Here is a 72,089-nt window from a genome sequence, read left to right as displayed (position 1 = left end):
ATGCTAATGACTGTGGCAGGAAGAGGTTATCCTGTGGCTTATAGAACCATCCCAGTCTTTAAAAGCTGCCCAGATAAGTGTCTGTCAACAGCCTTAAACTAATAATATTTTGCATTTAATCAAGAAAATTTAACTCAAATTTATCCTGAGCAAATAAAACCATTTAGTGATTAGTTGTTAGATTCTGTAAGATTACCCCATTCTTAAGATAAAGGAATAAGTATACTTCGTCAAAGCTTTAGCCAGTAAGACCAATATCTAGAAACATATACAAAGCATTGAATTTACCAGTCAGCAACAGCAAGAGATGCCCATTTTAATAACCCACACTTGTGTTCATAGGACTACAAGTAGTTGATGATGGAAGATTGGGGGGGGATTATACCTGGCAATGAAAAATTAAGTCATTCTCAAACATCTATTTGTTCCCAGCCAAGAGGGTATTATTATCCACATGGAAATGGCAAGCAATTACTCATCCACTCTGAGATCTCTCTTCTATAGAGCACCATCCTGTGACCACCCTCACATTTAATTTGGGCTTGTCTACACATGGAGTTGTTCCTGATTAATTATTCTTGATTAATGTCATGTGTGGCCAGAGCATTCACATGTGGCATTAATCAGAAATAGCTTTATGTGTAGACAAGTCCTGATATACGCTAGTAGTCCTAACAAGATTAGAAGGGTTGGCCTATGCTCAGCACCTCTTGGGGCCAATAGTTCTTATATAACACAATAGGCTCTAGCTATAAGGTATCTTTAGAGTATTTACCAAACCCCTCGTGAAGAGCCATCTCAGCTGCTTTTTTTAGGGTCAATGGTACTTGCCTTTAACAGAGTGCTGTGGGCAGTTGCTCAACTTGGAGGCAAATGTGCAAGTGTTCTTTAATTGGTCTCTCTTTTTATGTACATTTTTGCCCTCGTGGAACTGGAGGACTGAATTTGTCTTATGCCTGTTCAAGATTTGGATGATTTTTGTTCAGAGGGCAAAGAAAGGGGGATTGAGTTCACTTAGCTGGCTAAACATAAAGCAGAGAAAGGGAGCAGTTTTCCCACCACCAACCTATAAACTCATTTCTTCCTACATAACCACCAAATCTTGCATACTCTTTCCTTCTTTGCCCCGATGTTGAAGTTCTCATTCTCTTTGAGTTCTTTTTACCCACATATTTCTGTTGTATGGAGACATCCTTCTTTCTCAGCAAGATTTTTTTCTTTTTTTTACTCCAAGCTGGTTCAATTCTATATCGTATTATAGCAGGCCAAGCTGTTATTACTCCAAGTGCCACAATTCAAAACTACTTTCTTGAACAATTATTTACTGTTTTGTTTTTGGTTTTGGTCTGCTGGGCACCTACACTCAGTTCTGGCAGCAAACAGAATTTAAAGAATAATTCTCAGCAGAAGTTATTAAACCAATGTCATCTGAGCACTCCAGTTTTCTTATTTATATACTCAAAACTGAAGCAGTACTTAAATTTACTGGCCATGATGAAACACACTTATTTTGATGGAGACTATCTCATGAATGTTTATTTTCCTGGTTTCGTGCTAACTTGTTTCTGGTTTTATGATAATTCAGAAACTGAAAATTGATTTAATACAAACATTAATTAAAAAGAGAACAGTTCTGTAAACACACACTGTTCTGCTCATACCTACATTTTCTTCATTTTTGTATATCTTACTTGTAAAGTTTTGAGATCTGAGGTTTTCTGGAGGGTTGGGGAGGGGGGGCAGATTGGGGTTTAACTGCCTGTTTATTTCATACTTTAACTTATACCTCTGTGTGTTAGATGTGGCTTTGGAATTCTCTTTTAACAGTATATCACTTGTTTTAGACCAGGTGTCGACTGGTCAAATTACAGGAACATGAAGCATAATTTGTACTTGTCAGGCAGGCAGCTGTTTCTTAAAGGTATTAAGTACTATCTTTTTCACCTGATTCAGTGAAAAGAGATCTAAATGTGTGGTGGGCAGTTACATCCTCCAAATGTGCCTCCACCTGCATCACTCGGTGGATGGTACTTTGTTATCTGACCCAGATGGAAAAGAAGAAAAGAAAGCAATGTGGGAGGAGCAGAGCTCTTAGAAACCGTTCCTGGTTTTGTAAATAGGGAAAAACAATGTTAATTTGAGGTGATGTCCTTTCCAAGTGATTAAGTCAGAGAGAAATATTAACTTATTCTTCCACTGAATTGGAAGAGGCATGCAGGAAGTCCCTAATGTATGCAAGAGGCCAAACTGCCAGATAAGGGAGCCAAAATTATATTTCAAAAATCTATTGCTATATTTGTAACTAGCCCGTAATTTGCTAATCTGGTAGGGGTAGGTCAGTTGGTCAAAGCTGCTGGTATTTAGGTTCCCCACATCTCCAATTCAAGCAGCCAGGGACATTTCAGACTAGGTTTAGTCCTGTCCCCTGAATCAAATCATTCAAAGGACCACTTACGGGGGTGGACTGTTACTGGCTTTCAAAGCTTTGTTGGTGTACAAGCAGAGTGAAGTTTCTGGTTTAGTTTCTCTGCGAGGAAACAAAATATAGTTAGCACATACCAAAACCACTTTGCAAATGAAAACAGAGTGTGGTAAGCAGAGGCAATAAGGGAATTAACTTCAAAACTGCATTGCAGCCCTAGTCTGGAACACTGCACACAGCTTCAGGCACCTAAAAAAAATCTTGATTTCCGAAGAAGCCAAGTACCAAAAGTACCAATAGACCATTTATTTTCAGAAACAAAGCTATGTTAAAAAGGGCAGTTAATTAAAGGGAAAATAAAATAAAATAAAATAAAATAAAATAAAATAAAATAAAATAAAATAAAATAAAATAAATAAAATAAAGGAAGAACCTTCATCCATTCTTTCTAATGACTCACATGATAAATCACTGATTAGAAAGCTCCTAAGCTGTCGTTAGAGCACAGAACAGGAGGCCAAATATTCAAACCAAAACTACAAGGGTGTAAGTAGACCAGCAGCTGAGTAGATGGTCAGTGCATGCTGAAATTACTTGATCTCAATGAGGTGCCTAAGTAACTTCTTGAGTCCTGTTTTCCAACAAATAAACTAGGACAAATAATTTTGTAATCTCTAGGGTTAGATTAATAGATCTCTGCTTAGGTTGTCGTATAATAATTTTGTACTTCGTCATTTCAAGTGCAAAAACAGCTGAGAGACTTTCAGACTGTAGATAAAACAATACTACCCACAGTTTTTTTTTATTCTTCAATGAATGCTGCATAAACTTGGATTGATTTTGCAGCTATTGAACTTGTACAGCCCTTAACTGAGGAAATGGGTGCTTGTATGTGAACAACTACTGAAGAAGCAGTCCTTATTATGTGCTTATTGACAAGATTAAACCTCAGTTTTCCTTCAAAGCCATTACAAGATGCATCACCATTATTTCATTGTTCTTGGATGGCTTCTCTACATTTCCCAATGTGGTATTAACAAGAAGTTTTAAAAATATATATAGCCAAAGTTTAACTTTATTAAAAATTAATAAGTAAATCCCATCAACTGTCCCTTAAGTAGGACATTCTTCTTGTTGATCCCTCCAGTATTATACAATTGCGTCCAAATTTAATTTGAAATCAACACGGTTTTAGAAGTTGGTTTGGAAAAAACACTAAAGAATATGTTATAATGTATGGAATCATCAGGCATAAGCTGTGCAGATGCCTGTTGTGAATAACATAACTTCTTATTTATGTTTTGAAAGTCTTTTATATAATTGCCACTCTACTTCTCAGTTATTAGTAAAAAATAAGTTAATTTCTTTACTCTGAGGAAGTTGTGAGATGAACAGAGGAGTGAAAAGAGTAAAACAAATTTTGTATAACCAGAATCCCAAAAATAATTCAAAACATATGTGGGAGAAAAGGGTAAAGGTCTATGGAAAAAAATAAATAAATAAAAAATTAAGCACAGCATTCAGTTAAAGAAAAAAAAAAAAAAAAAAAAAAAAAAAAAAAGTTTACATTGCTAGACAAGTGGCAATAAATTCCATTCCATCTTGCTTGTTGTTTCACTATTTTTGCCTCTTTTATAAATATATATTTACTGTTCCATGCACCAATTATGAATTCTTAGCAGGCCTTCCAAGGAGTAGAATTTTAAATTAGATTACAAAAATAACCTCGAAAAGCAGAGAGAGATTTTAAATAGATCATTGAAACTAACTGCAAAATTCTTTCATAGCAAGGGGGAAGGGTAATGCTTTTTAAGAGTGCCATAAAATTAACCTGAGTACCATTTACTTTGAACATGTCGGATTTGGCAGCTCTATTATGAGGTTAATGTGGAAGTGAATGTAAAAAGTTTCAAAGCTTTTTATTTGCCAAACTGGAATCCCATGAACTAAAAGCTTTAGGAAACCATCGTGATATCAAGTACCAGCTACAGATTATGTATAATGCTCCAAGATAGGTGTTATTGAGGGACTAGAATCAGGGCAGGAGTTACTGTATCTTTTCTTTCTGCTACCTGGAATAATGAACAAGTTATCAGAATAAGTGTTACTTGGGGGGATCAGCAATCCTGCCATGCAGCTGCTCCATTTGGTTTGATTCAGCAAAATATGAGATCCAACCTTGCCCCAAAAAAGAAGACTCCCATTTCTCTCCTGCCTTTGCTGGCACAATGGTCACATCTTGACCAGAATCACAGCTGGTCTTGCATATTTAAACCTCTTATCTTTTACTAGCAAAAGCCAACAAGTAGTAAACAAAGCAACCTTCAAAACTGCAACATCTGCCAGTTGGGACAGAATGGCCTTGTCTATCCAAGTGCATTTTCTGCATCTTACAGGACTGACAAGGCCAGTGTAACCCCATCTGAATCAACAGTGAATGGAGTACAGCATAAGATGAAGATCTCTGGCTGCACATATTTTAAACCTTGCCACTGAGTCTCTGAGGCCTGACACGGCAGTGCTAAATTTTCTAGCGACTGCTTTATCTTCACCAACACTCTCAAAGGTTCTGCTGTGAGCCCCACCCATTACCAGCACTTAAAAACAGGAGGAAAACAAACAAACAAAGGAAAACAAAAACTAACTCCACTCAAAAAAAAAAAAAAAAAAAAAAAAACTCAAACAAATCCTACCTCAAAATCCCATAGGGAAGAAAGATTATGCCCTAGTGAAAGGCTCTAATTCTCAAGCAGCTTTGCTCTTCAGTTGCTGTACTGCTTCTGACGAATTGTCACAGGTTTGTAATACTCTCTGCTATTACTTTTTCCTACCTTTTTAGGAAAAAAAAAAAAAAAGAAAGAAAGAAAGAAAGAAAGAAAGAAAGAAAGAAAGAAAGAAAGAAAGAAAGAAAGAAAGAAAGAAAGAAAGAAAGAAAGAAAGAAAGAAAGAAAGAAAGAAAGAAAGAAAGAAAGAAAGAAAGAAAGAAAGAAAGAAAGAAAGAAAGAAAGAAAGAAAGAAAGAAAAAGAAAAAAAAAAAGATTTTCCATTCTTAATATGCGTGAAGATTTTGGAAAAACAATAACACCAATTGCAAAGTGTGTAATCCCAAGATTTCTCTTAGCCAAGCCTATCAGTGTAGTGAACCCAATTCCTAGATTTGTGGGTGAAAGAAGGAGTGTGCATTAATTTTGCACAACATCAGTGTGAAAAAGGATCCCTTGCAAATAAAATAATCACATAACCGTAGAATGGTATGGGTTGGAAGGGATATTTGAGATCATGTAATTCCTGCTATAGACAGGAATACCTTCCTCTAGACCAGGTTTCTCAAAGTTCCATCCAGCCTGGCCTTGAACACCTCCAAGGTGGGCTCATCCACAGTCTCTCTGGGCAACTTCTTCCAGTGCCTCAGTACCCTCACAGTAAATTATAAATGATATTGTCTGATAAAACCAAGACTCCAAGTAGGTGTTTTATCAAGCACCTAGCATGGAAAGGAAGTTCAGCAACCCATGGGTGGCCAGTCCAGCTTGGCCTGGCCTGGAGTCCACCTGGCCCTTCTCCCACTTCCCACAGGACACCTGCCAGCCCCAGATATGCCTCCTCTGCCCTCTGGGCCACAAATACTAGGCAAGGGGAGAGGGAGGCTGCAGGCAGCCACCATGCTGCTGAGAAGCATGGAGTCCTGAGGTGATGCAACTCACCTGCCCCCACAGAGCAGTAGCTGCTAGTGATAGATGCTGAGAGACCTGTGTCAAAACTATTTGTGCAAGCATGAGATCTTTGAGTTAAAATTGAGCCCTCAGCCAGTACTGGGATGTGAGTACTCAGATGTATCCTTGTTGAGAAAGTGTGGTTTCTCTGTTTTATTTCTGATGCTCTCAAGTGTATGAGAGAATTGCTTCAGAAGAGATTGCTACTTGCACAGAAACAAGCAGGCCTTTGGTTTATTAAGTAACTCCCCTTCACAGCAGCACTGCAGTAAAATGTGCCTGGAGCTCACCTGCCTTGATGGGACATGGAAATAACAGCATCCTTAGCAATGAAAACTTCTGGGTCAACAAATAGTTTGTGAAGACAAAAGAAGGTTTAGAGTCTGAGCAATTTTGTGCAGCAATAGCAAAATGCAAGATAATGGGTAACCAAATGAACTTACTTAAGCAGCTGAGAAGGCTTTGAATAAGGCCTTTCAGGGAGGGCTACTAAGGAAAGCTATTTCCCAGGAGGAGAAGAATCCTGCTTGTGATGGGTGAAAATTTAGCAAGTAGGGCTGGAGTAGGAATAACCACTCAGTTCTCTTTGAAAACTTCATCCCCCTGGATCTATACACACAGCAATGATTTTCAGTACACTTGCTGAGGACATACCAGAAAGGATGGCTACGCAGGAGTGGCGGGAAAGAGGCTGGTAGGTGGGGAGGCACCTAAGAAAGTCTTGGTAAAAATGAGTAATTGGGGAGTGCCATGGCAGATGGGATACAGAACAGATAAGTGCAGGGCAATGTGCCTTGGAAGACATGATTTAACTACCTGTGTACACAGATGGGTTCTGAATTAATTGTCACCTTTCTACAAGAAGATTGAGGCATCAGTGTGGACAGTTTAATGAAGATGTCTGTTCAGTGTGCTGCAGTGGTCAAACTCAGAAAATACTCTGTAATTAAAAAATGGAAGACAGAAAATACTGCAATGGGATTATGTAAAGTATTGATAAAAAGTTTCTCTTAAGCACCCTCATAGGGATGTGGAAGAGAAATATGCCTACAGAGTAAATCAAATGACCTTGTTGAGGGCAGCCCTGCCAAGTCCTGAGTTATTTCCCTGTAACTGACTACAGGGCATCTTAGGCTCTCAGCATTTTTACACAGCAAAATGGACATTTTTGAAGAAAGATTTCAAGAAGTTTATACACTGAAATGAAACAGACATAGTGTGCATGTGTACTTTGTTCTATAATAATATTAATAAACAAACCAACCAAAATACAATACACAAATGGATATAGCTTAACAGTCTGTGGAAAACTAGTCATAAACTTTTAAAATGGCAAAGGGCTGAATTTACTACCAAAACAGAAGAGACTTAGACATACAGAAAGAAAATAAATAAAAATGCAGGAAATGGTCTTTCAGCTGATGTAAATTGAGTTAGCCCATTAACTGCTGTAATCAGCAAAAATGATTATATGAGCCAGGGAGGTACCACATTGTCTGCTGTACAGAAAATAACGTGAGTCTTCAGCTTACAAAGTTCAAGACTCAGAAATGTTAAGACAGAAATCCTTCAGATTTACATTTCCATCAGTGATTATATGACAGCCTAGGTGCACTGCATTAGAGGTTTGTCTCCTCAGCTGTATGACCACAAGGAAATCCTTCTCAAAGTACGGTATTGTTCAGCACCAGATGCATTATGAATTCTCTGGAAGATATTATTGTTGGCATCGCTAGTAGGCAAATGCTGAACGTACTGTACCAGCAGCTTTTTCTGTGCTTAAGTACCTATATTCAGGCATAATATGTGTGACTGAATTTCTGATATCCTTTCAGCTATTTGTTCTTTCTCAAATCAAGTTCCCTTGTGCTGTGCTAACAAAAATTGAGCCAGGGATAGCTAGCCATAGTACATGAGCAGCAAGGAACCTAAAATTACAGTTAAAAATAGCATTCATCAGAGCTATACAATCAATTTAAATGAGTATTAGTCACTGAGCTGTTTGTTTTATTCTGCAAACAACATAAATATTCCCAAGCAATCAACTAGCCTTGAGAATTTATACACTGAAGACAATGAATGAAATGTTCATAAAACATCATAAACTGGCAGGAGTTTTATCCTCAAATATGATGACTTCTAGAAAATCTCTAAATGAAAGTGCAGAGTAGGGAAAAATTCTCACACTCTTAGAGGAGTGTAAGCTAAATGTACATGGTTAGTAGTTTCCCTACCATGACATCGGAGTGGCAAGTAGAGATATGAAGAGCAGACAATCACAGGAGGTAGAAGAAGAGGCCTAGGAAATATTTTGCCAAAGATGTTACAGACAATCTCAGACAAGCATAACAGCCCTAACAAATACCCTTTCTATTGCTACACAGCTTTCACACTAGAGAAAACTGTCAGATATTTGTTTCATTGTATGTAGATCTGTAGCCAGGGAAGTTGTTGGATTTAATACTTTCTGTATGAGTGGAAATTGGTTATTGGGATGTCAGAGTCTGGAGGAAAGAAAGATGGTATGAGTGATGTTATGCAAAAAAAGTTATCAAAGGACATAACTTCACTATAATGGATTTTATGTTTTTAGACTGTTGCAACTCACTGGATGATTGTTTTGGTTTTTTGCAAGGGAGGGGATGTTGCGTATAGCTGCAGGAAATAGGCTATTTGGAAGGAAAATTGCAGAGATCTTCCTGGGCAAGAGCTATGAGGATTGAAAGTTTATAAGAATAATTCATTCTGGAGCAGAAAGGAAGCAAGTGCCTCCAAAGAGTCTTGCAGGGGTAATTGGTAAGAGGCACTGGGAGTGGAATATTTAGGGCATGGAGAAGGCAATAGAAGAGAGGACAGAGTTTTGATGGGCTTAAGAAACTGTTGCTAAGAGATTGTTGAAAAGGAACCTTATTTAGGGTGACAATTAACGTTTCTGAATGGACCTTGCCTAAGTTGAAGCTGATGGTGATAACGACTTTCTAAGCAAGATCAAGGTGGCCAGGTTCCCACTTGCAAAGTGAAAATAAAGCAGAAAACTAAGATACCTTTAAAATATTTTGACATAAATTATCTATGGCCACAGTAATAATACTCACATATTTCTCTCATAATACTCACACCAAAAAGGTCACCATAAGGCATTTTTTAGGAGGGGGACACTACTTTTCCCATTTTATAGAAAGACAGTCTAGAATCTGTTTGAGACTTTCACAGTGAAAAAGGAATTTGGGTGCTTAAGACAGAATTTCATTACACTGCCAGAATTGGGAAGGTGGGGGAGAGGAGGGAGAACAAATACTCTGACTCCTGATCTGTTGATGAAACCGCTAACTAGGCTGTTAAAGGTCTTGTTTTCTTTTCTGATTACATATCACCATTTGAATCCATCAGCTTCTCATTTAAAAGGAAAAGAGTGCATGCTCAATTCTAGAGTAATTAGGTAGTGCTGGTGTTATGTACTGAAGCCGTAAAGTGCTAATTTATGTAAAAGGCAACTAGTAGTATTATTAGTGCTTGAGTGTGATATCATCAGGCTGACGCACAAGAGCAGCAATGTGTGAAAAATCACGTACATCTCCTGTGCTGTCCTAAAAACAACTTCAAGCAAAATTAATCATTTGAAAAAATCACTGTATCACAATTTTGCAGAACTCACATAGCTATGCTTGATCAGAAAACACGGTTTATCTTTGTGTTTCCAAATAAGGGGCTACAAAACTTGGGTTTTAACTAACTTGAGGGAATCTGAACTATATTTGAACTGTTTATATTTACTTTCCTGGGTCTTAGTTGTTTCTTAGGCATCCGGATGTACACATTTAAAAGCAAGACTTGAAACATTCTGAAATTAGGTCTGTCACTTGTGAATCCCACAGCCCCCCCCCCCCCCCCTCCCCCCCAAAAAAAAAACCAAAAAACAGCTACTTACACAAGTGGAAACAGCATTGGCTGGTGCCAGCCAAAATGAAAGGCTAAGGGAAAACAAGAAGTAATCCTCACAGAAAGTGTGTAACTAATCTTGAGAGGAATAACAGCAAGCCTTGTCTGCAGCTAGCACTTGGGGAGGGAGAAGCCTAGATAGGTATCTTACACTCTGAGAATGGCCTGTCTGTGCGAGATTAACCCTTGCCACAAGGAAACCAGATAAGATAACACAGCTCCAAAGAAAGATGATGTGAAGTACTGGATTGAGATGAGACACAACTTGAAACATAAAGTCTTAGAACAGAGGTTTGGATTACAGGCTTTCAACTAAAGAAATGCAGTGAAAATCCACTGAAAAGATGGGTCCGTGGTGCATCCTTCATACTTGTAAAGCTTGTAAAAGGAAACAAAATGGAGAAGGCATATGCGAAAGAATTTAACTAAAATGGTGAATGCAGTGGGAAGGTTTACTTCTTATAAATTCCCCATGAACCGCAGCATATTCTTAAAGGCCTGGTATGAATGCTGCTGCCATCACCATACAGTACACACATTGCAATTATTTAATTTAGGAGAAAAACATAATCAAATCAAAGGAGAAACTGTAACTGAAACTGCAACTGTCTGCTGACTGTGTGTGACACATGACCAACACCACAGCTGCCTGTAACCCTTTATCATCATCAAAAGGATTAAACTACTTCCCCATTTATTTAAGTAAAATTAAAAGTGCCAAGGATGCTGGAGAAACTGTAGCAACCACAGTGATTATATTATAGAACTAGTTTGCTACATAATACAACACTGTTTCAGCACATATTTTGTTGCTGTTCAGCGAACCCTTGAAGAGCCCCATGGGAGTCAGTATTTCTCCTGTGATTTAGAAAGATTCTGCTGCATGAGGTCCAGTGAGCATGCTTAAAGTATATGCTTACCCAAGTTGAAATTGTTGCCCCTTACAGTAACAGGACATTTCCATTATAAACATTATGCTAATTTCACTAACCTTTTATTCATATCAGAAGTATTGGAACCATAAAGGGAAAACATGGACTTAATCAATGGAATAATACAATCAGATTTCAGATTGGATACTATTAAATTCCAAGCTAGACGCTTACACAGCTCAGTGTCTCAAGTGGACTGTCGAGCTGTAAAGATGCAACCACCTGGAAACCCAGACCCATCGTTGTGTTTAAGTTGAATCAATTTGCTCAGCTGGTGGTCTGAGAAGTCAGATTTTGTCACCCTTACTCATACTGAGAAGTATTTTACTTCCTGCTTAGTCTCATTGGTTTGAAATAAAATATTTGTACATAGATGCAAGAAAATAGGGTAACTGTGTGAAATGATCTGCCTAAAAAATGTGAGTGGTAATCATATGGATAAATGTATCCTGGGCTGGGATTTATATTTGTAATCATACATCTTCCTTTTTTTTTTTTTTTTTTTTTTTTTTTTTTTTTAAGAACTCCAATTCATTCAAATAAAAAACTTCAATTATTCTATGGGCTTTAAATAAATTACTTGTTAACTACTAGTTCAATTAATTACAGAATGTATGCAGTGAACACTTGGGGTGTAATCATCCAGGTCTAATACATACTTAGAAGTATATACTTTACTTTCTAACAGTTTTTAATTAAATAAAACATTCCATTCTACTTGCACGTATTTAAGAAGCCTTTGTTGACCTAAAATAATGTTATTATTACTTGCCTCAGTGGTCAAACGGAACAAAATTGTATTCATACATCCTCACTGGTGACTGCTTTTAATCTCTGTGCTAAATTTGAACCTGGTGTCATTATTTGGCTTACTGAAGAAGCTACTACCTACCACTTCCCCAAAGTGACATGAATGTTTTCCTTTTGTGGTATCTTTTTTACCGCTGATGCCTACAAGTAAAGAGGGTCCAAAAAGACCCACGTTTGGATTTTGTTTGATTGAATACAATGAGATGATGCTTGATCAGTGATTTGTGTATATATGAGTTTATTTTTGTATGATTACATCCTCCTGAACCTCTTCGTGAAGTAATGTTCTTAGTAATAGTTCTTATTTATACAAAACTTTATATTCAAAGAAAATACTTTGCAATAAAATTACTTATGGGTGAACCTCATAGTTGATTAAGCAATCTTGAAGCACTGCCCCAAGACCACACAACAGCAAAATGATGGAACATGTCACCCTTCCCAAGACTTTCTCACACATATAAGACAATATAAATGAAGGGTGCAAAGCCACATTCATTATCACCATCACAAAGCACACCAGCATATTGCTATCTTGAGCAATCTAAATAAACAGGAAAAGGTGGGTGGGAGAGAGAGCAACACGATTTGCATAGCCCGTGTACATTAATTTAGAAGACCATTTTAATTCATACATCTTCTGTTCCTGGCACACAAAGATGGGTGTAAGACAAGGAAACCCTAAAACGCACTTCCAAATGGCTCAGAAAGTTCCCCACTCTGAATAATTCTTTGCTTTTCCAAACGGTTGGTTTCTAACAAATAGACTGCTAACCACTGTTCTTAGCAGAATAATCACTACTAGTAAGCACAGCAATCATGACATTGTGAAGCTTAGCAAAGAAAAAATGAGCCCTGTGCTGCCTGATGGAGATCACACACATTCTGTCTCCCTACCTTTCCACCCACTTTTCCACACTAACCAGGTGCAAGGAACGTGGTACAAATTTTCTTTTGCTTGGACATCTCTCCAGTAATTCCTTCAAACATGACGCCACCAGTGGGGTCACCTCCTCCACACCTGGTCTGGTGACCAGTATGCCAGGCACATCACCTCACCAACCTGCAGCATTCCCAAGGAGAGAGGATAATTGAAACAGGAGAGCTTATGCTGAGCTCTGTGGAACACCTGGTCAGTGTCCTGGTCAGTGGAGGGCTGTGATTGTTTTAGGATGCTTGTATTGAAGGAACTGAACCAAGTTAATTCTGCCAGTCCTTTGCTTGTCAAACAGCAGAACTTGCCAAGGTCATTCTTTCCCACCTGGATTCTTGGAGGATCTCCTGACCAGGCCCACAGATAAGCACATGACCATCTCAAATCATTTAAGAACAACAGGTCTCTTAATAAATACGTCAGAAAGAGTAACACCTCCTCTAGTCAAAAACCTCATGTTTTTTCCATAGGCAATAAACTCACTGATCTGAAAAAGGGGAAAAGGCACACTGAGAGACCAAACGGATCTCTGTGCTTCCTGGGTACCTATTTGGAACAAAGTTGCCGAGTTCATTGTTTTTCCTAGGGATGGGCTGTGAAACAGGCAGCAGCTGTGCAGCTGGTGGAGCCAGAGCTGGAGCCGTCCTGCACCACAGTTGTGTCTTCCAAGTGCCAAGTGCCCAGGGAAGGGTGGGATTGAAGGAAGCCGTGACGAGGACAGAAGTGAGAGGTGCCAGAAAATAATGGCTTGCCTTCCAATACAATAGCTTAATCATTTCTACAGAAAGGGCATTTCTTCCAGGATATCGTTCTAATATAAAATTTCCTATCAGATAACCCTAGCAGATGTCCTGAACTGGGTTTTCCTGACTGCTTTGTGTCAGCGTGGGAGGGAACGCATAGAAACTCACCTCCAGGGGTGATGTGGGAGAAACAAGTCACAGGGAGTTACAGATTTGTGTTTGGAGTTGGAAAAATAATAATAATAATAATAAAAGTAAATAAATAAATAAAATACTTAGAGGTCCAAATCTCCCAGAAATTCATCATTCATTTGGTTCCAGAGGCAGATCCCTAGAACTGTAAGTATTCAGTTGACTTGAACATTATCCACTATAATTTTCCTTTCTGTTCCAGCACTGTTCCAGCCTGGAAGGAGTGAGCAGGGCTGCAGCCAGAAATCAGACTTTGTTCCCCTGTGACTTTCTCATATAAAATGTTCACACCCAAACGAGGACCATTTTTCCTTGCTTTTCCACTGCCGTGTTTAATCGTTCTCAGTGGTTCTTCCCGAATGGGCAAAACAATCACTTTCTGATTCCAGCTGTACTTGAGATCCTCACTGAGGAGTACGCATGTGAGCTCTGCTGTTCCATCCTCACCCTGCCCACTTCCTGCATTCTCCAGCTATGCACTGCCTTTCTTGTTGTTTGACTGAAGAGCCAGTTCAGGTATGCAGATGCCTTTGTAGACTATGAGTGACAGGATAGCTTTAAATAAGCCTGGCTCAAATCAGGAGTGGCATGCATGAGATCCAGCTTGCTACCAGTTCCATGATGGTCTCATGTTTTGTCCTGCATTCCCTTAGCTGCCCGTCACCAAGTCTTCCAGCCATTTCCTGGAAAGCAACCAGTTGATTGTGTTCCTATTGTGCTACAGCCACAAGCCAGTAACAATGAAAACATGTCTTATATCACTCTGCTCAGCTTTATCTCGACACACTGCAGCCCCTGATGAAGAAAGCTCCATCATGCCTGCTTCACTGCACGTGGGCTGTAAATACCTGAAGATGCATTCTGTATGAGTGAGGTGTCACAGAGGCTGTGACATGCCTTCTATTGCTTCTGGCAGTCTCTTGCCAATTCTCCATAGCTCATTTTGGCATCTGATACCAGCTCCCAACATCTGAAAGCTGAAAATAGGAAAGGGCATTTGCAGGGCTGTGATATGATGTGTGCTTGGCTTTAAAAAGGATCTAAAACTCAAAGCAAGGGAGAGCAAAAAGGCATACCGATATCACCATGGATATGTGACATTAAACAAACCACTTGTCATGATACACAGCTGACAACTTGCCAAATGGAGCAGGATCTTCTTCTTATTCATGGTTTTGCCCTGTAAAACCTACACAACTACAAGAAAGAAAAACCTCCAGAAAGGTAGTGTCACTCTTCTGACCTCCCCAGGCCAGCATGGGGGTCCTGCTGAACAGCTTCTCCCAAAAGTGCACCTACTCAACATACATCAGAAGAACAAAATACAACTTTATGATGGCATCCTGCAGGGTGAGGTCACTTCCTCAAGGTAATTCTTGTACTTGAGCCATTCCCTGTCCTCCCAGGGCTTTAATTACATCCTTGCCATGCATCTCAGCTGGGGTTTGAGTGGGGTATTCTTCTGGTGTCTTGTATGAGCAAGAACTGTAGCAGCCATCCAGGGATTTACTGTATTGTTTTCAGTAGTGCATGGGGCAGGACTAGGGGAAATGGGCTGAAACTTCAGCATAGGAAGTTCCTCATGAATGTGCACAAGAACTTCTTTACGGTGAGGGTGACGGAGCACTGGAACAGGCTGCCCAGGGAGGTGGTGGAGTCTCCTTCTCTGGAGATATTCAAGACCTGCCTGGACGCCTACCTGTGCAACGTGTTGTAGGGAGCCTGCTTTGGCAGGGGGGTTGGACTCGATCTCTAGAGGTCCCTTCCAACCCTTACAATTCTGTGATTCTGTATTACTTCACTGAAACACAGAATCATAGAATTATAGAATATCCTGAATTGGAAGAGATCCACAAGGATAATCGAGTGGAACTCTTTCCTCTGTCTCCACCACAGTAGAGAGGTGGAGCTGCTGCTCCTCCTTAATTTCCTGTGGCCAGGTGAGGGCCACACAAAAAGCAGCGGGAGGGCTGCCATATGGTCTGTACTTCCAAGTTACCCCTGTAGCCTTTGCAGACATCATCTCTCCAGAAGCACTTGTGCACCTCTTGCACTGCTGTGTCCTTGCACAGTACATGGAGGAGCAGAAGCTCCAGCTCAGCCTACGTGATAGCTGCTTTCACCTCAAAAGAGGAGTGGATGATCCCTCCTGTTTGGGGAAGGGTCCTCATGGACAGCCAAGAAGGGGAAGCAGAGAAGAGAAAACCAGGTGAAAGCTAAAATCAAGGCAACGTCCAGCTCTCCCCTGCAGCAGGCCTCCCCCATCCTACAGCATCTGTGTGCTCCTCCAGCACAACTGCCTTCCAGAGCAGGGTTGGATTGTAGCAGAGGTGCCCAGTGCAGGACTGCTGCTTTGGGGGCAGTTGGGGCACGCGTGTCCCTCTAGGGTGGTACAGGGCAACCTGCGACAGGAGGGGGCAGAGGACGTGCCAGACAAGAGGGTCACATTCACAAAGCATTCACCCGTTTACGGTTGTTTGCCGTTGTAAAAACATGGATCGTAAGCAAGAAAATGGGCAATACCGGATGGGCACCCGCCCCGCACACCCGAGGTGGCTGCTACACTGTGGGGCAACGCGGATACGGAGGGAGGCCGTGAGGGAGAGATGCGGCACCGGGGCTGTGAAAAAAGGTGGATCTCGGATCTCACCGCCGGGAGAGGCGCCGGCCCGGGGGAGCGCCCACGCGCGTCCGCGTCCGGGGTCGGACACCTGCACGACGGAGGCCCGGGAGGGGCGAAGAGAGGGGCCTCTTCGAGAGCGAGCTGCTCTGCTTTAGCGGCCGGCCCCACGCGTGTCCGCGGCCGCGCGGTGCAGGCGGGCAGCGCCCTCCTCTGTGGCATTGCCGGGGCTGCGCTCCCCCGCCGCGGAGCCCCGCTTTGTTCCCGGGGGAGCCCACAAACACACGTGTCGGCCGGGCAGGGGGAGTGGGGCCTCTGGATGCTGTCCTGCGTGGCTCCGCGCGTGTATGTGTCCATGCGTGAGCGTGTATGTGTGCGCGCTGGGTGTTGGTTGGTTTTCGTTGTTGGTTTGTTGTTTTTTTTTTTCTCCCCTCGCTTGCTCCAGGTTTTACTTCTGGTTGCCTGTAAGGGTTTTGCTCCTCCCTTCTGAAATCCTATATTAGCTGTGGCCAAAGCTGGGTAAGAAACACAGCTCATTGTTGGCAAGTGCCGATGAGCCTCGCGGAGGAGTGAGGAGCGGCGCTGGGGCTGCGGCAGCGGCAGAGCCCCGCCGTCACGTCAGCCCGGGAGAGGAGGGCAGCGCGCTCTATGCGGGGTGACTTCTGCTGACTGATTCCACCGCCACCTTTGAAGGGAAAGAAGAAAGCAGCCGGGAGGTGAGTGCGGAGGTTGGGCAGCTGCTGCGGTGCGTCCCTTTTGTGTGCGGCAGGAAAAACGCGACCGCTTAAACACGCGAGAAAAGGCGCTCCTCAGCTGCGCGGCTTAATTTCCGTATATGTGCCTTGCGGTATCTGAATTTATTTCTTTTTAATTGGGACTTAATTCCAAAAGTTGCTGACAGCGGCGGGGTGGGACTTCCCCGGTTCTTTGCTCGCTCTCCGCAAGTTGGAGGAGCGCCTTTGAACAAACGCCGCTTGTGACACACTCGGGGCTCGGGAGGCGCGGGGCCCCCGTCCGGGTGGAGGCGGCTGTGCCGGGTGCCACGCTCCGCCGATGGTGCGCACAAGTTGGAGCGGGCGGGCGCGCCGCACGCCGGCTGAGCGGAGGGGAGAGGGCGTTCGCAGGGCGGGCGCCGTTCGCGTTTCTCCCTTTGTACTCCACGGTAGAGACGCGGTAGAGAGATTCCCCCTGAAAGGAGGACGGCGCGGTGGCTTTCCTCGGGCCGCCGGTTGAGGGGCGTTCTCTTTAACACGCTCGCTTTCCAGGTGGGAGATGGCGGAACACATGATGGCCATGAACCACGGGCGATTCCCCGACGGCGCCGGCGGGCTCCACCACCACCCCGCGCACCGGCTGGGCATGGGGCAGTTCGCCGCCCCCCATCACCACCAGCAGCAGCAGCAGCAGCAGCCGCACGCCTTCAGCGCCCTGATGGGAGACCATATACATTACGGAGCGGGCAATATGAACGCGAGCGGCGGGGTCCGGCACGCCATGGGGCCGGGCGGCGTGGGCGGGGGGCACCCGGCCGGCAGCATGCCGCCTCCCGCCCGCTTCAGCGGCTCCCAGTTCATGGCCCCCGCCGTGGGCAGCCCGGGAGGGCAGCTGAGCGCCAGCATGCAGCTGCAGAAGCTCAACAACCAGTACTTCAGCCACCATCCGTACCCGCACGGCCACTACGTGCCGGACTTGCACCCCGGCGGCCACCCGCTGAGCGGCGGCGGACAGCATTTCAGGGACTGCAACCCCAAGCACGGCGGCGGAGGCAGCGGCTTGCCGCCCGCCGTGCCCCACGTCCCCGCGGCGATGCTGCCGCCCAATGTCATAGACACTGACTTCATCGACGAGGAGGTCCTCATGTCCTTAGTCATCGAAATGGGGCTGGATCGCATCAAGGAGCTGCCCGAGCTGTGGTTGGGACAGAACGAGTTTGACTTCATGACGGACTTCGTTTGCAAACAGCAGCCCAGCAGGGTGAGCTGCTGATTCATTTCCAACAAACAAAGGACTTTCTAGCGGTGCGAGTGAAAACATTCCCCCCCGACGCGGTGTCTCACTTTTCGCTGCCCGAAAAGGTGAGAATCTGGAAAGCAGAGTAAACTATGCGCTTGCGTAAACTCTTTTTTTTCTTTTATTTTTTTTTCTTTCTTTTTTTTTTTTTTTAATTGCTGCCACTTTTTTTTTTTATAGCCTCGACATTCACGTGTCCCCCTCCCCTACCCCCCTCCCGTAAGGCTCTCCCCCCCCCCCCCCCCACACACATACACATCCTTCCTCCATCCCCCCGGGGATCGTTCCCATCGAACTGTGCCTTTGGGCGCTCTTTGCCCCCTCCCCTCTCTTCATTTCCTCGCAGATACGTGCCCATCACTCCCACCGTGCTGAACAGATAGATGTTAATCTCGGCAAACTGCTTGATCTTGGGGATTTTGGAAACGACGGTTTCCGATGACTCGAGCTGCATTCAAATTCTGAGGGAACAGGGAAAAAGGCATTCGTTGGTTGCATGAACTTTGAAGGGCAGATACTACTGCACAAATGCTGCCATCTTGCTTAATTTATAACTATGCATCGCAGTGCAGACTAATAAATACATCATTTTGTTTTCTTTTTCGGATACGCTAAACTGGAAGCTTAGCAGATGTGGGCCAAACCTTTCCGGATCAGAACAAGTAATAACTGTTACTTAAGAGTCTGCTGCCCATTCCCCCTCCCCCATATGTACAGACAATAATATGGTGTGGATGGAATGCTGACTAGTGGTAAACATTTCACAGGTCTTCTTTCTCTCTATTTTATTTTATTGTTTTAATTTTTATTTTAGTTGGAATTATTTTCTGTCTCCAGCATTTGGACACTGTGCTAATATAGTTTATTCCGTACATGAAAAGATACTACTGTGTTGAAAGCTTTTCAGGAAATTTTGACAGTATTTTTGTACAAAGCATTTTTTTGAGAAAATATTGTTAATTTATTCTATTTTAATTTGCCAATGTCAATAAAAAGTTAAGAAATGCTTTAGTTTTTCTAGAAGTCATTTACCAGTATTTTTCTTCTAAACTCCCCCCACTTTCCCCGGTAAGTAAAGCATCTCTCTGTAGTACCATGTTGGTGTTCAAAAAGACATTCCGAGATATGAGGTACACTGCACCCCTATAATATGTCATGGTGAACTGGGTAGGTGAGCGGGATTTAAACATACTTACAGCATACAGCCTCATACGTAGCATTGTAATATGCCTGTCAGTGTGGTTTGATGGAATACAAAGTTGCCGAGATGCGACTCTTTTGTGACTTGCCAACATACTTGCTTTAAATGTAGTTGTCCAGAGTTATGATGCATAAAGTATTTATTATATTTATCTATTAAACTTGTAATTTTATAAATCCTCTTTCATTTATACAGTAGATTTTTTTTTCTTTCTTTCTTTTTGTATGTTTATTATCTCATCCAAAAGAACTACTTGGAAAGATTGAGGGGTTATAACTTTTTGTAACTTGGGGAAGGAGGGTGGTGGGCTTCCTCCTCTCCCAGAGAGGGTTAACAGAGGGGAGTGCAGCCCAGATCTGCATCACGTCAGCACTGACCTCATTCCATTCCTAGAGACTTAGGAATACACACTAGCTTCTTCCTGAAATATTCCACCATGGGACGCCTCTAACCCCTCTCTCCCATAGAACTCTCATAGAACATATCGCCTAACCTCACTGAGACAAATCCATAAGAATCCACTTTAAATATCTGGGAGAGAAAAAGGGCCCCTTTTTGTAGGGCAGGTGATGGCATCTTGCTCCTCCAGTGCCAACTGTTGCAGTATTCTGCCCTCACTCCACCTTTGGCAAGGCTGACATGTTAAGTCACTGCTTCAGAGTGGACTGCAGGGCCAGGCCCTGGTAATACATATATTCCCATTCACTTCCTAAATTCAATACAGGACTGACACCTCCATGCTTTCTTTTCACTTGACTTTTTCAACCTTGTGTTCTGAGTTTTATTAGGAAGAAGAGTAGCATGGTGGAGGTAGTTAAAGTTTAAACCTGGGCACATAAACAGGGGAGGATATCATCGCACCATGGGAGTGGGGTTTTTAATCCACTGGGGAAAGTAAACTGATTACTATTGATAAAAACTGTTCCAGCTGGTGAATAAAGTGCTATTTGGCCTTCGCACTATATGGACGTGAAGGAGTCAATATGTTTTATGATGGTTTAAAGAAAAAAAGTGCTATAATATTAACAAAAGTAGATATAAGGAAGTGAATGCTTCTGGGAAAATCTGATGGTAACGTGGTCCTCACAGCTGGTAACAGCCCTTTGTTAGACAACCCAAGAGCTTAAAAATGACAGTCTGGCTTGAACCAGTGCTTGCTCATGCAGTGTGACAGCAAACTGAACATCAAGTGGGAGTATTTAAAGTAACATGAGTGTTTATAGGAGAATACAGGTGTACTTCTAAGAGCCATTGCCTAACTTTCCACTATATGAGTCCCTTTTCTATGCTAAGGCTGTTTGATCTGCACACATTGCATTGCTCTCTTCTGTAGAGCTCTGGAGAGTGTCTCTTCTGATCCCGATCAACTTCTTACAGAACAGACTATCAAATTATGGGCATGCCAAATAGGATGAATGTTTAAATCCCCTGCATTCTCCCAAAACAAAAGGAGATACTCCCACTTATGTTATAAAGTACTCTTGCTTCATAATGTTGGTTAAGCAAAAGATTCTTCACAGTTGAGACATTACTATTTAAGTCATGGAATCATTGAATGGCTTAGGTTAGAAGAAACCTTAAATGTCATCATCAGTTTCAACCCCCTTTGCCATGGGCAGGGCTGCCCCCCACGATCTCAGGCTGACCAGGCCCCATCCAACCTACCTCCAAGGATGGGGCACCCGTAGCTTCCCTGGGCAGCTGTGCCAGCATCTCATCACTCTGAGTAAAGAATCTCAACATCTAATCTAAATCCTTTTCCAGGAGCAGGCAGTTTCACAAGCATACTAGCAAAGCCTATTGGTGTACAACTCTGCAAAACTAATGAGAGCTTCTGCAGCCACCGAAATCTCTGGCATTAGGCTGGGCATTGTCAAGGATTTTTGCAAATTCTCAAAAGTAGACCCTGGGGAAATTTGCAAAATAATCATATTGCCTACATTGTCCTTTAATTTCTAATGAAGAGTCACATCCCAGGGGATATTACAGTTCTGTATTTTCTTATGCATAATAACGTCTACTGAGCAATATTGGGGGCCTGACCCTCATCTTCCTGATCTGAACCCTGTAGTAATGCTCCCAGTGGCTCATGCAGCTGAAGCAGAAACGGGCCTTAGAGATGATCCTATATTGCTTATAAATAAGTTAAACTGACTTATTACTTGAGCACAGTGATCAGTGAAAAATGCACAGTGACCCGGTTTTCCAGCTACCGTCAGACGCTGGACAATGACGCTGAAGCCCTGCGTCCCATTAAGTTGCTTTTAGCACAGGAAACTTGACCTCTGTGCTTTGGCTGTTTTTCAAGAACTTCGAACACGGTACATGAGATCTGTTCCTCTTTAAGCCACATCCATAAATAGCCACACTGCTTTATTCGGTACGGAGATCAGCCTTAAGCTGTCCCACCACGCAAGACACCCTGGGTGGAAAAATTGGTGCTGATGTGTGCCATCTTCAGCCTATTCTATCGGGTATGAAGAAGGTACAGACGGACGCTGGGTAGGGTGAGGAAGCACCACTCCTACTTCGGCCACAGCCGGGCCTGAAGATACTGGGGGGCATCGGGCACAGCCCAGCCATAGCACCTGCGCAGGGCGGCGCTGCGCGGCGGCACCATGGCGCCCCCCTGTGGGAGACCGCCGGCCTTGCGGGCGCTGCCCGGCTCCACGGTACGGGGCCCGAGGGGATGCGGGGACTCACGAATATTCTTACTGTGGCTTTTACAATAAGAGCAAACCAACCTCAGGGAAAAAAAAAAAAAAAAAAAAAAAAAAAAAAAAAAAAAAAAAAAAAAAAAAAAAAAGAAAGAAAAAATGCCTGTTGGTCGCAGGTTTTACTTAAAAACAAACAGGCAAAAGCGGAAAGAAAGAAAAAAAAGCCCGAAACACCGTTATATAAACAAGGATTATCCCCCGCTTATCTTGTCTTGCAAGGGGGATTGGAAAATTCCAACATCTGGATTTGTAGAGTTCCTTTCATTTGTTTCTATTTTACTTTTTTTTTTTTTTTTTTTTTTTTTTTCCTTTTCTTTTCCCCAGGAGATGTTTTCCATGCACCAGATCCACCAGGGAATTTGGGTGCAAAAGCGCTGTGGATCACTGCTGTCAGGCCAAAGGCTGCAGCACATATGAGTGGTGCCGTATGGTAATGCTTCTTGATGGCATGAAGCATTTCTATAGCTCCTCCTGACTGTGTGGCCTAGTGGAACCTAACATGGGGCTGTTACCAAACAGCCCATTTACCCCTTGAACTGGAAGTTTTGCCAGACCAGAGTGGGTAAGGGCATGAAGAGAGGGGAGTTGGTGCCAGAAAAAAAGGCAGCTCTTATCCAGAAAATGGTGCCAGAAAAAGCAGTTCTTGTCTACGACCTTACCTCTATCCTCCTTGAAGCTTTCATTTCCTCCAAAATGCTTTACTGAGGGGCTATCACAGACTGGAATAAGAAGTGTCTGTGTTACAGATCTGGACTACATGTACTGACCTTAACCTGATCTATTTCTGTATCATCGCTCTTAGGCATAGAAGTGCGAACAAGGACTACGTGACATTGGCAGAAACTGTTTAAATGACAATACTTTTATTTATTTCTTTGTTAATATTCAGGCAAAAAAAATATTAGATAAAATGGTATGTGCATTAAGGCTAAGCCGAGGAACCAAAGCAATTGGGAACTCATAGCAGGAGCATTTTCTCAGGGTTTTCTGGATTCTAAGTGAATCGTGTTGTCAGTACAGAGGAGGTGTTTCATATCTTTTCTTCAAATATATTTACACATTTCAATATGGTGCCACTATTGTGCTCACGCACAAGTTGAGTCTCAGTAACTGCAAGGATAATGAGATACATCAAATGACCGAACAGATGAGCCACTGTTATGGTAGATTCTCTGTTATTTGCCACGTTTTAGAAAGAAATTTGCAGCAGCAGGTTTTTCATAGAGAAGGATCAGGTATTTCAGTCCCAGACCATCTGCTGTGCCCTCCCCCCCTTAAAAAATTACACAGGGGCAATTTGATCACAAACCTGAAGCAGGCTTTTTCAGACACATCTTTAACTTACTTAAAAGAAATAATGTTTTTTTCCAGCTGATCACTTCTCTCATCCTTTTTCTTTCAGCGGGACATTTTGTTATTTTGGTTTATTGCAATGCTCATCTGACAATATATTCCCTACTTTATCGAGAATAAAGTAAAATAAAACAAACTTTCAGACCCATCAAGCTCCTAAAGCTGTAGCTGAAGACAACAGAGCAAGTACAAAGCATCTCTTAATCACAGAAGCTAAATATTTAGCAGATGCTCTTCACAAGGAGATCCTGGAGCTGCACCTACTTATCTGCTGTTCTGACACTGAGCCTCCTAACAATTGCTCTGTGCATGTGATACCACAGCCTGCTTAGCAAACACAAGTACTCTGCCCGGGAGAGGGTGGAGCTGTTGAAAGTCTTTAAAACGTCTTATCTGCTGCTATTTAAACAGAAGTAACACAGAGGATTTCGGATTTCTCACTCTCTTCACCAGGATAAGCACTTAAAGGCTTGCAACTCAAAATGTTTTTTTCTTCCAGCAGCATTATTTAATCTAGTAATCAATTATTATCTCTGTCTGCAAACAGGTCCTCCATCAGCTTTGAATGAAGTAATGTATGTATTTTGAAGGCAGGAGCAGATTCCTGGAATTTTCCAAAGACTGCACCAAGCCTCTGCACGCACCTGTTTTGTACAGAAGCTAATTAGCAATGGTTTGGGTTGCTCTTAGGCAGGGTGCTGGGCCGCTTCTCTGCAGGCTGCATTAAGGCTAGTGTGTAATCCAACAATGAGGTAAAGGATAAGGCGTGTGCATGGTGTGGAGATGTGTATACACATTTCTAAGTGGTAGGAAAAAAATAATAATTAAAACAAACAAACAAACAAAAAACAAAAAACACAGTTACAGTCACCACAAAGAAAGTTTTACAGATTAGGCATCAGGGGAACAGTCCCATTCCCAGTCTGTCACTATTCTATATGCTGTTTTAGTCAAAACACAGACTTGGAGCCTGTGTTTAGTCCTCCTTCCAGCCTCCTTCTCCATTTTTAAAACCCCTATAATCCACTAATTTGGACTCGTGTTGTAAGGTAGTTCTCTGGTGGCCAGGAGGTATCACAGACCCCATGTTTTCTCCTCACCTAGGTTTAATCAGGGCAAAAACAAGACATTGAAGGTAACCTGATCTAGCTGTGGTGTCCCATCTATTGCAGGGGAGTTGAACTAGATGGCCCTCTCCAGTCCTTTCCAGCTCTAAGGATTCTGTGAAGGTGTTTTGAGGGGGTGGTGTATTTGCCTTTGGGATGCATGCTGACCTTGTGTGGTTGCAGCTGTGCAGAGGACAGTGACAGCTGATCCCACACGTCACCTCGTGTGTGACTTTACCCTACAAGGCCAAGGGCAGCCTTTGACAGGCATCTCACCCCATGTCCTGCTTTGTGGACTGGGACCAGCTGCGCTGCACTGGAAGCCAGCAGTGCCCACGGTGGGACTGTTGCTCCTCTTCCCTCACGCTTACCTCCTGAGACAATGTCCTCTTTCCAGACCATTTAATCAAGCACTTCACATCAAAGACAACAACACTGATATAAACATACAGATTTTTCAAAGCCTCTGTTTAAATGGCTGAAGTGTGCTTGGAGGGTTTAGGTTCAAGTCACAGTTTAAATACTGAAACAGAGCAGGAACAACGTGACGAATGACTGTAGAAAGGCTGCAGTATTGAGCGTTTGTCCACTAGGTGTAGCTGAAACCCTGCATTTCTTATTGATTAAAGCCGAAGTGAAGCATTTACTTCACGGCATACATTTAAACTGAACGAAGAATCATCGGAATGGAAAGTGGTAAATGCTTATGAAGCAGAGCCTTCATTTAATGCAAGAACTACACCCAAGTCCACAACAGCACCACAACAAAAACAGATTAATTTGCACAGGGATTCTGTCTCCTAACTTTCTAATCTAGAAGTCTTTTGGACATGATTCATTCCACATGTAAATATTACAGGTAGTGAAATGCCCTCCATAGAAAGTTACTAGAAACTTTGTTTTTGATTACATGTTTTTTCCCAAACATTATTACTAGAAGCTCTATTGAAACAATGAGATTTGTTCCATAAAATGAAACAGGAAACATTAACAGTGAAGTGTAGCACTTCTAAAACCCAGGTCTAGTTCTCCGTTTTTATTTTGGCCTAAAGAAGAGGTGTGATACCTTGCTTCCTTGCTCCTCTTTCTGGTCTCTCTACCTTTTGCTGCGCATAACAGCTAAATCCTGAATGGTACTCCCATTCTTCTGCTTATAGAGCAGGCAAAACAAGAACAGTCCCGGTGTATAAGCCAAAAGAGGCTCATTCTACATTTTGTTGATTTCTTGTAGAGTGAATTTTCAAAAGGCAATGATCTTGATTTGTGAATTGTAAACATTACAGGAATTATCACTCCCTGCAATTTTCACCATGATCTAGGCAGATGATGCCCTGGATCTAGTTCTGGTCTTGATAAATGCTTGGCCAGAAGTATCCAACTCAAAGATCCAGACAGATTACCCAGTAAAGCTATGCCCTCGGGATTCCTTTTGAAGTGCAGGCAGTACTTCATGCCAAGACTTCATTGCACATTCTGAGTCTAACACAGTTATTCTGGTGTTTCCTTAAGTCACCCAACAGTGTCAGTGAGCTTGAAAGTGCTCTGAGAGCATTATTATTTAAAGACGACAATTCACAGCTTAGTCATGGCACACTGTGCTGGTGTAAGCCAGACTTTGGTCTCATTAATCCTTCTTGAAACTCTGAAATGGTAACACTGAACCAAGTTCAAACATTCCACAAGCACATTACCATAGGTACAAACATTAACCATCCCATGTAACTCCAGCACCTCTTGTTAAGATGGTGATTTAAGATTCCATTAAATCAGAGTTCACAACTACTGTGACAACCAGGAGTCTATTCAAGGTCCTTATTATGGCAGGATCAGGATAGATTCATATATTTTCAATACACGTTTGCATCACCCTGGTAGCGGTCAGTCTGTACCTACTGAAAAGGAAAGGAAGGCAGACGATGTTTCTTGCTAAATCTGATCAACTAATGTTCTCCTAAAATGTCTGTGGCTTTGTTTATTTTTTTTCCCCTCAACACAAGTGAGGAATTCCAAACTCCTTTTGGTCAGTGGCTTCTGCCATCCTCTTTCTTTCTGAGGAAATTGCATATTACTTTTTCAAGAAACTTAAGTATATACATGCTGACATCTTCACTTTCATGTATGCCACATCTTAAAGGGATAGATACTTTTCCCGCTTGTTCTGCTAAAATAGTGAAGTAGATATGTATCTTATTTAATATTCAAACCAGCTCAAGTTTCCAGCAAAACATTTGCTGTTATCAAGTGGTTTTCATGCTCTGTTTTAGAGAGGCAAGTTGTCAGCTTATACTCCTTTGTGCAGCAGTTACTGAGTATGTGATTCCTCAACATGTGTTGCCTGAGATGGATGATCATGCTGAAATGCTGTATTTTGCTCTTCTTCTAACTTTTAATCAAGGTTACCTGGAAAACTGATGACCTGTGCATATCCTTGACACCTGACAGTCTAGGAAGGAACAGAATGACAGAACAGAACTGTGAGATTGATAAAGTGTTAGAAGAACCCAGCTTGACAAACATCTTGTTGGTGACATAAAAGGAAAGAAAAGAGAGAGCAAGTCAGCTGTAAAGCAACCATGCATTCTGCTTGTTTACTTACAGCTGACACAAGTATTTGGTAGTTTCTCAGAGACTTCTTGCCTGACATGCCCTCCAGTCTCTTTTTCCTTTTTGTAATTGTTTGGCAAATAAGTTAGAAAGAAGAACATAAGTAAAGACAGATACTTTCTTTTCCATGCTCTGGCTGATGAAACAGTCTCCAGCTTTACAACAGTGGCTGTTCTCCTTGCTTACTTTACTGGATGATCTTGCTGTGTTCAAAGACTGCACCATTTTTTTCCTCTACCATATTTAGCTTGTGTAGACAAAGGGAGAACTCTCATGTTCCATGTGAATTCCCTAATACCAAGAAAACTCCCTGCTTGCTACTGCTGGATACCAGGAGACTGCTTCATACTACTTTTTTAGCACAAAATTTGTCCTGGGGTCTGTGTGAAACACACCAGTGTAGAGAAACTGTCACCACTGATCTCTTTTGAGGTACAAATTGGGAGCAGGAGACCCATGCTAGCAGAGCACAAAAAAAGGTGTCCCTGACACTGAGTAACTTACTCATTGGTTATCCTATAAGGCAGGTGGGAGAACAAATGGTGAGGAGAAAAGAATACACAAGAAAACTTAATACTTGTTAGTTGTGAGAACAACATACATTTTTGAAATGTAGAATTCCCCTCCATTCTAAGCAAGCAACTCCAGTCCTTGTGTATAAAGTAAGCACATCTCAGTTAATGTAGAAAATCATCTGAACACATCTTGTTTCTACCCACATGACCTTTAGCAAGACTTTATTTATTGTGCCTTAACATCTAACACTGTATGTCTCAGTTTACTCTTTCAGGTAATGAGCACAATGTGCTTTTTGCTGCTCAAGGTTGAACTTGCTTAATAGATTACATTAGATGATTGCAGGCAAGCTACTGAACAACTGGAAACCACTGCCACAAAAGTTTGCTCCTAAATTTCAATTCAAAACATTTGTTTTAAATATTTCACTACTAGATAACTAGGACCTTCAGTAAAATACATTTTATTTTCAGAAAACAATTACCAGCAACCAAAAGAAAAACAAGGACTACAGGTGTGTCTTCCAGTGCTATAGGAACACAGTTGATATTGCAGACAGCTGATGGAGGTTTCAGAGTGTCAGCATGTAGAAACAGAATTATTCTCTCTGATACCACAAAGGGTGCCACAAAGGACTACCTAATTTACATAGTGACCCTGAAGTAACTGAGAGCTGAGATCTATACCATGATACCTTTCAGAGAGCTTTAAGAGAAATAAATAAATAAATAAAGTGAAATGAAATGTATATTAGTGGAGTCTTTGAGACATACCTGAAGGTTGCTGAGACTGAATTTTGCAAATATGTCTTTCCATACCTCCCTGTTCAAGCCTATGACCTAAGTTAGGGACCAAATTTGCCTCTTACAATAAATACAATGTGCATCCTTGCATTTTTTATGTACACAAAATGAATATTTGCTATATTCTAGCAAAGTCATTGGCACTGATGTCACCTCTGTCATACTTGTCTTTCAGATCAGAATAAGTTATTCTCATTCAATCTTTTCTTTTTTCACCCTTCTGTCCATTGGGGTTTATTTTCCTCCTTTGTTTTTCCTCATTTGGTCCCCCAAAAGGTGGCATGTCTAAGAAGGAAATTCTTCCTGGACTACTAGGAAAACCTTATCCACATGCACAACTAGAACCGTTTTACTGTTTCAATCTATTAAAGCCAATGTACCTTTTTTACCCTTTCGCATTTCCCCTGCAGTGATTCTTTTTCCACACATCTTAAAATAGGTCATTGGTGTTTACATCAGTGGCCATTTTAGACACTGCACAGTAGTACTGCCATCTCTGTGAGCCACTGTGCTGCTCGTCCTGAACTAACTGTTCATCAGCCACTCTGTAATTATCCTATAAAATCAGGGTCTCATTACAACTCTTTTCACTATTGTTGCTATTATTTCTCTTTCTTCATGTCTTTAATTACCAGCACAAATATCTCCATTACTTCCAAGTTTCATTTAAGTATTATGCCAAACTGCGTCCTTCCCACTGTAACAGCCACCATTCTTCCAACCTGTGTTCTTAGCTAAGTTAGTCATTACCTTAGCTTTGCTCAGTTCAGCCCCTGAGCAATGCCTTCAGATTCCTTTGGGCTGTCAGCAGAATTTGGATCTCATCTTTTCCAGAGAAAGATGTTTGGCTCCTATTTTGTGATGCTTTACTGCCCATGTGTAGCTCCTATAACTGAGAGCTAGTCTTCAATTTCTGATTTGCTTTATTCTCCATTTTGCTCACCAGCAGGTGTTCCTCATGAAATCTATCAGAGCTTCACATATAGAGCAGCTGCAGAACCAAGCTTTTAATAAATCTTTTCCTTTCCTTTCCTATTTTTTTGCAATCAAAATCAAGCAGCAGTCTTTATATACATATATATATTACATAATAATAATACATATAACAAAGCTAGTGAAAGTGGATGTTACTAAAAAGAGGAAGGAAAGAGGAAAAGCACCTTTACATAAGTCATTTTACACTATCTTATTGGAATAGGTAACTTTCTTCTCTGTAAGTCATTCTTGACTGGTGTACTGTGTGATATGTGATTTACAGAGTGATTGCATCTGAATTGGGCCCAGAGATCTCCCAAGGTAGGATTACAGAATGTCCAGGGTAGACAGTTGACTGGGTTCAACTCTACTCCCACTATCTTTTGATAAAAGGTTTCTTCTAGCTGGAAGAACATCACTTTTAGATTAGATTAAAAATAGACAGTTTTGGTATGCAGTTTGTTTTAAAACTTTCAGACTTGATTTTACGTAAGCTTATAATGGTGTTAACTTAGCAGTAACTTCACTGCAGTACCAGTATGACTGGAATCAGATAACTCTGCTCTTTTCCTTCCTAATAAATTATATGAATATAGCAGAGGAAGGTTATTTCCAAACTGCAGAGATGCATTCAGGTGTGACTGTATGTCTTACCTGAGGGATTCCTTTACCTTATGTGTCATTTTTCAAGTGAATCTCTTCTCCATTTTGCCAAATTCTTCAAATAGAACATAGCATAATGTATTTATGGAGAGTCTATCTCTTGGGCAAGCTGAAGCAGTGGAAATTGTCTGTAGAAAATTGAAACCCTGATAATTGATTTTGCTTGCTCTTAAGGTTTCAAAAGACTTGAATATTTCCAGAAATAAATCAAAAACTGTTTAGTAGCAAACCATGGGGAATTCTTTCAGTTTCTTAGACTGGTTTCCTCACTAAAACTCAGAAATTATATTCTTACTGATGTAGATTAAGAATTAAATTATTTGCTTAAATTAGTTATGTCTAATGCCTGTTGGGATTTTCTGTGTCAGCCAATTTGGCTGTGTTATTAACTGCCATTTGTAGCTAGAATCTTTGAGTTGTAAAGATGAAACTTGGCAAACCTTCAGTATATGACAAACCCTTCAGGCCATAGAATCTTATTAGAAGGCAAATCATAACCTCTCAACCCTTTTGAGATTGATTTGGAGCTAGGAAATCTGCAGAAAATTGATGCTGTCTAGAGCACCTGCTTTGTGCATGCAAATACATGTAAATATCTTTTTTTTTTCTTTTTTTTCTTTTTTTAATGTAGGACTCAGCAGTAGAGAAATGATTCCCAAGAGGTCACCATGCAAAATGTCTGCTTGGTCCAGATGTTTACAACACTTCTATAGAACTAAATTAAACCCAGTGGAGATCAGTCTTGAGAGACTTGGCATTGAGACCTCATAGGATTCTTCTCACAACACTCTGTTCCCGCAGTAGGGGGATGTTGCCTGACTCAGCAAGTTTCTGGCTTCTAGACCACTACATTCATAACACTGTGCTGTTGTGACTCAGGACCTTTGTGAGAGCTATGTCTGAACCACATTATTCATATATGTTATACATATGTATTCTTGTTACTATACTATATGTTTTATTATTACAGAATAATAGTCTTATGCAAATGCACAGTAGCACAGAGATATTATGATACATAATGGTTTAAACAGAATGGATCAATTTTATTTCCACCATAATTAGGAGAAGCAGTTGTGTTGCAGGAAGTGACTCTGCCCAGGTACAGTGTAATTTGAAAGACCTGCGTTCACCCAAAAATAAATCAAGAACTGATAAACAGGAAAACTGTGAAGATCACCAAATCGTTAGCAAGTTTTCTTTGCTGAAACCCAGAAGGTGCTGCAGACCTGGAACTGAAATGTCAGGCCATGGTGGTTCTGCTGCAGTCAGCATCCCCATGTACAACATGACCAGGAGCAGTTGTGTCCAGATTTTCTTGTACTGCTGGCAAGCAAGAGCACGTGGAGCAGAGCAGCTACTATTTGCAGAGGGTTGCAAAATGCATGCTTGTTCCTACAGGCTGGAATCCAGTAGATCCCTTACAATCTTTGGGATCTGCATATACATGCTGCTCACATGCTCAGGACCAAGGATTTTATTTTTCCCTTTCCATTTCCTGACTTCCTTATTGCATTAATGAGAACAATTCAGAACATGTAGCTTTGGATTTATTGTAGCTAATATTTGTAAGGATGGCCCTAACTAATTTTCTGTTATCACTACTCTTCAAAGTCTCCAATACACAACCATGTTGTCACTGACCACAAATCCCTGCATGCTATTGACGCGTGACAACAGTCCGTGTGCATGCTATTTGTTGCAAAAATGAGTAAACACATAATCATCCTACCATGGTAAGAGAATAGATGGTGCAGAACTTGTCTTGCATTCTGTTTACCAAGGAGTGAGTAACTTTCTGCAACTCAGCTGTTGCTTAACTCCTCGGTAGACTGGTTGTTATTTGATCGCAGAAAGAAAAATGAAGGGGCTGGAGCAGAATTCTCTGTTCAGAACTGAAGGAGCACAAGAAGCCTATACACTCTTATCAACGCTTATATTCAGTTTGCTCACTTCCATGTCACAAACAACAGTGCTTTATCTTCTCTTAGAATGTGCCCAGCCAGTTTCCAGTCCCTCCAAAAGATTCCCAACATTTCAAGCACCTTTTCTTTGTCCTTAAATTTGTTACTTCCTTAAGAACACTGCTGAGCTATCATCAGTGTCTGAAGGTTTAAAGAACTGTTTTTTTCTTAAAGCCACATAGCCCCCATATCTCCAGATCAAATGAGCTGCCCTTTCCCAGTAGATAACTGTCTCCACAAAATAAGACCTTTAGTCCTCTGAAGAGAAAGACCAGGATGCTCTCAACATATCAAATACCTCCATGCCAGTACTTCTGGATATTGAGCTGCCCAGTGCTGTTCTCTCTCACACCCTCATGAATCAGATATTGCTACAAAATATTTCTAGATCCTCCAGTGCCACACAATGGGTCAGTTTAAGAAATTGCTCCAAATTGTTTTAGTATATTCTTATTTTTCCTCCTATTTTTGATCTGAGGCTTATTATTTTCCACTGGAGCTGAAGTCCTATTTCTCTTCTCATAGCACTGCCTGCCACTTCCAGCACCAGTCTATTGCTTCCCAGTTGCTTGCATTTTTGTGCATTAAACTGACCTACATCTCTCCCTAGGGAGTAAGCAGCAGATGGTCCTTAGGCCATCTGGCATCTCGAGATGCTGCCTGAGTGACTTGTGGGCCACAGCAGTGGGAGATGCTGGTTGCTGGATAAACAACACACAGCTGAACTCCCTGAGGAGTGCTTGGCTGTTTATACAAACAACTTCAGGCCAGAGTGAGCCTGCACGGTAACATGAAGAAAGTAGGTCAGGCAGGTTACCTTGGCAGCAACAAAAACATTTATTTGAGAGCTCCTTGATTCAAAGAGAAGACTACACCAGTCATCTCTCCCAGCATTCCAGTCACAGAAATGAGTCCATTCACTGGAGGGACACTGTGGTGGCTGGGGTTGGATTATTTGCCCCATGAGGTGACTAAGGAAGGTGGGATGGAGAAGGGAGAGCTTTGAGAATCACAGAATCACAGAATCACAGAATGACCCGGGTTGGAAGGGACCTCAAGGATCATGTAAACTCCATGAGAACTCATGAGAACTCCAAACTGCAGCCCACAGTATCTATGAGATTAACAAGAAGACAGATAGAGGATTTCCATAGGGGTGTAGGTGGGAGGACAGGAAGCTGAAACACAGAGGTTCAACCCAGATATGAGGAGAAACTTTTTCACCTTGAGGACAGCCAAGCAGCAGGACAGGTTGCCTAGTCTTTTAATGCTAATACTTAATACAGGCATTGAGAGACCTGATCTGAGTTCATAGCTAGGCTTGCTATGAGCAAAAGGTTGGACAAGAGACATCCAGTGGTCCTCCTCTGAGTCTATGACCATGAATCAGTCAGGTTTATAACAAATCCAGCCCAGATCCCAAACTGCAAAGGGCAGTCACAGGTGTGAGCAACACACTGTGGAAAGCCACCCCGGTCTTCCTGGTGTAGATGGAAGACTTAGAGTTTGATCAGTCCATGTTTAATAAAGATAAGTTTCACAAAGCACAACACATCAAATCCTTAATGGACTAAGACTTAGCTTTCAAGAGTAGCAGCTGTATTTGAATCCTTCCTGTATCTCTTCTTTCTAAGGGCCTGAGTCGCTGACCTCTCGTGCTATCTCTGTCAGAGAAGGGAATAGCCAACATAGCTGGGTTATGCTGCCAACTAGCAGGCAGCCTCCCTGCTCGCCTATCACAGCCAGTCCCCTGCACAGTGTGCATTTGGGCTCTGCAGTGGTTGTTCCTGCTGTGTCACTCTGTCCTTCCCCCTTACTTGGTCTTCTTGGTGGCAGGATTATAATCCAGTGTTTTGCTGCTGTTGTGCCCTGGTTTGAGCTTTCTACCTGACTTCTGCCTACACTTCTCTTTGCTCTGGTAAGTCTGATAAAGAGCTTCCTTGCTGTTACTGCTGGTGGCATGGCACAAGGACTTTAATCTAAGTGCTTCCCTTTGAGACAGTCAGCCCACTTTCCTTGGAATAGCCTTAAAAGCCAGGGTGCTGTGTGGCATGTGAAGAAAACAGGAGAGCATGGAAGCCCATTGGTGAAAGGATGAAATGCTTCTAAAATGAATGATCAAGAAAATGTAAGCTGACTTGGGAGAGCTGGCTTTTGGGTGCAAATAGAGGCTATGGCTGTGACAACAAAAACTGATGAAGACTCAGGTAACACATGAAACACAAGACAGGAGACAACAGAAAGTCTCTGGGTCCGGGATCTATCCATGCCTGTAAGAAGACATGCCACCAAACAATCAGATTTGTTTGATTTTATGCTAGAAAATCAAGCATAAATCACAACGCCATTCAGCTGCAGCACATAGTTGATAAAGCTGATTTTGTCATAGCATTCTGAAGTAATATATAGAACAGCCTTCAGGCTATAAGAAGGCACTTCTATATTTCTGGAGGGTAATTGGATCTACACCACTGCTGGCCATTTCAGGGTTTAATGTTTGCTGCTGGGAGGTGTTATGTAGTTTAGTATGGTGATATGCTGAAGTAAAGCTTTAGGTTTTATTGGCATATGCTGCCTGGTGTAATTATATGGAACACTTTGTTTTAGGGAACTTGTATGTGTGAGTATGTGAATTTTGAGCAAAAAGTGTGAAATACTATTCCCTGTTTTAGAAGTGCTTAAAATAACTCCTGGCTGCAGAGCAGGTGCCATGTGTCTTTCTGTTGGATCCATGGGGAGGCAGGTGCTAAATATAGGCGAATTAGTAAACCCTCCAGAAGTTCAGACTGCAAGAAGGGAAGGACAAAGAAATTCCTGTGAGAAGGAAGGGTAAGAGTTCTGTTCAAAATAATAATAATAATAATAAATTGGGACAGCACGCAGGCCCAAGCTCAAGATCTGTGTTTTATGCTCAGTTTGTGCTGGGATAAAGCCTCCAGTTACAGCAGCACCTCCACCCCAGCAGTGCAAGGAGGGCTGGCAGAGGGTACTGTGTGGGGTGGTTTGTCCAGCAGCAGAAACACAGCTCATGTGTTTTTGCTTTGCCAACCTTTTGCTTCACCAATCTTTTGCTTTGGAAGCACTGATGGATGTCTAAGCAGAGTGAATGAAGATAGTGCCATACATGTGAAACACTAAGGGATATGGTCAGATCTAAACCAACTCAACACATTATCTAACTGAACTTGCACACTTCTTTTCTGTTGCCTCTGGTTATGCTGCGTGTTTGCCCCATTTGTGCGCCCTCTCACCCAACATGCTGATTGCATCAACCCCAGGCACCAGTCTCACTGCAGGACAGCAGGTCTGGACAGGAGTCCTCCTACAGAAAGGCATCAGCCTGTGCCTGGCATCATTCACCTCTCATCCAAGGCTGGGGCAGTGTTCAAATGAGGTCTGTCCTTCTCTTGGCTTATGCTGAGTGTTTACTGAGGGAGGAGAGGAAAGGAGGAGGCAGTAAGCTCTCAGGATGCTTCCTAGTGGAGGAAGACCATCACTACAGCTAGGCCCTGGGTCTTCCTGGCTAAGCAGCCAAGAGCTGCATTGCCAACACCTCCTCCCAGCCATGACTTGCAATGCTGTCCCCACAGACTCCAGCCTGGTTTTCTCTAACTTTGCTGATGATGGGGACAAACTTAGGGTTTCAGACTTACACTCAGAATCAAAGTGAAACATACACATGCCTAGGGTCTGGGCTTGAAATTTAGACTGGCTATCTCAAGAAGACACAGAGCTAAAAACTGCAAGGCTGATGTAGAAACAATACTGTATGGCTGTACTATTTTCTCAGTGTGTAGGGAATATTTGTAGGGAGCAAATATGACAGTCTGGAATCAAAATTGCATGCAAAAAGGCAGGGCTGAGACAGATACTGATCTCAGGGTTGTGGGGCAAGTGCAGGGTTTGGAAGCGCAGGGGGAAAAGAGTAAACAAGACCAAGCACTCAGAGTCAATCAAATGACTGGTCAGTCCTACCTCTCACCATAAAATAAGCTAAGGCCCTATAGAAAATTTGTGTTTGTGAAGACAGTGATAACTGTAGGAGTCACGGAAGTCAAGAGGCAGAGTCAAAAAGTGGGCTCTGTTTCCTTTGCCTCAGCTTGTTGGAAATTAAGGGACTGAGAAACTTCTCTGCTGGGATCAGCCACCTAATTTTTAGACATTACTGTGTCTGAGACAGCAGTAGTGTAAATACTTAGGGATTTTGTTGGATTGGCATTGTAAGTCTTTTATGGCCAGATAAGACAGAACTCCTGATGCATATCAAGGGTAAACAAGTTGGAGCAAGAGCAGGACTGGGGATTACTGCAGTAAAATTTCCCAGCGCCAAAGGCTGTTTTCAGAAGATGAGAACTGCTCTGTCTTCCTGAATATAAACTCTCTCACACTGTGGAATCCATTACACAAAACAAGGTGCTAAGTATTAACAGACATTGTGTTTGTGCTGAAAGCAGTTATCAGATCTCTGATTTAGCCTAAAGGAGAATGAAAGAAAATGCTAAAGTATTTGCTTGCCTGTGTAAACACAATCCCCAGTATGATATAGTGACAACTCTTGAGTCACTGGGTATTTCTGTGGTTCCTGTCTGCTTACCATTTCAGGCTGGTGGCCTTAATCTCAGCACGTGTGAATTGCTGTGGTTTCAGAAACTTAATAACTAATCCCCTTCTAGTCAGGAATGACATAGATCATATCAGGGAAAATTTCCTGTGAGGTCAACTTTTGTTTTGTTTGTTTTCAAACATTCAGTTTCTCTTCAGTTCACCCACGTGTTTCACTTCTAACTGAGAAATACTGTTTATAACTCAACCATCGTTGCTGATTTAGAGCCTACTGTGTTTATAGGCAGATCTAGTGATTCACTTTGGAGGAGAACCTTAGCCAGACGGAGCTGCTTCATGAGTGATGCTGTTAAGACTTGGAAGAGAGCCATGAGCCAGCATGATGACATGGCTGATGGAAGTAGGGACTTCACCTCAAGGAGCCATGATATGGGTTAGGGTCAGGGCTGGGTCTGTGGGGCGTTTAGGGATAGATACAGACTTCAAACCCACCAGCATTTTCCCAGTGATAGGGCAGATCCATGGGCAAGCAGGGATGCCCTGCTGATGCATTCAGGTCTGGGACAAAGCTAATAGAGGCTGAAGACACACATGGATGTGTCTGGGACCTTGCTATGAGGGAGGGAGCTTCTGGTATGCCTACAGCTGAAAAGCAGCTCCCAAGGGAAAGCAGGGCCAGGTTCTGGCTTCCAGTGCTCTTCACAAGAGCTCTTAGTGGAGAAGAGCTGGCATGGGACACAGCCATCCCTCTTCATGTCTTCAACAAGACTTCAGGGGTTCACTAAGAGTACTGACAGCAGGAACATCAACATGTGCCTTCTTACAGAGAGGGAGAAATAGGAAGAAGAGAAACTCGTGTTTGGGAGTGAAGCATTTGTGATCTGATTATCCTTCTGTGTTGAACATATTACAAGACAACGTGGCTTAAATTGGGGATGTATTTCACAACATTTTTTTTCCTATCCAGACAAGAGCTGATGATCCTGGATTTTCTAGCTGATTGATTGCCACTTGACAATTATCTCAAATTAATGAATACAATTGTAAATACTAGCCTGAACATGTCAGAAACAAAAACATATTTAGCAGAGCTTCTAGCTTAGCATTTACAGTAATATTACTGGCATTAATTGGCTGTCAATTAATGCTAGTCAAAACAAGATCACAAACTTCTGCCTAACCTGAAATTGCTTACCTAAATTGTACATGTAAGGTCTAATCTCTCAAGATAAACTGAAGTCAATAGGACACCAAATCTGACCAATATAAGTTTACAATCATTTTTCAGACTATGCCAAATGTAGGAAGGAAAGAATCAGATGCATCTGCCTGATAGGGTCCATGAGACCACGTCCAACTGTCTTTCAAAGTCATTGCTGTTGCTGAGTTGTGTTTGGAGGAGGCCATGGTTCTGTAGATACCAGTTTTCAGGCACATCCTGAGCCCCACTCAAAGCTTTCAAATGTAGTCTTACGATTAATTGCTTTAGAGATGATGAAATGTAATTTTTGAGTACCGTATCCATAAGCCTGATCAAATAGCTCACCAATCAAATCTTGAAAAATATTAGCCTTAGTAATGACAGTTACTGCAGTACTGAGAACCACTTTGACTGGGGAGATTTCAACAACAAACACCATGCTATGTATAACAGTAAACTGCAACTCTGTTATCACATACTGCCTTTGGCCAAGTTTGTTTATGACTCTGAAAGCTGCAGAAGATTAGACACCATAGAAAATATATGTTACAGCCAACTGAACAGGAAACAAAATGCTTCTCATTTAGCTCCATATTTTCAAAACAAGTTGTCTTTTCAAAAATAAGAAAGCAGCCTCCTTAGATCTGACAAAGCAATATTCTTCCTGTCCCTTGTCCCCACTAAGTACCTGGCTGACATTATTATGAATCATATAATTACAAGAAGGAATGTTGAAACACATCATCGACCACCTCACTGTGCTCAGCATTCAGCAAGTGTCAATGAATGTGCCAGTTCCACATGTTTGCTTCATCTGTACTTCTATGTCAGGCATCATTCTGTCAGACTGCCACCCTGCTGCCATCTGTCACAAGGCAACAACATGTAGTGGAATACTGGTGGGAAGGTTCAACCTCTTCTGCCATACCACCAAAATCTGCCTCTGATGTTGTGGGGAAACATGATTAAACAGAAGGCATTACTTCTAGAGCAGCCCTCATAAAATATATAAGATAGTTAGTGTGTATAAAATAACAAAACTTCTTTAACTTTTTAATGTTAATTATTAATATATCTTTAAAAAACGAAAACAACAAACCCATAAAACTAGAGGAATATGTATCCTTGTTTTTGTGAAACTAGTGCATCAGTCTGGTTTGGTCGCAGTGGCTCCAGTTCTCAAATAGCTCTCTCAGATTAATCGCAGATTTTTGGTGAAATTTTACTCTTCCAGGAAAATAGTTGTCAATCACCAGAAAGCGATGATATGAGCAAGGCATGGCTGCAAAGCAATTTACATTGACAGAAAATGGAGTTGCAAACGAACCCAAAAATCGATGATCTTTTTTTGCAGTTTTAAAATTCCTTTATCAAAATGAAAAGCATGGCTGTGTATTTTTCTCTGTTCAGAGGACTGTCTCTAGCCAACATATCAAAATCCATAAACGTATCTGCCAGTACTGTGAGCTGGCACTGCCCTGTTCTCCCATGCGACTGATAGCACTCCCATGTTCAGTTTGTGCTGAGGACCTAGGCTGCTGCCATGATGGCATGGGGCAGGGGGAGGCCACAGTGCAAGCTGTGCTGGGCTGCATACAGCCTGTGGGCCATGGGTTGGACACAGCTGGAAAAATGCAAAGTCTCCACTACAAGTTGGGGAGCCAATTATGCAACATTCAAACCAGAAACCAGCATCGAATATCAATTTGTGTTACACCTGGTTGATTTTACAATGCTCTGATTTATTCAATGCTTTGTACTTTATCAAACAAGCTGTCAGCAGTGCACTGCAAGTACAAGAGAAAGGTGGTTTGTAGCTGTTTATCTTATTATGAACTGTTTGTTGCTGTTTCTATGCCACTGCCAGGCAAGGCCATTCACATATCAAGCATCATGCTGGGCTCTCCAAGAGCACAATTTTCAGTTCTCTAGTTTCTTCTAAAAACTTCATTTTCCTCATTATTGACTTAAGATGTGCTGATGGGTGAGAAACAGGAAGTGAAAGCAATGCAAATCTGAAGCGAAGCTGCCTGTGTCAATAGCCAGTGTTGCAGGTGAAACTAATCAAGAAAAACAAGCAAGTGGCAAACTGTGTTCAGAGAATGAAGTAGTATGGATGGCTCTGGTGCCCTTTTGTGCTTTATTACTTGCAACAGTAACAAGAGGTCATGCTTTGTCAGTGTATCTTCCTCTTGGCAGATGTAAAATTCACTTTTCTCCCAACAGGTAAATCACCTTGGTGGCTTGTTTCAGTGTGTTGTATTCATCAAGCCAAAGTGAAAGGATGACCTGCCACACCAAATCCCACACCAGGTCACTCACATCCTGGCCAAGCCTTGTGATCACTGAGAAAACGAATTTCTCTGCTTTTAAATTAACTCTGTGTTGTTTTGCTGTCAGGTACTGCGCCAAGCATGGAGAATGACCAGTTCACGGAGAAGCAGCAGCAGGTTTCCACTTCACCTAGGCAGGACACCCAGGGACAAAGCAAGGAGGAACCTGTCCCCAGCTCACAGCTCCTGTCCCCCACAGACCAAACCAGAGCCCAGCCTGAAGCAGCCACATGTGACATCTCAGAGGAGCTGAGCCGGCAACTGGAGGACATTATTAAAACCTATGGGTCTGCAGCGAGTCTGATGGAGAAGGATGGCACTACAGCAGGAACTGACAAGCTGGAGAAGGGAGATGTGGGCAATATGGAGGATGCAGAGTATGAGGATGCAAACGAAGAAAGTGAGAAAGACAAACCAGCTCTTGGAGATGCTTCAAGAGCAAAGGAGCCCAGCACTAGCAAGGAACAAAAGCTGGAGAAGAAAATCCTGAAAGGGCTAGGCAAGTGTTTGTGTACTTACATAGCTCTTCTGCCAACAGTAGTAAAACCTCCCTGGGCTTCACTTTTTCCCTTTTTAAGCCTCTGCTACGGCTGATAGGGACCACTGAAAATCACAGCAGCTGTCAGAACTTTATCTAATTGATAAAAATTGTCAGCAGTTACCTAAAAGATACAGTGGGCTTTATCAGACATTAATCCTTGTACAGGGGTGAAAGCTCAGGATTTTATCACATGGCTGATAGATTAATGGTCCACCCAAACTAGTGGCCAAAGCTGTGAGTCTGAAGAAACACTGAATACTTCTTCTTAGACAAAAGGACATCTGATCTCTTGTTTATGCTCCTGTACATCTATTTATTTTCCTACTCCCTCAGGTATGACTTCTCAATGGTCATAGCTGAACCAATGGTGTTACTACATGGAGTGGCTGAGAGGGAAACTGCAAAACAAATTCACTGCTATGATCTCATTATATTTCATTCAGCAGACTCATCACAGACTGTTTGCAATAAATCATTAAGTTTGTTCTCCCTAAGCATAGTCATTGGTCCTCTCAGCAACTGCAGGATCCTCTTAGCTGAGCTTAAAATCGTTTCTACTGTACGGCCACTAGAGAGCAATGTAGCTGCATCCCAGTCTAGCAAACGTATCGTTTATTTCCATTTATACATAACTTCCACTGATCTTCATGCCTCTTTTCTGCATGAGAACTCAAACCCAACAGTAGAGTAATCCTACAGAAAAATCACTGCAGAGTGTGCTTAGAGAAACAGGGTTCTTTGTCCAGATTTCTTGGATGTCCATGTGAAATACAGCTCCCCCGTTCCGATATCCTTGGTTGTGGTGCACTTGTTGGTAACTCTCCAAGACAAGTGGAAACACTACTAAAGTACAGTTCTCTAGCTGCATTTGCAACAGTTTTTACTCCATGATTGATTTTAGCTCCCTTTTTTTATTTATACCAGTGCTATAGGGATAACTATAAACTGAAAGAGCGGATATTCTCCACTAACAGTACTTCTGGGCTGCACTAGACTTGAAGTAGAAAGAATCTGTCCTAAAGATGAAGGTGAATTTTCCCTCCCAGCCTCTTGGGAAGAGGCACATATGGAAAAGTATGTCCAAGCCCATTGTACCACAACTATCCTCAGCTCCAGGGAAGCCAGGGACATTTTGTATTCTAAGAACTAGCAGAACTTAAGCTCTAGATCATACTGAGGGCTGAAATGAATACCAAAAAGTATCAGCATGGAAATAATACATGACTGTCTACACAGTGATTTAGTGATGTATGCCAAGATAATTATTAGACTGTCTCTGGTATCCATATTCATTACACCAAGTCAGGGAACTGATTTACACCACTCTCATGTAGCCCAAACCTGGCTAGACAACTATGTATTGAGCAGTGCAAGAGTACTCCAGTTTCTATCACTTTACTCCTGTAAAGAGATTTTTCTGTGCCTTTGGGTGCAGGCCCTTTGCATCCTTTTTTCAGACAGGTGTAGTACATGTTACAGTCATGTTACAAAAATATTAAATGAAAATTAGTTATTTTTGCTGCAATACAATACAGTACTGAGGTATGCAATGGGAGAGAATTCAAGCATGCCTGTTCTTACTGGGAGGAAATAAACAAGAGGAATTCACAGTGAAGATGATCCTCTTCCTTCCAAAACACCCTTCTCCTCCCTAAGTTCATTCATAAAAAAGCAAATATACCGATTCATACATAAAAACAAACACAACAATTTCATAACAGTGCGTCAGCTACAAACTATCTCTACCATCAAATCTCTGCTTCCTTTTAAGGGAAGGAAGCCACCCTCCTGATGCAAACCTTGAACAAGCTGACTACGCCAGAGGAGAAGCTGGACCTGTTATTTAAGAAGTATGCAGAGTTGGTGAGTATGGAAAAGGTTCCCTCCTAACTGTCTATAGAGGAAGGCATAAACACACCATTCATCATGGCCCAACCTCACACAGTGGTAGCATCTGTGCTGTTAACTTTATAGAAAAAGTAATTGTCAGGGTTAAATAATTAATTACAAGTGAGAACAAGTGGAAGGGGGGAGGGGAGGAAGAAAAAAAATGAGGAAAACAAGCTGGAATTTGAGTTGAATTTGGAAAGGGCTAAAAAGTTGATAAGACAATATTTGTACTTAAAGATAAATCTGTATAATATTTCTGGCATAAGAAGGTATAACAGAAGGAATGGAATCACTGGGATGCTATAGTCGTAACAACAAAAATGTGTCTTTATTAAAACTGCTTATTTACTTTTATTCTTAGCATGTCTTTCATATGTTTCTATATACATTTTAATGCTGTGAGCATAATTCCATTTTTCAGGCAGAGGATGATTTTATTCTAATCCTCTAAACATATCGTCCTTCTTCAAGGGATGTATGTTTCTTCTCTTGTACAAACTGCTTTCATTAAGAGATTATTCATGACTATTTTAGATTAATACTCATTTTATGCATCCCTAGAATATTAATTGGTGTTCATCAGATCTTCATGAAACAGGTACTTGAATAGTGTGATTAATTTTTAACCCATAGTTATTTAACAAACCTGTTTAGTTAGGTAAATTAAAGATGCATAGGGGGAAAAAAAAAAGAAGAAAAAAAAGCCTTTTCTCTAGTGGGATCTTTTGGAAAAAGCACAGTCCTTTTCTTTGCACATGCATCAGTCCTCAAAGTCAGTCTGCCTTTCTTGCTCAGGCCATAGGGTTGCAACAGGCTCAAGTCCTCCACAACCTTCATCCTGGCACTCAGGCATTGCCAATGTTTTCAGATGGCTAAAAAAGACAGGACAGATTCCTTCCACAGGTTAAGAAAAATGGAGCAATGAAGCTGTTTCCACTACCACACCAACCCACACCCTGGAGATGAGCTCAAGCCCACCGCAGCTCTGAGTAGATGGTACTCCTGCTTTCCTTTTCTGCAAGGAGCTGTGCATACCCCTGCACATAGGTGCTCCTTCATCTTGCATACCAGTGATCTGATCAAAGTGGAAACAACATGTAGTATGAAGTGTCAGAGTGTAGAAAATCAGAAAGTAGAGAGCTGAAGCCAATCATCAGAGAAAACAAAGTGTAGTGAAATGAACAGTAAAAGCCTCTGAACCATAACGTTACACCTGTAATGATGACCTAACTCCCTTTCTCTATTCTCTCCACAATGAAGATGGGTTATTTTCAGATAAAGGATTTTCTTTTCAGTAGTTTCTATGTCTCTATGTCCTTAAGCAGTGGAAATCTCACAAGTGAAATGGCTGCAGAATTTTACAGTTTACGGAGACTGAATAATATGCCAAGCAGAACACTGACTTTGTAATTGGTTTTATGCACAGATGTGCCCATGTCTCATCATAATGTGATGTTCAGCTTTCCTTTTTCTCCATGTAAAATTCTCTGATTTCATAAATTGGTCTCTGGCAGTTTATAATTGAGCCCTTGCCTAAAGGGACTTTGTGTCCACAAATTAACTGAAACAGGATTTCTCTGATGTACTCTCCATTGCATTCGGGCATTGTTGGAGCACTGAACATGGCCCACATTGCCAATAACCCATGAAGGAGAAAGGAACTAAAGCAAAAACACGTTCAGTTTTGACATCCTATGCAATGTCACTAAAATAAATCCTTTAACAAATACAACTCAAGGCTTATGGGAAAAACCCTTACAGAACTCACTCAGCACAGCTTGTTAGCAGTTACCATTCTGTCTGTCCCTTGTTGCCCATCTCCATCACACACTTCAGGTCACTTTTTGCATTTGCTGAGTTATTTTCCAGCTGGATCAGCTCCCTGGTCCAGTTAATCATGTGGTGATGTGAGCATTTCTTGCAGCACAGCTCTGGAAGAGAGCACCGTGCCAGGTTGAGAGAACAGGGTGCTGGCCGTGACTTCAGAGCACAAGGTGATGGTACTGGCTCTGAATGAAGATGCTGTTCATATGTAGGGACACAATAAAACACTATGTCCCCAGAGTCACTCAGCTATATGCTATTTAAGTGATAGCCTGTTCCAGAGCATATGCTAACATGTTGAGTACATGCAAAAATTGATGGCATCAGAAAATAGCATGGCTTGCATCCCTGCTGGTATTAATGAGGCCACGTCTGCAGGGACAGGGAGGAAAGCAGTTGAACCATTTGGACACAAGCTGTGCCCTACAACTTGCCACCAGCGAGCATTTTATCTGCTCATTCTGATGTGGTCAGAGTAGTTGGGGCTGATAGAGAAGACTCTGTTTCATTGTAGTTTTTGTCTACAAACAGTCATTATGGAATTCCATAGGAATGGTTTCTTTTCAGTAATCCTGAGCATCTCTCAAGTTCTGGGTATAACTGTACACTGATATATAGACACGAATATTGTAAGGGTACAGTGGGGTAACAATAAAACTTTTTTCATTTTCTTAAATTGAGAGTTTATCTAATCAGGTCAGCCATCAAATTCCTTCTACCTGAAGTAAATTTTAGCTGATATTTCATTACTTATTTCTAAAAATTCATCTCTGGTGCTCTTCTGTCATTCCTATTTACCAGTGAATTTCTTTCTTCCATACAAAAGTAATGCAACTCTCTAAATATTTCTAAGAATTTTCAAACTTAAGTTTCTAGAGTAAGGCATTTAAAATGAAATAAATAAATAGATAGATAAAGAGCAAAAGATGCTTGTCAGCCTTCTGGTATCTGACTAAGAGCTGTTTCATTCTGAATCCCCTATCTCAAACACAGCTTGAGCAAATCATCTTAAATTGGGACAAAGCATTATCTTCTAAGCACAGGCTATGCATGAAAAATGTGAAGCAAAAAGAATGTCTTTTGAGTTTTAAAAGGTGTATTGGTTATTAATATACAGATGGTAGCAAATGAACAGAAGGTATAAGTAAAGGAAAACTCACCAGTGGTGGTGCCTTGGCTGAAGAAGCTGGGACAGCCCTCACTGGTAAGCAGTCTCCAAGAGATACTGCTTCAGTGGGAGTCAGCCCTTAAATGAGGTCTCAGAGGGGATGGAGTCGAGCTCCACCCCTCCCGGGAGCACAGCTACATCACTCTCACCTGTGCTCCCACAGCTGACCCCATACTTGCCTCAGCTGATTAATCAGAGGTTCAGGCTGTGATTACCAATCTCCCATACAAAAGGGAAGAAGAAGGGTCCAAAACCAAGCTTATAAAGGAAAACAAATCTTTAATTACAGAAAGGCTATTTTCCCCTACAATGCTAGAAAAAATGTTACAACTTGATTAGATGTAAAGGCTCCTATTCTAATCTACCAGGGTAAAAGTGCACAGCTCAACATGCTGAAAGTTGAGCATCAACTGTAAATATCCCCCAAGCTGGTGATTGCTTTGGTTTGTGGTATGACTAGCAGTGATGTGATTGATAATACACAGACCTCCATACTATAAGCATAAATTACAGAACATCTGCAGAAAACAGATCCTTGGGCAGAGCAAGTGCAACGTTTTATTCCTGCCACCTGTCTTGTCTGAGCTCCACATCACTCCTTCACACTCACAAACTTTCCCAGTCATACTGGGGTTAATAATCAATACCGCCAATATCATATTGTTAAATAATGTGCCCTAATGGCAACTATTATTATTAAGGCTTTCATACTGCAGCTCATGAATAACTGGAAAACATCTGGACTTTTGGAATGTCACACAATGCATACATGCCTGTAATTGAGAAAGAAGGGTTACTGCAGGTTGGGATGGAAGAAGAAATCATTAAAAGCTTCAGAGGTGAAATGCTGTCTTGCTTTACAATGTTAATTTGCAGTACAGCAAATTTGATTCCCTATAACCCAACCCTATGACAGGGGCCTTCAGAAACGTGACTGATAGGCACTGCATGAATGAGGGGAGCCTGTCAAAGAGGAGGTGCCCACTGGCTCTTCTGGGGAATCCTTTCCTGAAAAGCCTTGTCCTAGTTTGGCTGGGGCCAAGTAAATTTTCTCCCCAGTAGCTCTTAAGGCACTGAGTTTTGGTTTTAGGATGAGAATTGCATTGAGCAGCACTTGCAGTAAGTAAAGGCCTTTTCAGCTTCCCATGCTGCCCTGCCAGTGAGCAGGCTGTGGTGCACAAGAAGCTGTCCCTATCTCACTGTGTAAAGAGCTACTGACTGCTCCAGTTCTTAACATTAGAACAAAAATAAAATCTCACAGCTGCCCTTCAGATAAATTCACTTTATTTTCTTTCTTTCTCTTCTCCACTTGTTTTAATTCCCATTCCCTGCCCAGCTTGAGGAGCATCGTGCTGAGCAGAAGCAGCTCAAATACCTGCAGAAGAGGCAGGCCCAGATCACTAAGGAGAAGGACCAGCTGCAGAGTGAGCACAGCCGAGCCATCCTTGCTCGCAGCAAGCTTGAGAGCCTGTGCCGGGAGCTTCAGAGGCACAACAAAACCCTCAAGGTGAGTGCTGACCACACAGCAGAGAGGGAAGAAGGTGCCAGTGCCTTCTCACCTTGCTTCAATACCAAATTGTAAGCGATGTTTGAATCTATACAAATAATGTATGCTCAAGTCTTTATGCCTGCTTACATCAAGGCCCTTCTTTTCTTCCTTTGGAAGTGTCTAAGTGCTTCTCAGTGTTGAATGTGCTGTAGTTGTTTTTTGAGCACTGAGTTCAACTGGGACTGTTCAACAAAGAGGAGGTTCAGGAGGGATCTCATCAATATCTGTAAATACCTCAATGAAAGGTGCAAAGAGCCTTTTCAGTGGTTCCCAGTGTCAGGACAAGAATTCATGGGCACAAACCAGTACACAGGTGGTTCTGACTGTGTGGGTAGCCAAAAATTGGTATAGTTTGCCAAGAGGGGCTGTGCAGTCACCTCCTTTGAGATCTTCAAAAGCTGCCTGGACCACCTGCTCTGTGTAGCCCTGTTTGAACAGGCAAATGGGGTCAGATAGTCTCCTGAGGTCCCTTCCAACCTCAGCCAGTAATCCTGTGATTCCGAGTTCACCAGCGTTAGCTGTAAGTCCTTGTCATGTTACCAGGTAGATCAGCAAAGGGAAAACCAGTAGTGCCAACAGGCCAGTTCTGCCACATTTGCTGTGGCAGGTCACCCTTTCCCTCCTAAAAGGGTCAGATCCAGGCCTGGCAGCCACACCAGCTGTCAGCTCAGCTTCAGCATGATGGCATGCAGGGGTCAAATGTGGAGCAAACCACTGGGGAAGGATGTTTTTTAAGCTGTATCAGGTCTTACAGAAGGTGTCTTCTCAGATCCCCAAGACTGCAAATGTGAATACATGTGTATGGCCAGAGAAATATGAACACCAGATTTGCTAACAGGACTCATAGAAAGCTGGCAGCTGTTTTTGCATTATTTGAGCATTCAGGCATTTTCAAGTGATCTGTCATGTCCATCAATCAGGACACTTATTTTGAGACATCAATCTTCAAGACAGGAAGGATGCTGACACTGTTTGTGAAAGCTGTCTGGATTATAAACACCAGTTCAAAATGGAAATTTTCAGGAGTGTCAGAAGGCTAGGATCCATATAGAACATCTCCCTATTCCTTGGTGTATCATGCCACTTTAATGTGAAATTCATCATATGACTGTTCTTGAAAAATCTTTTATTCAGGAGATACGTTTTTGTTGTGATCTTCCTTTTTTATTTTGAATGTATGTCAGTGACAGTGGTGTTATACAAAAAGCTTCTGCTTTGGTCTATTAAAAATCCTCCTTTATGAGGATATAGTTATCTGTAGAATTACACACATGAACTCTCAGCAGCAAGAATCTCACCTCATATAACCTCTACTAACAGATTTCTACTCATTTTTACCAGCTCAGGAGCAGGCCTTTAGGATCTAACCTCAACTTTTATTGTATGTTGATAAGAATGGGGAATGGCCATGTCTAAACAGAAGCAGGCATGAGTAGGTAGATGGCGGTTTAACAGGTAGGAAAACTAGAAGCAAATCTCCAGGCACTCAGTCACAGTAGCTCAAAACCATCAGTTAAATTTGTGCCTGCCATTCATACAAAACCTGGTGTGTATTGGGCTATATACCTCAGTATCAATCTGCACTGAACTGCTAGACCTTCTTGGCAAAATCTCTCAGTAGGAATATAAACCAGCTTTGAAGTGATCTAAGACTTATGATTTATGGCTTAAGACTTATGTCCAGGACAGCAGAAAACAGAGGTATAGAGAAAAACTGATTATATTCAGAAAACATGTATGGAACTGGTTTTGTTGAATGATTTGTACTATCTTCTCAGCTACCACATGCTTATTAACCTTGCTATTAACCATACATCATCTTTCATTTCAACTGCATATAAATAACTTATAATGCACTTCATCTTTACATTTAGAAAAGTCTCCTTCCAACACCTTCACACTTTGGGGCTGTTTTGCTTTGTGGCAGTGTCTCCAGAATAAAATCATTAATTTCTCATTCCGTTCTGTTTTTTCCTCCTGTAGCTATGCCAAGGAGACAGGAAATGCCCAAACTAATCTTTCAGTAAGAAGAAGTGTTCAAATGTTGGCCACTTCTCTCTAAGGATCTAGAGAACTTTTAGGAAGCACTGCATATTTTCTTTCCTCTGATTCCTGTGTTTTTAGCATTAAAAAAAATAAATAAATAAAAGAAAAATTAAATAAGACAGTATTACAATATATTTGCAGAATGGATTGGGAATGAATTAATAAACAAAGACATTTGATATTTTGATCTGTTTTTGTCTCTAACTATTTTAAGAAAATCACTGGAATATTTGCCTTTAGGCTTTAACTTCTGGAGATTTCCAGAATCTCATCTTCTGGTTCTTTTTTAGTGTAATATTCTTTTACTTACGACTGAACTGAGAGGGCCTAAAATAGGAGAATCCACAGTGTGTTATTCTTAAAACTTCATGTTTAAGTAATTTTTATTTTGGCTTTGGCAGAACAGAGAAATTGATTCCTAATTTTTTTAGTACTTGGAATTAGCACTTCTGATTATGTTCCAAAGAATGGAAAATAAAAATCATCAGAGATTGTGTCATTTTAATAGCAAAGGAGAAACCTGGCTTGCCCAGATCACGAATGTCCTCTGACTTGCCATGTGGTACATTATATGCACATCACGTCATGTAAATGTCATCTTTACTCATCTGCTGTGTGGAGCTCCCATTAATTGAAGATTGGTGCAGCCAAGTGGCGATGAATATGCAATGCAGAGCTGCACTGAAAATCCACAGTGCATCAGAGAAGATAATTTCTGACTGGTGTTGGATACTAGCCTCAAAATTTCACTTACTTACAGTCCAGCTATTCAGATTATTTCCTTGCAGTTACATTTCACAGCAGAAAACAGATGTTTAATTTTCCCTCCAAGAAAAGCAAAATAAATGTTCATAAAATAACAGAACATATTCCCATTGCAATACAGAACGGCTCTGCTAAGAGCAATAGCATCTCGTTTCTCTGCACTGTGTTCATGTCCTGCCAATTATCTGACAGTCTGGTGGCTACTTAGTGTCTTGTAGTGACATAAATATTTCAGGTCTCCTGTCCTTCCTGCTACAGGCATTAAGCAATGACTTTCATACAAATGTCACAACAGTCAACAGTTCTGATTATGGGCTTGGCTCTAAACTGCAGACCTGAGGCTCAGTCCAGGCTGCCTGGGAGTGAGGAGAGCTCACTGAAAATGAGGAGCCTGCAGTCACATCGTTTCTGCTGACAGGGCTTCAGCAGATTAGCAGTTGTCTTGATTTGTCCTGGAGAGATATAAGGACCAGAGATAATGTTGCCCTTCTATTTGCAGATTATTTCACATTCCAGTGCTAAATCTCAAACTACAGAATACCCTTGTCTTAATTTTACAAGGTTTTATTCAATGCATTTTTACATTTTTAGCAGTAAAACACAGGAGAGTGATAGTGGTACTGCAGTAGGACACAAGAATACACCTTTTATAGGGCAGATAGTACAAAGATTAAGGGCAGAGGAAAGGGAACAGTAGTTTACAGCTGGATTTTAGTCTTTCACAAATGGAAATCTAAAAAGAATTTACAATGTTATTTTTGCTTGTTTATTTGTTTTTCTCATTAGAACTGAATGCTAAATTTCAAAGTGTTTAAAGAATAAACAGAGAGTGCAACAGTGTGGCTCTCGCATTATTATGAATTCACCATAGTGATACCAAGAACTCACAGAACTCACTGCCCCAAACACTGTTCTGCTCCCACAAGCAGGCGAGGCAGGGGCACTTGGTTCTACACAGCTACTAGGGCTGTAACAGCAGTAACACAGAAATGAGGACAGACTTCAGTCCTCCAGGATGGGAACAAACTTACTTTTGAAGGAACTTATTATTTTAGTATGGGGTCTTGATATGGGAGAGATTAAGGCACTTACTGGAAAAAAAAGGGCCACATTGTGGGGCCAGGTCTAAAGAAAGATCCAAAGCTGGAGCTTTCTGATAGTAGTCTGGGTGATGCTGATGGCTTGAGGAAGTGAAGAGGAGCAGACTCTTGAGACTGAACCCATATTACCTTAGGGTAATATGGAGTCTAGAGTCAGACAGGAGTGGCAGTGTCGCAGGTGGCTCAGTGGTACAGCACAGCATCAGGCACAGAGTGCCCCTGGCACAGGGACTCTGAGGAGCCTTCTGGGGCATACCCTAGTTGCCACAGACAGGTATCTTTTGGCTTGTTCTCCAAAGGAGAAAAGATCAAGGTAAATATTCTGCCATGCATCAAAAGGTTTCTTGGTTTTTTGTATCCTTAACCATGAATTTTTGCATTCTGCATGTGCTCTTTATAATTATTCAGCTCAGAAGGAAGGATGAGCAAGATGCAAGATCCTCTGTAACACATTCCCTTTTCTTAAAAACTAAATATATATATATATTTGCATGATTGCTACTTTCAAGTTATCTAATTTCACCTCATAACAGAGTTGTTCAGTGTGACTTAAGTGCAAAACACCAGTTTTTCATTTTATATTCAGCTGCATTTATTACTCCAGTGAGCTTTAAATCACAGCAATGACATTATGCTATGACACTCTTTGGTCCATTAAAACAAAAAAATATGTATTTTTGAGGAAGGGTGTTTCAAAGCCATGGAAATAAGATTCCAGACATACGAGTTTAGTTTCTCAGTCTGTCTTTGACTTTCTTGAAGTGAGGGCACCTTGTTGCTCTTCTCCCTGCTCAGGGCTGTATCTATGCCATGGAGAAGAAAGAGCCATGAGCAGTTTTTAATCAGCATATGAGAGGTAAAATGAACTTCTGATTTAACTAAATCTATGAAGGAGCTCAAGTTTTTGTGTTCCAATTTTGACTCTGGGTTTTGAAGCAGGAATCCCTTATCTCCAAGCCACTGCCCAGCTCCCTCTGTAATTCCACCTCTTCTGAGTGGAAGCCCTTCCGGAGTCATACTTTGTCCTATTCTGTTTGTGAGCACACAAACATTTTCTTGTGCAAAGTTCAAAGCACAAACACAATTTCAGAGTGATTTCTGCCCATTACTGTATCATTAACAGATGGCACCAACAGTTTTCCTCCTGTCATCCAAGGCTTTGTCATCTCTATAACATTCTGGCAGCAAAAGGACAAACGTCCTCTACCTTGAGCAGCAGTTGTTCAAGATCAGTCTTGTGATTTGCATGCTAAGTAGAGCTTGGGCACTTGGTATTCAGCTTAGTTTAAGAATAGGACCTGAATCAACACCCTTTCTGTCACATTTATGATATGAATTATACCTCATTCGAGTCAGCAAAAACTTTATTCAGATATATTCACAGAAAATATGCATATGCAGTGTTATCAGAGGTTTTTATGTAAATGAATAGTTGAAATAGTTGAAGCTTTATTAGAGTATGCATGCCATTTGCATGCTGTGGAGAGATTTCTTAAAATGGTTCTGGCATGATTTGTAACAACAGTAGATATGATACTAGGCATTTAGTATGAGGATTGCATTCACCATCAGGGCAGGCTGCCCTGGAAGTAAACAAGGGGAAATAAAGTTGTCCATAATTTCTGATTGAAAGCAATGGATCTAAATTATTTCCCCTATCTCTTTCATAAATAAAACAACATCCAAAACAGAATTGCAATAACTGGTGAAAACATAATCCATCAGACTTTCTCCAAGCCAGGTTCTGATTCTCTGCTTTGATTCTTTGAGAGCCAGCCCACGAGCTTTCCTCTTTTCTACCCCCATCCCAATATCTGTCAATTAGAAGAAAAGGGAAGGAAACTTGTGGAATGCAAAGGGATTCCACAGAAAATAATCCCTCTTGAAAAGTGGAAATCTCAAATTCCATAAATTTGATATGAGGATTTCTAGTTAAAAGGAGGCATTTTAAAAGAGTGAATTTTAAAATAAATCAAAAAGAAATTTGATAAAAGGGCTTTCAACGACTTGCACTAAATATCTTATTCCAAAGCAAAAGCTGTGCTGCAGTTTCATGAACTAAGGCATGCATGAACATCCCCTTTTCAGGGATTACTTTGATCTGAAATTCTGCTTTACATCCATCTTTATACATGCAAATTCGTCGTTATGTAATTTTTTCAAGACCACTGTATAATTTGCTCTCATAATTCAGCATCATGCCTAATGTTGGAGCACATGAAAGTAAGAAAATCTCTGAAGGGGAATACAAATACAGATAATCCTTCAAAGAGTAGCCTTGTGCTACTCTGAAACAGCTTTTTGGAACCACTTGTGTTATGCATCTTATTTACCCTACTGTCTTCTTACCCTGCTTAACTTCAGGAGGAAACAATTCAGCGGGCACGGGAGGAAGATGAGAAGAGGAAAGAAATAACAAATCATTTCCAGGGCACGCTGAGTGAAATCCAGGCTCAGATTGAGCAGCAAAGTGAGAGGAACATGAAGCTCTGCCAGGAGAACACAGAGCTGGCAGAGAAGCTGAAAAGCATTATTGACCAGTACGAGCTGCGGGAAGAGGTGAGCACTGCAATGCCCACGGGGACCAGCAGCAAACCCAGCTCCATGGAAGGAAGTAGAAAGCACTGTGAACATGTCATCCCCGCTGTCTATCATTTGGGTATCTCATGGGTAGCTTCTGCTGTGCTTTGCTGTCCAGTTGGGAGTCTGTATGCATCGAGCCAGCAGGATACCACATGGAATATGTGGGTGAAAAGCTGACCTGATGGCACCCTGCATGCAGTACTCACAGCAGCTATAATGGTGGTGGGGAAAGGGAGGAAAGGGACTGAGGTTCCCATGTAGCAAGATGGGCAAGCTGCCTGCTAATCTCTACCCCCATTCAGTCACTGCTCCCCCAATCCCAAAGGACTCCAGAGTGGTCACAAAGAACCTCCCAGTTCTACCTTTTTGGACAGCCCGGCCCACTGCCAGATATATTTCTGATCCCCCCCAAACGCAGGTTGCTGAGGTGACCATTCCCCAGAAACAAAGCTAATAACAAAGGTAAAGAAGGTCCTTTGCATTGGAACAGACTCTTCTTTGCAGGAATAACATTTACAGTAAAATTGACAATAGATGAATTGAAAATTACATCTTTAAATATAAACATTAGAGCAGTTCAGGAAATTTTAACACAAAAAGCCCTCTGGAAAATTCCCAAGCTCCCATTTCTGTGGTGGTTTAATGACAAACACTAGCACACATTGCAGTGGGTCTTTTTATTGTTTCCAAATGTGCTTATTGTGTGGGCTCAGTGCAACCAGACAACATTATCATACTGAATAAAACATGAGTAACCTGTCCTCACAATCTGGAATGCCCGATACAATACACTAATTTCTATATCTGTTGCATCTTGTATGAAGTCTTGCACTGAAAGAAGGGAACGTACATTCCTGTCTTGTGGTTTCTATGAAAGGAAAATGTAAAGCAGAAGGATGTGCTCAGAATATTGAGCTTTATCTAAATGCAGCAGCAGTGAAGAGTGATATCAGCAACACTCACTTCCTGAAAGTCACTGGAGCCAGAAGTTTCACAGGCCATAGGAGACCTCTGGTTCATCTGTCCCACATCCCCTCTCATTTATCCAAGCACTCCAGGTCCACATTATCCACGTGAGGCCAGATCCAATGGGATGTACAAGACGTACATACACAGTAGGAGCTGCACACACACTCCCTCAGCACTGGAGGTGCAATCTGTCCTCACGCATTTACCCATGCAGTGGCTTAGAACCGCAGGCTACACTGCAGCTCCAAAAAAAGTGCTTCCCCCACATGTTTCTAATTGATGGGCAGTTTTATGATCTACAATTATACTGGATTATACAGATGACTTTATATGCGTATTGTGGAACTGGAAAAGATGCTGAGGGTTTGCTGTTGTTGGTTTTTTGTTTGTTTGTTTGCTTGTTTGTTTTTTTGGGGGGGCTGGTTACACATCAAAACAGATGATATAAACACATTTCTTTTCCTATGCAAATTCTGACACAGTTTGTTCTTATCAGCACGATGGCTTCTTCATAACTGCAGTGGGTTGCGAAACTTCCTGTTTTGCAATATTTTTGTGTCCCAGTAGATAGCTGTGCATGCATGAGCATGAATGTTGGTGTACATAACTAAACGTGCACATTCAGCAGAATCTATTCTCTTGCAGCACCTTGACAAAATATTTAAGCACAGAGAACTTCAACAGAAATTGGTGGACGCCAAGTTGGAGCAGTCTCAGGAAATGATGAAGGAAGCAGAGGAGCGACATCAGAAGGAAAAGGAATATGTACTTATCATGCTAATCTATTTTTTCTAACTTAATCTACTTTTCTTAATATAACTTAAGGCCAAGATGAGAGCTGCATGCTATTTCACTAACATATTGGTTATTCTGGTCCAAGCCATGACACAGAAGCAGAGTAGCAAAAGAGAAGGATTTATTACTACTGCCAGTGCTTGATGTAAAGGAGTAGCATCTGAAAAGCTACTTTTAGGAGCATTTATAGATTTTGAGGATTGTGAACAGTAGGTTGTAGCACGGACTCCTTCAGCAAACTCACAACTACTGCTCTAATGATTTGTCACGATGTGTCAGATGATGCCATCAGTTTCCAAATGGCTCTGATATTTGATACTCCATCTCCTCACATGGTAAACGATCATATTTAAACAAGCAGGGAGGGAAACAAGGTCTTGTGATTGAATCAGTTGAAGGCCAATATCCCCCCAGGCTCAGAGCCTCCTCAGTCATTCTCCTGTGTGTTCAGTTTATAAATGTAGGAGAACAGGAGCTGCTGTAGTCAAGTCCACCTTTTGGGCCCTCCTATGCAAAACCAGGATTTGGAACATGATGATCCTTGTGGGCCCATTCCAATTCTAGATAAATATTCTGTGATTCTCTTCTGCAGAGCCTCCCTCCCCATGATGGTTCAAAATGTACTTCCTCACAACTACCTAGCATCGACCAGTATTCTCCACTGGCACACAGACCCTTTTCTCAGCAGTGGCATCTTCCCAGGCTATGCATAGGGAAATTCCAGGCTCTCAACACCTGGAAGGAAGCTGTAGCCCTTAGCAGTCTTCTGAACAGCTCAGGAGTTGCATCAGAGAATTCTGACAGGATTTTTATCCCATCCCCATGTCTGGAAAAAAATGCATTAGCACCAGCATAGCCTAAATATCACAAAATCATAGAATCACCAAGGTTGGAAAAGACCTCCAAGATTATCCAGTCCAACTGTCCACCTAGCACTAATATTTTTCCACAAAACCATGTCCCTCAGTACAACATCTAAATGTTTCTTGAACACCTCCAGGGATGGTGACTGTGGATAAAACTATGGGATCAGTACAAAGGAAATACAGCAAACACCTCTCACCAAAAATTGTTCATAAAAGCATTTATCCTCTTTCTCTGCACTGCCTTTGTGGCTGGGACACCCACTCCCACTTAATCACAGAGGTTGGAAGGTACCTCTGGAGATCACCTAGTTCAAAACCCTGATAAAGCAGGTTCTCTAGAGTAGGTTACAAATCTTTTCTGCTAGCTAAAAACTGAAAAGGAAGAGCAGCCAGGACTTCTCCAAGTGCACATCTGCGTGTCTCTGTATGACAGTGCATGGTCTGGCTGTACCTGCTCTTTCACTGTGGGGTCTGTGTAAAGCCAAAACCAAAAAATTTATTCATGACAGTAGAACCTCAGCAGATTTAGCATATTCAAAGCCCAGGAAATATTTACAATAAATCCCTTACAACAAAAAACAAATCTGAGCTTATTTTACTGCTGCCAACGTGAGTCTTCTTACTAAGACCCAGATTTCAGACACTGAAAAAAAACCCACAAAAAAAGACACAAAAGGCAGGGCACTGACTCTGTGGCTCTGTAGAAAACCCACATACAGCCATGTATCAGGGACTCTTCTTCCTCTGCTCAGAGAGCTTTGGGGCTGTGTGCTACTGTGACTGGCCAAGTTTGTAGCCAAAGTTTCTCATTACAATTTATTCAGCACAGATATGCATAGTTCAGTTATTTTCATTTCTTATAAAGCAACGAAAATCATCTCCATCTACACACATACAGGAGTGGGAGATTTCCTTTGTGGCTTTGCTGAATGTACGATTAGCATCTATGAAATAGCAGGTTCAAAAACAAGCTACAAAGCCTTTAAGCTGTGGGTGTATAATGATACACACTGTGTTCAAAGTCTTTTTTTCACACTATTGAAGCTAATGTTCAAAAAGACTTGCCTTGGAGGGAGTCAGGTGATACATTAGTAACATCACTTTGGAGCAAGGTAGCTTTAGCTGAAGAATATAAGTGACTGGCCAAAAGCCATGCAGCAAGTCAAGGCATAATCAGCAAATCCCAATTTATCACAGACAGCCCAGCACCCAGAGAGCTGGCCTAAACTAGTCTCTCACCTCACTCATAATGCCACATTCTTACTCCCACCCACTCAGCTACTGTGTGAGAGAATGTATATATATATATGAAATCAAGATGTTTTTGACTGAGTCCTTTTATTTGAGCTTAACTCCCATTAGCACAACTGCACAGTCAGAACCCTGCCACATTTCAGTATGCTGTCCATACCAGTTCTCTGCATACAAATTTTTTACATCCTCATGCATGAGTTTTGCTGCAGGATTTTTTCAAATGTCTTTAAATGAAAATTTCTTTATCTATTTGATTACTCCTTGGAGGCTCACTTTGATGTTTTCCTATGCATTTCTTTCATACAGGAATCTTTGCTCCTATACAAAATTTCTTTACCTCATTTAGGGAGAGATGTCCTCTCCTGCATACCCTGAACATCACAGCTCAGTAGGCAGAATCCCTTACAGAATTGTCTTATTGCTTGCACAGTTCACTCCACACATAAAGCAAGAATGCGGTCCCCTGTGTAAGTAGCAATCATCCATACTGCACAGCAGCATGATGACCCCCAAAGAGTCAGCCTGATCTAAAGATGCAGTTTTACTATCATCCTATAAGTTCTCAGCACAAATTGTGACTTCCCCAACACACCATATATTTTTAGCACTCATAAAGCAAACTTTGAACTGTAGTTAATTGCAGTTTCAAGCCCCTGTGACTTTGAAGTGTGTGACTGAAAGGTAATGACCAGATGTCTGCATAATTGGAATATGCAAACTATGGCAGCAAAAAAAGAGGGAAACCTTATTTTCACAAAGCCATTCCCTAGATCTATGTCATTAAATGGGAATGAGTGTCCTTGTTCTTTTAGCCGTGAGCATGATATGACTGCCTGGGCTTCCAGAAGCTATCATAGCTCTAATAAGATTGTATAACATCACCACACTTCACTGAAGTGCTGTTTTGTAAACACCACATTCAATATTTATTTGTTTCGTTATACTACAGCCTCCTTCTTACTACTTCATAGCCAATTAATAAATGTATCAGTTCTCCTGATGCAGTTTCTCTCAGCTTGGTGTTTGCAGATGACCCCAGGCTGCACGTTAATTTGAGCAAACCTCTCTGAGGCTTGCTTCCCTTACAGAATAGTTTATTAACTCTTAGATTTTCAATGGCTACAGAAGTGAAATGGGTCAATAGTACAGAACAATTTCACTAGCAGGCAAAATAAGTACCTTTTCCTTGCCTTCTCTGCCTATCTTACATCTTTTGTACTGTAGCAGAAGACATGGCAGGGCAGGTGTGACCTCTTCATTACCTCAGACATGCTGGAAAAGAAGGTAACTGTAGACAAGATTTAAGGAGTACAGATAAAAGCCCAGTTCTTGCAAGTAATGACTGGCCTGGGGTTGAGTAGCTCTGGATGTTTTCAAAGCACTTTTCATTAAATCATTTGATCCAGACAGCCTTCAAATCCTCAAAACAAAATAAATCACCAAGTAGAAATAAAATCATTCCCGTCCAAGAAAATGTAGGTGCGAATAATTCAGTGAACTTGAAAAAAAGAGCCAAATGGATGGAATAAATGATTTTCTAGTTTATATATAAATATATATACACATAAGTATATATATTTGTATGCGATAAATCTTATTCACTTTCTGTGCCACAGATAGCTGGAGATGGCAAAATTCATTATATTGTTCAATCAGCATTTGTAAGGTATATCCTCCTCCCTTTTGCCAGGTGGCATTCAAGTAGTTTGAATGTGTTCTTTCTAACTAAATGTTGAGAATCAAAGTTTTTACTATAATCAAATACTTTTTCTGCATGTAATTCCACTCTGTTTTCCAATACGAATGGGTTCCACTGACTTATACAGTACTTCTCTGAAAATACTTCAGAGTCCAGCTTTGCTATTTCAAATACTGCAATTTAGTCCAACAGAAGAAATTCTGTGGCAAACTATATTATTTATTTAATCATCATTTCTCAAGTTATCACTTGCATTTTTTTTCTGAAATACATTTGACTTAACCAGTACAAATAACACTTGATACATGTTTGGGAGACAACAGACATTTCTTTAATGCTTCAGTAAATGTTTCATTTCCTGCTTTCAGATCAAAGCAATCACTAGACTATTTACTATGGACTTTGAAAGTGCTGATTTCAAACTGCACCCTGGAGAAGAGTCTGTGCATCTCTTTCCTACAATTCCCTACCCTCAGCTGATCTTTCAGTGTGCAGTCCAAATGTCCAAATGTCATTTTGCTAATACCCTGAAAAAGAGATAACGTCTTCCCAGGAGCAGCCAGGGATGAAACTGTAATCAAGCTGTTCCTGGGCTGTCTTCTTGATCTAAGCGAGGCATTTATCACCCTGAGCTGGGAGTCTCCTCCGATGTCACATCAGTGCAAAAGGAGCTCTAAGATAACAAGATAACAGAGCTTGTTTTTGTATGACACTTACTATGCATTCCCTTTCTGGAAGCTTGCAGATTTTTTTACACAAGTCTGACTGTGAACACATGTAGGCTAAGTATTGATCATTAATGCAAAAGAAAATATGCAATAGAAAGGAAATCAGGAATTTAATCTGAGCTGCACTGAAATGACAGTACCAGAAGGTGCTGTAACTACTCTCCACAAGTCACACAAAGATATGGTTAAATATCATACTTCTTAGAGCATACTGTACTGCATGTTTCATTCTAAACAGGTTTTGAACTAATATTCAAGTATCCTTCTCCTTAGGGTAGCAATAAATATTCTATCTTGCCTAACTCCTCCAGCTACATTTATATGAGAGTTAAATCACTACTTACTAAGTCAGCAGCAACAGAGGCATATGAAGCTTGAGGCTGATGGTTTCCAGCTGATAAAATGGGATCTAACAATTTTCTCTCTGTTGCTCAAACACAGCTCCTGAATCAAGCTGCAGAATGGAAGCTACAGGCCAAAATGTTAAAGGAACAAGAGACAGTCCTGCAGGCACAGGTGACGTAGGAGAGGTGACTGCATGGTGTGTCTTTGTTTGCCCACTTTTAGCCCATTACACATATTTCAGGTAAAGTATCAAAACTATTTTCTGTGCATTCTTTCTATCTTCATTCTTCATTACACAAACTACTGGGAAGCCAACAGTAAGGAAGTGTCCCATACTGCACATCATGCTGTGGTATTTATGAGTGTTTACAGTGCTAAACTACAAAACAGTTTGAGTGCCTTGGCATGACTGATTACCAGAAATATCCGGCTTGCATGTCTCTAATCCATAAAAGTGCTGAGGTACAAACATGGAACATGTACAGCAAATTGGAACTGATGTGCAATGCAGTTTTCTAGTCTGGGGTGTGACAAGAGAGCTTTTATCAACTTTATCTTGATTTTTGCCAACTGAGAGTTTACATGAGGGACCTCTAGGATTTCAGTATTAAGGTTAGATTCTGAAATATTCTATAAAGCAAAATGATTTCCCCCAATTATATTAAAAGTCAGGCTGTAGCAGAAGGCAGTAAAAGCAAGGAACAGGCGATAGACAAAAAAGTTACCTCCTACGCTTTGAATGCAATGCGATAATCGACCTTAAATGCAAGTGAGAAATCTAAATGATATGACAGACTTTCCATCAAAAAGAGACAGCATCAGTAGATTTTCCTACACTTAAAAAGGCAGCCATATAGTTTTATTTTCTTCTACTTGTCTGTGAGAATGGTCCCTCCCCACAGAATTTTGGGGTACTCGGTCCTGCAGCCATTCAGCTTCCCATTCATCAGCAGGGATATTCAATGCCCTTGCTCACAGTTTGGCATACTACTAAGTCATTCTAGTTCTGCTCTTGCAGATGATCCAACTCCTATCTCTTAAGCAGTCAAGAAGGGCTGGAGTTAAAATGACAGCCTGGAGACATGGTAAGAGAGCTATTGTCCTCCACAATGTGTTTTTTCAAAGACTGAGATAAGCAGGTAGCATACTAAAGAATGTCACATGAACTGCCATGGACACTTGTTTGACAGGTTCTGCGATCAAACCTCAAAGGCATCCAGTTGAGTTAGTCCCAAATGCAGGTCAGTTTTCTGAGTGGTTTTAGTTACACTTTTATGTTCAGCAAGGAAGAGTTTTGTATGCAGGCAGACCTCTGTAGCCAGTTTAATGAAAGTGACAGTACTGATAAAAACCAGAATATATGAAGCACACATTTGAAATGGAAAAAAAATGCTTTTAGAAAAAAATCCATTCAAACAAGCCCACAAAGGCATTGATAATTCCTTTTCCTTTTCCCCCTTGAAGACTAGCTTAGATTAAAATTAAGGGGTTCATGTGCTGAAGTGAAACATGCAGTTAGGTGTTCTTAAGTACGTGAACTCTGGTACCTACACAGCAGTTTCCACTTGGAATTACAGAGAATAATAATAATAATTAGTACCGTTTCCAGCATGGTAGCACTGATGGACTTTCCTCAAGGACCAGATGCTACTGTGCAAGCACAAAACAGAAGGAGCATAAAGAGCTCCCTAATGCATGAAATAACGAATAAATAATTGCAGAAGGACAACTACATGGACATTATGAGAACATACTGGTCAGTGAGACTAAGAGGAGCCATAATGCAGTTCTCACCACCTGCTATAGCAAATGAGACACCACTCATTCTAGAGATGAGGAACACCCTGTGCTTCCTTGAGCTGCAGGAAAGCAGAGGACATCAGCTTCATGGAGACTGGCTTCTGGTCGGCACAGCATACCTGAGACAGCCAAATCCAGCCTCCAAATGGTTACAGGCATTTGGCTCCAGCTCAAGGTATGCACCCAAACCATGCAGTGCTTCTCAGGGATTGCACACCCTGCCTGGGAGCACTGCTTAGGCAGTCTTCTTCGGCTCCGTATTTTGAAACAAAACAAGAAGATAAGAGCCAGGCCTTTAATTTTTGGTAGTCAGCATCACACAACCATTGGTCTGTAGCAGCTGAGAAGTAGGTGAAAGAACCAAAGGGAAGCCTTTGCTGTAGCACTGTGCTGGGATCAGCCTCACAGCCTGGTAACATGCATGTGTCACCATTCCCTGAAGCTCTGCACTTGAGCCAGAGGATCCTCACTTGCTGCATGCTCCTAGTGAGAGACAGCTGTCACTGCTTGATCCAAGCCACTGTAAAAGTTTCATTTGTTTATATTCAAATGTTCTTTGTGCTCTCGTACTGCCTGAGGCCCCAGCAAAGATCAGAAGTAGACCTGTTCAAACTCGTTTGTTTTTTATCTAATAAAACAATAGGTGAAAGTTGGGAAGGGGAGCAGAGACAGAACTGAGGCGTACGAGGAGCAGGTGAAATCACTTGTTGAGTGCAGAGCAGAGAAGCTGAGTGGAGGCCCCATGGCAGCTGCAGCTCCTCCCTGGGAGCAAAGGGGGAGAGTTGAGCTCTGCTCTCTGCTGACAGAGACAGGGCCCGAGGGAACAGCATGGAGCTGTATCAAGGGAGGAGTAGCTGGGGGTTAAGAAAAGGGTCTGCACCAGAGGGTGGTGAGCATGCGGGCACTGACCCAAGCTGCTGGAGTTCAAAGAGCAATTGGACAGCGCCCTCAGACATAGAGTCTGGATTTTGGGTGGTGCTGTGTGGAGCCAGGGGTTGGGTTTCGTGATCCCTGTGGGACCTTTCTAACTCAGGATATTTTATGATTGTAGGACAAGATCTCTGTCCAGGCCCTCATGCCAGCCCCTTCACTTCACAGCAGGTGGCTCTACAGAGCCATCAAGTTGACTGAAAAAGCCCACTTGGCATCAGGGTCCCATCTATATGGTGGCACTTGGGCTGCTAAAGTAATTCTTTCCAAGTTTCTGTTTGTGTATGAGTCACAGCTCTGGCTGCAGCCTAACATAAAATACACAGGCGTATGCTGTTTGTCAGCAGGCTCCGATATCAGCAGCCCAGAGCTCTGCAGGGATTAACCTGCCATGCATTTACCAGCTTGGCAGGGAAGGGCTGCAACCAGTGGTGCATTCACAGCCACCAAGACCTTAACTGCCTCATTTAAACTTAGCTTGGGCAAATCCACACTACACTGCAATTATGGCAATGACATATTCCCAGAGGCATCGTAACAGCTAAGCAGAATGAAAATAAATCATAATATAACTATAGCCAATTTGAAAGTCAGGATTAAACCTACCCCATTATTAGTAACATTCTCTACATCCTCTTTTCCTCAGTGCAGTGTCAGGGGAGATTTGCACTGGCTGGCACCATGGGAAATAAAAGCTCCTGGTTAATCGTTTTTTTTCAGCTCCACACAGGTGTGGGAGGGGGCAGCTGGCCCCGCCAGCTGCTTGGAGCCTCCAATTCTTCTGCACCCACCATACACCCTGCTGATTGCTCTAACAAGAGCTATCAGGCTGGGCTGATGAACTGTCCAACCATGTCAGCAGAAAGCATCTGAGATTACTTTAGAACAGCTGGTATCTGTACCTTTTACAGAGATCATCCTGCATGGTTTTGGAGCTTTAGAAGCACTTTTCCCACCCAGGAGGAGGGAAAATAAAAAATAAAAAAAATAATTAAAAAAAAATAAAAAGGAAAAGGAGAAACTGAGATTCACAGATTTTATGTGGAAAAACAGGGAAATAGGGCTTACCAACAAAGTGCAGCCAAGGATGAACATTCACGTGACTACCAGAGGTAAACTAATAGCAAAATACAGACCATGCCAAGTGTTAAATGCTGGCACACTGCAGAACTTTTTTATGTTCCTCACAAAGTGAAGCGAAGCTGGCAGAAGAGGATGCCAGAAGATTCTTTTCTCTGTCTTTGCTGGCCTTGCCTCCAGCTGTAGAACACACATGGGCAGCAAAGTAGAGTTGATAGGGTGCCCACTCAACTCTCTTAAGTTACAGCATGGGGATGCAGGTTGGCCTCATGCAGAGGCTGGGCTTTGCTCAGTGGCAGGGCTGCCCCTATGTCAGATAACACAGGGGAAGGGTAGAGATGCTTCTATTCAGTGGTGGCATCTAGTGAAGCATGAAGTGTTGCCTGATGCTGTTGACCCAAGCCACAGGGCAGGGATTGCAATGATAAGAGAGGGGAAACTGTGGTTACAGTGTGATGTGGTGATCATAGAGTCATAGAACAAGTAAGATTGGAAAAGACCTCTAAGATCATTTAGACTGACTGACAACCCATCACCACTATGACCATTAAGCCATGTCTCTCAGTATCAAATCCACATGACTCTTGAACACCCCCAGGGTTTTCAAGATGCCTCTTCCCCAGGTCTCTCAGACTTTAGAAGCAGAGTAGCCAGGGAAACACCTAGCTCTTATCCAGGCTTGCTGGATATCTGATAAACCAGGTGAATGGCTGGATGAATTAAGGCTTAGTGCTTGCTCAGACACAGTTCTGAGTCTTACTTAGAGCTGATCCCATTTCACAGTCCCACTCAGCATCAGTGGTCATACCAACTCAGGATAGCCCCTGCCATTCTCCAGTAGCCCAGTGCAGTAACAGACATGACTCAGTTAACCAATTACCAGTTTCTGTTCCATAGGTCACCCTAAAGAAGTCAGCCTTTATTGTATACAGAGTTTGTGAAGAAGGCAGAGGGCTGGAAATCTAGTCAGATTTTAATGCTATCCTCCTGAAACCTCTATGGAGTTACTTAGGGAGATGTTTCCACAAATCTTCCACTTCTAGAGAATTCTTTCATTTCTGGGCAACCAGCACAGAGACATCCTAGCTGCAAGGTTCCTGAGAACTCAGCATCCATAATTCCGAGGTCTTCTGCTCTGGAAACTCTGAAATCATTGTTTTTCTTTTTCCTGTTAATGTAGATCACTCTCTACTCTGAGCGATTTGAAGAATTTCAGAAAACATTGACCAAAAGCAATGAAGTGTTTGCTACCTTCAAACAGGAGATGGAGAAAGTGAGTAGCAGTTTACATCTGAACTCTGTTCTTGACACTCTTTCATTTTGATATGTCACACTGCAGTAATTTTATCTGGGATTAGGACATTTCTGCATATTTTGGAGAGCAGAGTTATGACTACAGCCAAAGACCTGAGTAAAAGGGCTGTCCTAATTCCATTTGCAGTGCAGGACTGCTGTTGTGATTCAGCTTTTCTTCCTGATTTTATAGATGACAAAGAAAATGAAGAAGTTGGAAAAGGATACTGCTACTTGGAAATCCAGGTTTGAGAACTGTAACAGAGCATTATTGGACATGATTGAAGAGGTGAGCAGGCTTTTTGATGCACCCCTTTCACCACATAAAAGTTTAATTGGGAGATGCAATGAACTGAATCTGTCAAAAGTTAAAAAATATGTATATGTTGAACCTTGGGGTCATTTTTTCATGTTACCTTGGTTATTGGATCTTTTAAAAGAAAAAAAGACAAACATCACAACTATTGGGACTTTCAGATTATGCTGAAATATTCATTATGTCCACAACAAACTGAATTATGTACCTGTGAATTTTAAGTGCTCTAAAAGTGCTTGATAGTGAATGCTCTTGCAAAGAACCAAATTGGCATTAGTTCACTTTATGATACTTTCTTTCTGCATAAGAGCATTCACTCGGAGAGTTAATGTGCCTTAGTGGATGAATTTTAAATTCACTCCTTTTGTTAACTTCTTGTGCAGGCAAACTCTAAGAGCCAAAAGCAAGCACTGTGGCTCACTATAGTTTTAACCACACTGTCAGAGAAACAGTGCAGAGGAAATTAGTAAGCATGTTGGAACTCATTCAGATAAGATAAGAGGCTGCCTGAAGTTTCAGCCCAGACTTACAATGAACTTGGACTGGGTCTTTCTGGCTAGTTTTGTAGTCCTGGTACTATCATCATTTCTATGGATTTTGATACTTCTTGATTCCTCATTGGGTGAAGAAGCAAGAAAATGCTCAAATTCAGGCAACTCTCAGAGAACCTAGAAGAAAAGTTAAATAAAAAACATAGCAGGTTTTTTTTTTCCTCAATAACAAACAAACAAACAAAAAAATCTGAGGTTCAGGTAGGATTTTGGATCTATTTCTGTATGAAGATAAGGTATGTTCTCCTATCTCTACAGATTGTTGACAGGTGTTCCTGCAAATATTTCTTGGTAAAATTGATCTGTATGACCAATGCTAATGCAATACAGCAACAAGGGCAAATTTCCTCTTGCAGCCTCAGTACCAATGATTGTGGTAAATGCAGAGCAGTTTGAGAAAGCCAGAAACCTTGCAGAGTCCTGGGAGGACTGCCTAGATCTCAAATTGTTTCCTAATTGCTAATTCCACCAATGAACTGCATGCACACAAACTCAGTCCGTGCCTTTGTCTAATGTCTCTGACCACAGAAAGCCATGAGGACCAAGGAATATGAGTGCTTTGTGCTGAAAATCCAGAGGCTAGAGAACCTTTGCCGAGCTCTGCAGGAAGAGAGGAATGAACTGTACAAAAAAATCAAACAAGCACAGCTCCCTGAAGAGGTGAATGGAAATGACATCTTAGAAGATGATGATGACACCAATACAAACCCTTCCTCCTCTGAGGAGGCAAGCATTGAGCTATGTGCTGCTGACAAGAATATGCTGAAGGAGCTAGCTGAAGCTTTCAGGGTGTCCCACAAAGCAGAGGAGACCCTCCCAAGCGACAACAGCAATCCAGAGACATGCAATGTTCAAATTCGTAAAGCCACCTCTGTGCCAGAACTCCCCTCTCATCTCACTTCACAGTCAGAGGCTGGGAAGCACTGTGAGCAGTTCAGTATGAGCACATCAGCACCCCCTGAACACATGCCAACATCCACTGAAAATATGACAACACCCATTGAGAACATGCCAAAGGCCACCAAGAGCATGTCCATGCCCCTAGAAATGGTGCCAACACCCACAGAAAGTGTGCCAATACCTACAGAAGGTGAGCCAACACATCCCAAAATCATGCCAGCAACCCTTGAAAGTGTGCCAACACCCATGCAAAACACATCTGCTCCAGTTGGAAATATGCCACCATCCACCAAAAGCACACCAGAAGCTGTAGAACATGTGGATGACATAGCAGAGCTGTTTGTCCATGATCAGCCTGCAGAGCAAAAAGGGGATACAGATATGGAAGCAGTAGATTAAAGACAAAGAAGAGTTCAGGCTCATATTAGACGAACCACAGCTCTACTTTGTTCCTCAAATTTGATTGTTTAAAGAAAAAAGTGAGTGGTAAAACACAATTATACATACCTGTAGACAAACATAATGCACTTATCTTTGATACCACTATCCAGTTTTACTCGGCCTGCATGTTTTGCTGTCCTTCATCTGATTAAAGCATAATATTTTCTTACTGATAGGAAAATTCAACAAAATTACAGTATCTTTTCTCCCAGTCATGAGTCATCTTCTTCAACAAAATAATTTTGAAGTGCTGGAGTTACATGTTTCAAAAGTCATTGCTATATTCATACATACACTTAAAGTCTCATAATTAATTATATCTATTTGATATGTTGAAAAAAAAAAAAAAGAAAAAAAATAGGCCCTTGTGAATGCAACCTAGGTCTTTTGAATTGTGATCTGAATAGCTTAAGAATCTGAAAAGGGCAATAACATGAGATATCCAGATGCAGGAAAGCTAAATCTTACAATCAAACAAACCTATGACTAGAGAAAAATTGCAAGCAGTCCCTGAGAAGAATCTGATCATTTAAGCCAAAATTGAAATACAGTTGAATTAAGAGAAAAGATGCCACTGTTGGTAGAATGTGGGAGACTGTGGCCACACATTCTTTCCTGCATGCCACCCTCCAAAAGTGAGGTTTGAATCTTTGCTTCCTGCTATCATGTCAGCAACCTGGCTGAGTACATCTGCATTTGAACTGTTAGTTCAGCCTTTGAGAGCTAGCTCAAATATACAGAGCACAAGTTGGAAATGTTGGTTGTTCTAATACAGACTAACAAGTAGCTATTAGAGCTACATCTACCAAATGTAGATGTCTTAAATTATGCTGACAGGACTTATTTCATGCCTTCAATCACCTGAAAGTGGATCACTTAAGTCTTAGTTATGTTAAGCTCCTTTTATAAGTAATGGAGATAATAGGTGTTTCTTGAGGACAAGTCCTTCCCTGGTAAAACAGACATCCAAGATTGAAGAAAATGTTTTTCTCTTCACTGATTCTAGAATCAGCCCAAAATAACAATGTTATTTTAAATTTAAATTTAAATTTAAATTTAAAGTTAAATTTAAAATGACAAATATTAGGTGTCTAAATTAGTTAGGTAAGAGGAATCCCACCACACATTCAGAATCAAGGTCTTAAGCAAATCAACCAAGACACTCCAAAAACTAAGACTCTTATGTGCCATTGAAAATGTTGCTTTATAGCAAAATTTCATCCTAAGAAAACAAGCCGTATTCAATTGATTTATTTTAGTTTCTATTGCCTTGAGTCTGGAGAAATGTGGTTTCCATTACAAGCTCTGTTTGTTTTTTTTAAGGGTGGTTTTAAAATTAATGTAATTTATATACCTTTTCTTTTTCTTCTCCCCTTTCTTGATCTCATTTGATTCTGTTTGGAACTTCCTGAATGTAACTAACTCTTATGTTTTTAAAGTAGGCCTTTAGAATACCTTTAATTGTTGTAGTTGTCTCATACAGTCAAATATTCAATTACATAATGATAATGATTGACATGTCCTTGTAACTTGGTTCCATTTTGCATAAGCATTATGGTCACGTCTCCAGTTACATAATAGTTGCCTCATACCTTCCAACTTCAGCAGGGAGACAAGGATCCTACAGATAAAAAGTTTCTACATAGTTATGATTTATTCCTACAGCCTCGTCCCTCATGATTAATTACACAACCTCCAGGGAAAGATCACTCCCACTGTATTTCTCCAACCTCATTTTGTCCTCCTTTAATTTTTGCATCTAAAACTGTGCTTACATACTTGCAATTCTCATTACTCTATGAGCTGCTACCCACATGTCAGTTGCTTTTGCTCTTCCATGCTCTCTACCAACTTGCACTTAATCCCAGCAGTTTCTTCCTCATTGTCAATACTTATGTACAGTGCTGAAAGCTTTTTGTATGGAACTTGGCATCCTGTGCTTGCAAGAGATGGAAGAACAAAAATGTAGGGAAGATTCTGGCTGATCTCAGGCTGGATGGAGCATTTACAGTCACACCATAGGGGTGGCTTACATGTAATCTCATGGCCTGTAGGAGGGAGGACCTTCAACAGAGGCAGAAAATCTAGAAAATTTAGTTGTGTACCCATTCACCACCCATAATGTCAGACTAGCATATTAACCTGACATTACCATTCCTGTATTTCCCTCATTCATCTTCATTATAAGCTGCTGGCCTCCTCTTGCTGTCTTCCAGTACTGGTGCCCTATGCAAAACTGCCTTTGTACATAGCAGTATCCTCATGAAAAGCCTTTGTGATTGTAGTCTGTATAGTCCAAGATGCTTGCCTCAGTTACCCCTCAAGAGGCAGAAACCCAGCACCCTTCTGTGGTCACTGAAATGCAGTAAGCAGCAGAGACATGTGCTACTTCCCTACAATTCATCCTTACTGTCGTTCTCTTGCTGACACTGACAGACTCATCAGTCTGTGTGTTGTGGTTGCTCCTTCAGCCTTGCTTATATTTCACATACTTTTTTTCCCATACTGTTAGGCACAGATTTGGGGGGAAGAAAGGTGGTGATGGTAGCTGTATCCTTCCGTACCCTTATTAAAACCAATTCATTGCTGTACTGCTTCCAAACCAGCAACAGCCTTTTGATTTGCAAAAGCTGCAAAAGAAGAAACAAAGTATGTGTTTTTCTGTTCTGCATGTCTGACCTTAGTCAACTCAAAATATGTAACAACTCCCCTGCTGAACATGTAAAACAATCTTTTTCAGCAATCCATAATTTGTTCACATCTGAAAGGATTTTTAGGATGACAGCTAGAATCACCTCTGTGACACTATCACGACACTCTCACCTAATTCCTGTGGCAATCCACAGATATTTTTGCCATCTTGACACATCTTATTGGCAAAAGACTGGTAGGACACATTACAGTCCAGAAAAAAAACCTAAAATAGATGTTAGCTGTGGTCTGTGAAAAAGCTGATCCGTTTCAGCTTAACTTTTCCCGCAAAAACTGAAAAGAGGTAGAAACAGGCATAGAAATGCATAATCCTGATGACAGAACTTCAGCAACAGAATAGCACAAAACAGGGACACTTAGAATATGGTGCAGCATTTTTTTAAGCTTTACCGTTAAGGTCAGCTTTAAGTTCTCTTTATCAATTGGACTGTAACCAACCACAGATGATACTCTCACCTGCTCTCTTTGCTATGAGCAGTTGTGCTCATCAGTATGGAACTGAGACTTCTTTACTAGGGAATTACAATAGGACTTGCTTCTCTCTTGAGCCAACAAGATATCCCTGCGTTTCCATTCCCATTAATCTTCAGTCATCAGCTGTGCTTAGCCAAAGGGCAATCACAAAGAGCAGACAAGGCATGAAGGAGGCATTTGCACTGTTTGTAAACTCTCCATCAACTGCTGGCACTAACACAGTTCACCACTTCGCAATGCTGTCTTTCCTACTGAGAAAAAGGCTTGCCACAGCCCTTTCAAAGATGAAGAAGGCAATATCGATTGTAACCCCGCTGGCTCACCAGCTTCACTTGGATGACAGCTCTGGCTGCCCAGAAGCCCCAGCCACTCACTGCACTTGACCCAACACAATGTGTCAAATTGTCATTGCTGGCAAGCTGCAGATGACCAAGTGTGGCATAGGCCAGCTACCCCTCTGCAGGCACTGTGAAACAAACATGACAGCAGGTCTTGCAGTTCAGGACCCAGTCTTGGGGGAGGGACTGCAGCAAAAGGGGAAAAAAAGGAAATAAGACAAGGAGGGAGAGGCTTAGTTGCATGTCTGTCTCTAACAAAGTTACTAGGATTCACCTTTGAGATGCAGGTGAAGCACTTGCAATCCAGCCTGAAAGTAGGGCAGCTTTGGCAAACCACAATACACTCAGCAGAAAAACGAAGATTCTGAAGTTGGACTTAGATGTCATACCTTGTAGCCATGAGACAGAAGACAGGAAAGAGATGAAGAAAAATATCTCGCATTTGCTGAAAACTAAAACACAAGATTAAATTCAACCAAATAAATTCAGAATTAGTAAAATATTCCCTTTCTCGTGACAGAATGAAAGAAAAAAAAAAAAAAAAAAAAAAGTTCAGGAAACCCTCCTGCTTGCATGAATTGCTTTATCCATAGATTAGCAAAACACATAGCATACAGTGCTTTTCATCTCAGAGGATCCTAAAATGCTTTTCAAGCTGTAAGTGTTAAGGAATTACTTCAGTCCAGATTGGTGGGCCGCCTGCTCTGCCATAAGGCAGGCGCAATGCACAGCAGAAATGCAGAGTTGAGCAGAAGCTTTCACTAGATACAAATCCTCAGAGCAGAACACAACCTCTACATGTCTGGTAATAAAAATAA

General features: G+C 41.5%; 2 protein-coding genes across 2 annotated transcripts; both read left to right on the top strand.

Moving 5' to 3' along the window:
* Positions 1 to 16,182: 16,182 nt before the first annotated feature.
* On the top strand, positions 16,183 to 19,691 carry CITED2 (Cbp/p300 interacting transactivator with Glu/Asp rich carboxy-terminal domain 2). Its single transcript, XM_072332045.1, has 2 exons — positions 16,183 to 17,021; positions 17,571 to 19,691. The coding sequence occupies exon 2, from the start codon at positions 17,578 to 17,580 to the stop codon at positions 18,289 to 18,291; it is 714 nt and encodes a 237-aa protein (XP_072188146.1). The 5' UTR covers positions 16,183 to 17,021; positions 17,571 to 17,577; the 3' UTR covers positions 18,292 to 19,691.
* A 20,704-nt stretch (positions 19,692 to 40,395) lies between these two features.
* Positions 40,396 to 67,705, top strand: TXLNB (taxilin beta). The gene is made up of 9 exons (XM_072333039.1): positions 40,396 to 40,813; positions 42,627 to 42,718; positions 47,074 to 47,244; positions 53,562 to 53,756; positions 55,395 to 55,514; positions 60,533 to 60,607; positions 65,427 to 65,519; positions 65,733 to 65,828; positions 66,935 to 67,705. The coding sequence occupies exons 1-9, from the start codon at positions 40,396 to 40,398 to the stop codon at positions 67,703 to 67,705; spliced, it is 2,031 nt and encodes a 676-aa protein (XP_072189140.1).
* The last annotated feature ends 4,384 nt before the right edge of the window (positions 67,706 to 72,089 follow it).

This window comes from Excalfactoria chinensis, chromosome 3, assembly GCF_039878825.1.
Source record: "Excalfactoria chinensis isolate bCotChi1 chromosome 3, bCotChi1.hap2, whole genome shotgun sequence".
Taxonomy (NCBI): Eukaryota; Metazoa; Chordata; class Aves; order Galliformes; family Phasianidae; genus Excalfactoria; species Excalfactoria chinensis.
Note: the sequence above shows the minus strand (reverse complement) of the source record. Positions and strands in the feature narration are given on the sequence as shown.

Excerpts from the sequence above, each read along its gene's own strand:
- CITED2 (XM_072332045.1), top strand. The coding sequence starts at position 17,578 with ATGGCGGAACACATGATGGCCATGAACCACGGGCGATTCCCCGACGGC.
- TXLNB (XM_072333039.1), top strand. The coding sequence starts at position 40,396 with ATGGAGAATGACCAGTTCACGGAGAAGCAGCAGCAGGTTTCCACTTCA. Across the intron at positions 53,757-55,394 it reads AGTACGAGCTGCGGGAAGAG|CACCTTGACAAAATATTTAA; the intron begins GTGAGCACTGCA and ends ATTCTCTTGCAG. Across the intron at positions 55,515-60,532 it reads ATCAGAAGGAAAAGGAATAT|CTCCTGAATCAAGCTGCAGA; the intron begins GTACTTATCATG and ends GCTCAAACACAG.